We start from the raw sequence: 72089 nt of genomic DNA on the forward strand, positions 1-72089 counted from the left end.
GTAAAGTAATGCTCAAAATTCTCCAAGCCAGGCTTCAGCAATACATGAACCATGAACTTCCTGATGTTCCAGCTGGTTTTAGAAAAGGCAGAGGAACCAGAGATCAACTTGCCAATATTTGCTGGATCATGGAAAAAGCAAGAGAGTTCCAGAAAAACATCTATTTCTGCTGTATTGACTACACCAAAGCCTTTGACTGTGTGGATCACAATAAACTGTGGAAAATTCTGAAAGAGATGGAAATACCAGACCACCTTACCTGCCTCTTGAGAAATCTGTATGCAGGTCAGGAAGCAACAGTTAGAACTGGACATGGAACAACAGACTGCTTCCAAATAGGAAAAGGAGTACGTCAAGGCTGTATATTGTCACCCTGCTTATTTAACTTATATGCAGAGTACATCATGAGAAACACTGGGCTGGAAGAAGCACAAGCTGGAATCAAGATTGCTGGGAGAAATATCAATAACCTCAGATATGCAGATGACACCACCCTTATGGCAGAAAGTGAAGAGCAACTAAAAAGCTTCTTGATGAAAGTGAAAGAGGAGAGTGAAAATGTTGGCTTAAAGCTCAACATTCAGAAAACGAACATCATGGCATCCAGTCCCATCACTTCATGGGAAATAGATGGGGAAACAGTGGAAACAGTGTCAGACTTTATTTTTTCAGGCTCCAAAATCACTGCAGATGGTGACTGCAGCCATGAAATTAAAAGACGCTTACTCCTTGGAAGAAAAGTTATGACCAACCTAGATAGCATATTCAAAAGCAGAGATATTACTTTGCCAACAAAGGTCCGTCTAGTCAAGGCTATGGTTTTTCCAGTGGTCATGTATGGATGTGAGAGTTGGACTGTGAAGAAAGCTGAGCACCAAAGAATTGATGCTTTTGAAGTATGTTGTTGGAGAAGACTCTTGAGAGTCCCTTGGACTGCAAGGAGATCCAACCAGTCCATTCTGAAGGAGATCAGCCCTGGGATTTCTTTGGAAAGAATGATACTAAAGCTGAAACTCCAGTACTTCAGCCACCTCATGCGAAGATTTGACTCATTGGAAAAGACTCTGATGCTGGGAGGGATTGAGGGCAGGAGGAGAAGGGGACGACCGAGGATGAGATGGCTGGATGGCATCACTGCCTCGATGGACGTGAGTCTGAGTGAACTCCAGGATTTGGTGATGGACAGGGAGGCCTGGCGTGATTCATGGGGTCGCAAAGAGTTGGACACAACTGAGCGACTGAACTGAACTGAACTGTGAACATTGGGGTGCTTGTATCTTTTTGAATTATTGTTTTTGTTTCCTTCAGATATATATGCAGGCGTGGAGTGCTAGATCATATGGTAGTTCTGGTTTTAGTTTTTTTGAAGAACTTCCATAATGTCGGTGACTGCACCAATTTACTTTCCTGCCAGCAGTATTCTAGGGTTCCCTTTTCTCCACATCCTCACCAACATTTGTAATTTGTAGACTTTTTAATGGTAGCCATTCTGATGGATGTGGGGTGATGTCTCATTGTGGTTTTGTCTCATTTGTGGCATTCCTCTGATGGTATATGATATTGCACCATTTTGCACGTGCCTGTGGCCACTGTATGTCTTTTTAAACCTTTATTTATCCGGCTGTGTTTGTCTCGTGGCACACGGGCTCCTTGTTGCAGCACATGTTGCCCCATGGCATGTGGTACCTTAGTTCCCTGCAGGCATGCGCTTGCTCAACCATGTCCGACTCTGCACTCCAAGGACTATGGCCCACCAGGCTCCTCTGTCTATGGGATTCTCCAGGCAAGAATACTGGAGAATGGGTTACCATTACCTCCTCCAGGGGATCTTCCTGACCCAGGGATTGAATCTGAATCTCCCATGTCTCCTGCATTACAGGTGGATTCTTTACTGCTGAGCCACCAGGGAAACCCTTATTTCCCTCCCCAGAGATCAAACCGTTCCCCCTTGCACTGTGAGGTGGATTCTTAACCACTGGACCACCAGGGAAGTCCCTATCTGTATGTCTTATTTGCAAAAATATCTATTCAGGTCTCCTGTCCATTTTTAGATCAGGTTGTTTTTCAGTGTTAGGTTGTATGAGTTGTTTATATATTGGGGTTATACATATTGGTCATATTATTTGCAAATATTTTCTCCTACTCAGTAGGTTGTCTTTTCATTTTGTCAATGGATTCCTTTGCTGTGCAAATGGTTTTATGTTTAATTAGGTCCCATTTTTTAAATTTTGATTTTATTTCCTTTGCCTTATGTGACAAGTTGAAAAACATTGCTACAAATTATGTCAAAGAGTGTTATACCTGTTTCCTTCTAGGAATTTCATGGTTTCTGGTCTCGCATTTAGATCTGTAACCCATTTTTAGTTTATTTTTGTATATGTTGTTAGAAACTATTCTAATTGTGTTCTTTTATGTGTAGAAGTCCAGTTTTTCCAGCACCACTTATTGAAGAGACTGTCTTTTCTCCATTGTATCTTCTTGCCTCCTTTCTTATAGCTTAATTGACCAAAAGTATGTGGGTTGAACACAGTATATCTTTCCGTCTGCTCGTGTCATCTTCAGTTTCTTTCATTAGTGTCTTACAGTTTTCCAAGTACAGATTTTTACCTCCTTAGGCAGGTTTATTCTTAGATATTTTATTCTTTTTTATGTAGTTGTAAATGAGATTGTTTCCCTAACTTCTCTTTTTGATAGTTCTCTGTTAGTGTATACAAATGCAAAAGACTTCTGCAAATTGACTTTGTATCCTGAAACTCGACTCAGTTCATTGGTGACCTCTAGTAGTTCTTTCGGTGGCGCATTTAGGATTTTCCATGTCATGTCATCTCCTTTTTGCAATTTGTATTCCTTTTATTTCTTTCTTGTCTCATTGTTGTAACCAGGACTTCTAATACTATATTGAATAAAAATGGTAGGAGTGGGTATCCTTGTCTTGTTCTGGATCTTAGAAGGAATGCTTTCAGCTTTTCACCATTGAGTATGATGTTACCTGTGGGCTTGGTGTACATGACCCTTATTGTACTGAGGTATGTTCCCTCTGGGGCTCCCAAGTGGCTCAGTGGTGAAGAACACGCCTGCCAATGCAGGAGACACGGGTTCAGTCGCTGGGTCAGGAAGATCCCCTGGAGAAGGAAATGGCAGCCTACTCCAGTATTCTCGCCTGGGAAATCCCATGGACAGAGAAGCCGGGAGGGCTACAGTCCACGGGGTCGCAAAAGAGTCAGACACGACTTAGTGACTAAAACAACAATGATTTTCCCTCTATGCCCACTATGTAGAGAGTTTCTAGCATAAATTGATGTACAACTATCAGTTCAGTCCAGTCACTCAGTCATGTCCGGCTCCTTGCAACCCCATGAACCGTAGCCTGCCAGGCCTCCCTGTCCATCACCAACTGCCGGAGTCCTCCCAAACCCATGTCCATTGAGTCAGTGATGCTGTCCAACCATCTCATCCTCTGTCATCCCCTTCTCCTCCTGTACAACTAGAAATGTGCTTTTGTTTTCCAAGGAAAATGAATAAATTTAAATTTATCCTAAGGTAATACTTTATGGAGTTTTTTTGTTAGGTTCTGAACCCCTTTACACTCACAATTTATTGAGGACTCCAAGACATTCTGTTTATTTGGGGTATAATTATCAACATTTACTGTATTAAAAGTGGAAGTGAAAATCACTCAGTCATACTCTTTATGACCCCATGGACTGTAGCCTACCAGGCTCCTCTGTCCGTGCTTTGCTTCAAGCAAGAATACTGGAGTGGATTGCCATTTCCTTCTCCAGGGGACCTTCCAGACCCAGGGATCAAACCTGGGTCTCCTGCACTGCAGGCAGATTCTTTACTGTCTGAGCTCCCAGGGAAACCCATTACAAGTGGAAACTGAGAACTTTCAAAAATATATACTGATTCATTTGCCAATAGCCATGATTAGTGCATTGTATGTTAATATAGGCAACATCTTAGTGTTATAATAAAATTAATTTTGGGTCTGCAACCCCTGAAGATGTGTTCCAAAGTAAAATGTTAGATTGTTTCAGAATAGGAAAAAGGATAGGGAAGGACAAAACTTGGCAAGTACATTTATTTGCCTTAGTTTATAATACTTGAGTCTGAAAAGTGGCTCTGTAATGTGTTAAAATCTTAGCAAAGTTTGCCCAATTTTGGTAAGCTTGTTGCTTGATTTATTGAGTAGTGCCTCAGCCTATAGCCTAAAAGGTTATCATTATCTGCTATGTAACCTGCCTGGGTAGCAAAGATTCTGGGTTTTACTAGAATAATTTCCTATGCTTTATGTTGACTTTTCTATATCCTTGATTATTTAAGGAAGAAAAAGAATCAAAGTTCTTCACTTGTGAAAGAGCATAGACTTTTTAAAAAATCCCGTTACCATCTATGTTTATTTTTCAGTGCTTTCTTTTGACTCTAATTAAATAGGTAATCAATTATTGTTTCTTAGGCATCCATGATCCCATCTTAAGTATCCAAATATCTTCTGACAAGTTTTTTTTTTTCAATTTTCACTTTCCCAAAAATATTACCTGTAGATGACAGAGACTTAAAATGGCTATGTTTAATTTATAACTAGTAATCTTCAAATGCTAAAGTTCTGATGAAGGGGTACCTACTACTGATACAACCCACAAGGATATTTGGTTGTCCATTTACATTGATTATGATTACACATACTCGGGAATCATTTACTCCGTCTTATTTTGTGTATATCATTCTTTAGAATGATTTTTCTTGGCTTCTGTTTTTTTCCATTCCTGCTGTCTGTTGAATTGGTGGGCTTTCTTTGGTCCCCATTTTCCTGTCTATCTGTTTGGAAGTTTCTCTTTATGGCAGAACCTGCTAGAAGTCTCTGCCATAGGCATTTTCCCTTTTTTCCTTAGCTATAAAACTGGGAAATAAACCTTGCTGAGAAACTGCATTTCTGAGTTTCTTTCATAGATAGAAGGGACACAGTATGTGAGAAGTTGGTTGCTTGGAACATCTGGGAAGGCTCATTGAAAGGGTAATGAATGACAGGGGCTTCCCTGGTGGTCCAGTGGTTGGGAAGCTGCCTGCCAATGTAGCAGACACGGGTTTGATCCCTGGTCCAGGAAGATCCCACATGCCACAGGGCAACTGAGCCCATGCACCACAACTAGTGAAGTCCCCATGCCCTAGAGCCCATGTTCTGCAACAAGAGAAGTCGCTGCAATGAGAGGCCCACACACCACAACTAGAGAAGGCCAGAACAGCAATGAAGACCCAGCACCGCCGAAAATAAACTAATTAATAAATTTAAAAAGGAAAAGAGTAATGACAGTTGGCCTATGTTGCTTTATTCTTTCTTCCTTTATCCTGCTTGGAATGTGGGTATGATAACTGGAGCTCCAGAATAAAACATGTATACTTAATGTAACAAGATCTAAACTTAATCAGTACCTCTATTTACATTATAGACCAAGGACCACTACTATCAAAACTTTGGATATATTGTCATTTCTCACTTTTTTAAAAGCCTCTTGCTGATTTTTGCACCATCTTCCCCTACTACACACACACTCACGTATTTATTTTCTGATTCTTACGAGTTCAACAAGGTATGTACCCTTACCCCATTTTCACAGATGAAGAAATTGCGGTTCACAGGCATTAGGTAACCTTTCCAAGGTCACATAATTAATAAGTGGCAAAGTCTTTTTAACACCCAAACTTTTCTATTGCGTCAGATATCTTGAAAAGTAAGAGTGTTAGTCGCTCAGTTGTGTCCGACTTCGTGATCCCATACACTGTAGCCCGTGAGGCTCCTCTGTCCATGGGATTCTCCAGGCAAGAATAGGTAGCCATTCCTTTCTCCAGAGGATCTTCCCAACCCAGGGACCAAACCTGGGTCTCCTGCATTGCAGGCAAATTATTTGCCATCTGAGCCTCCGGGGAAGTCACAAATCTTAGCTGTATTCTTTCATCAACTACTTTGCTGGCATTGTAGCTGAGGACAAGCACACCCTCTGACTGGGGGAAGGCTGGAGTAAAGCAAACTATGCTATTACCCAGATCATCATATCGTACTAAATGGACATATATAAGAGATCAGTTTGCTAATTTAGGGACAGCAGCTTCTGGTTTAGCCAATTTCCAGGATATAGGAGTTTTCCCAGAGGGAAATCTGCATCCTTGTAGGAGTTCTCTAGTAATGCTCTTGGGACACCTTGCTAGAGAATGAGCTAATACAACTAGGTCCTAATAAGCCTCAGCAGACAAAATAAAGGCAGAACTATAATCATGATCAGAAAGGGAAAAGAAAATAATATTAAAACAACCATGTTGCCACCATAAAATCTGTGTTTCTCTTTCAGAGCCACCAAAGAGATATCACTGAAAAGGACGTTTTGTGTGTTGTAAGGAAAGAAGGCAATGAAAATGTTTAGAAGCAAGGAACTCGAGAAACTATTTTAGTTGAGAGTAAAGGCAAGGACGGGGAGTGACTGAACAAAACAGAATACTGAGGTGTTTTAAATGAATTTAATAAAATAAAATAGAAGACATTTCCTTTCCTTTGACATATGTAAAAGGAAAATGCTTATCAGATGAATCTGATCAGATAGACATGCTTTGAAGACAAACGTAGCCAAATTATGTAACCAGAGCTTTCTCAAGTTCTAGATGCAAAGCTTTTACAGGAATAACAAAAAAGAAAAGATTTTGTAGAAATTCAGATCACCAGATTCAGAAACACAATTTGGAATGAATTTTTCTGGCCAGAGGGCAAGAATGACGAAGAAAATCCTTCAGGTTTATGGAGTATTTGGGTCACAATGACCCATTTATGTGGATTTATAATTTTTGCTGATCTTTCAATTTTTTTCCAAACTCCAGTTACAATGAAACATGAACTTTGGCATGGGCTGAACTCAAGAGGCTACCCTCTATTTATCTTCCCCATCCCACTGTCCAGGTGTCACCTCTCTTGAGTGTATTGGGAAGGCACACAGATAGCTCTCATCCCTCTTTTATTTTTAATTGGAGGAAAATTGTTTTACAATTGTTTTGTTGGTTTCTGCCTCACAACAATGTGAATCAGCCATAAGTATACACATACCCTCTCCCTCCTGAGCCTCCCTCCTGAGCCTCCCTCCCCACCATCCCTCTTATGTTGACGTCTTGGGGGTTCTGTCTCCAGATCCTGGGGTCCTCTCACCTCTCCCATCACTGCTGTGACAGATCACATACCCCTCTACTGACCGTCCCCTCCTGGAGCTTGACGTCTGCTGTGCCTCTTGGTAAAATGCAAGTACTTTGAGTTCACAGGGTGAATGCGGAACCAGCCACATTTCCCCTTCTGCCTTATTCCTCATACTGCATAACCACGAGGCTGTGTGGATGAAGCAGATTTACCAGATGGTAGGGTTAGTTAAATGGACTTATAATGTGGGAGTAAATAAAAGGTACAATTATATATTCAAGTCAGCATTGCTCACACTAGAATAAAAGCCACAGAGGACCTGGGAACGGGGGTGGGTGGAAGAGTTGGCTTGAGTAGGAGAATCTAGGGTGGGTTTTGCAGTTCTGAATCGGGTTCCTGAGGACTCCCAGCCAACGTGGAGTTTGAAGATGCCTTCTCTCCTTAACAACATCTCCAAAAGACAGTGGTTCAACAGGAGAAAAGTCTAGATTTGTATATAAGAAGAGAAAGATTTCTCTAAATGCAGTGAAGCCTGCACAGCTCTCTGCCCACTACTGGAGCTATGTTTTATTTTCCTTCTACTTCTGAATAATGGCCAAAGGCAAAACAGGAAAGGGGACTCAGCAGTCCCTGATGTTCCTTCACTCCTGGGCTACACAAAAGACCTGGCTGAAGTTCTGCAGTGACCACTACCCTGTACCTGGAACCCATATACATCTCTACAGGGGATGCCTCACAGGACTCTCCAAGCAGGAGGGAAGCAGAGTGACTTGTCTTCCTATCTAAGAAACTGACTTAGTTGCCTTAAGGAAATCAAGATCCAAGCAACTTCTGAAGATTCACTTTGCAGGACTAATTTCCACTGCTTTTATGTGATAACCCTTTCCCTTAAAGGTGCAAGACTTCTCTCTCTAAATCTGTGGTTCTCAAATAGGGGTGATTTTGGCTTCCAGGGAACATTTAACAATGTCTGGAGACATTTTGGGGGCTTCCCTGATGGGTCAGTGGGTAAAGAATCCGCCTACAATGCAGTAAATGCAGGTTCGATTACTGGGTCGGGAAGATTCCCTGAAGGAAGAAACGGCAGCCCATTCCAGTATTCTTGCCTGGAGAATCCCATGGACAGAGGAGCCTGGCAGCCTACAGTCCGAAGTGTCACAAAGAGTCAGACACGGCTGAGCAATTAAGACATTTTTTGGTTGTCACAACGTCAGAGAGGAGTGGGGGAAATGCTGCTGGCATCTAGGGGGTAGATGCCAGGGATGCCACTAAACATCCTACAGTGCAAAAGATAACTCCCTACAAGAGAGAAATACCCAGCTCCAAATACCAGTAGTACTGCTATCTGCTCCAAATGCTTAGAAAAAAATGAGGTTTCACATCATCTGTGACCAGTACTCATCATGCTACCATTCTCATGACACTCCTGAATTTTACTTTTAAAATTCATCAGCTGATCTTCCTACAAATCATTCCCAAGAAGTAGATTAAGAGTAATCATGGCATTTACTGAGTTCATACTATGTGCCAGGTTCTGGGAAAAGGACTTAATTACTTTACCTCTTTTTTTGTCACCATTTTTCAGAAGAGAAAACTGAGGTTCAGGGCAATAAAGTTGTAGATGTACACGAAGCTTAAATTCGCTGAGGTGGGAATCAATGCAGAGCTCAAGTTTCTGATCTTTAACTCAATGCCTTTCTATGAAAAACAACAGTGTGCATTCAAGTTATTGAACAATTCCTTTAAACTCAGAATTCTATTTTTCATCATAAGAATTTTTCATCTTCTGACATAAAGTATTTGTTAAATACATAAAACTCTGTACTTATGACCATCCATCACTTGGAGCAAACTTGATAGATGGATTTTGAAACACGCATAGTTGTAAAACTCCCTCCTTTCCCCAAAGAAGAAAAGCTATGTCTCTTATATATTTTAGTCTCAAATTTAAAGAATCTCTATTTTGGGGTGTCTGTATTTAAAAGAAAAAAGCAACATTTTGTAACATTCACAACAGCAGATTGAATTTTCTTATTCATGTGCCCATCTCCTTCTCTGTCCTGTGTATTCCTTTTCTACTGCTGCAGAACAAATTAAAACAAGCTTAGCAACTTAAGACAATACCTATCTCACACTTCTGTAAGTCAGAAGTTCTGTAAGTCCGAAATCAGTTACGCATAGCTGAGGCATAACTGACTTCTCTGCTCAGGCTCTCCCAAGGCTGAAATCATGGAATCAAGTCAGGCTAAGTTCTCCTCTGGAGGCTCTGCAGAAAATTTAGTTTCAAGCTCACTGAGGTCACTGCAGTTGTAAGACTAAAGTCTCACTTGCTGGCTGATGGTCAGGGATAGACCATCTACACTCCTCTCCAATGAAGCAGCTCCCTCCATCATCAAAGCTGTTAGGAACGAATCTCACTTGATGATGAATCTGCTTCATGGTTTGAATTTCCAAGGAAAGCCCAGTCCCCTGTAAGGGCCCATGTGATTACATGAGGCCCACTAAGGACAATCTCCCCATCTTGAGGTCTATTGATTTGACTCCTTAGTTACATGAGCAGAATCCCTCACAGCAGTACTTAGATTCATGTTTGTTTGAATAACTGGGAGAACATCTATGTAGAGCAGGAATCTTGGTTTACAAGGAATCTTGAAGGTCATCTTAGAACCCTTCCTAGTTCACAGTCTGTAAACTCCTTGATGGCAAAATCTGGGTCTTGTGCATCTTTGTCTGGTACTCAAGAGATGCTCCATGAGTGTTCACTGAACTGAGTTGTTTTAAAGAGATTGAGAAATTACTGAAGTCATGAAATTGCTACATATAAGCATTAATTTTCAGGTAAGGACAACTCCCATCAGGAAAAAGATCAAATAAGATGCAATGCCCAGGTAGCCTTTAGGGTGATCTCTATCATGACCTCTTCCTCTATCAAAAGATTAAGTGGACTTTCTACTTTCACTCTGGGAATGCAGCTTTGATTTCATTAAGGGAAGTCAAGGGGAAAAGAATTCCTATCCCAGAAATGGCAAGAGAAACAACTTTCCAGAATCGAATCAATTCTGTCGAGTAAAGGGTGTTTTCAGTGGGTTCAAGGTGTCATGAGCTTCCCTTGCCTAGTCTGCCAGCTCTTTGAGAGTGAAATTACATATTATTTATATTAAAAAAAAAAACTAAGAACGTAGCATCTGGTCCCATCACTCATGGCAGATAGATGGGGAAACAATGGAAACAGTGGCAGATTTTATTTTCTTGGGCTCCAAAATCACTGCAGATGGTGACTGCAGCCATGAAATTCAAAGATGCTTGTTCCTTGGAAAATAAGCTATGACAAACTTAGACAGCATATTAAAAAGCAGAGACATCACTTTTCCAACAAAGGTCTATATAGTTAAAGCTATGGTTTTTCCAGTAGTCATGTATGGATGCAAGAGTTGGACCAAAAAGAAAGCTGAGTGTGAAAGAATTGATGATTTCAAACTGTGGTGCTGGGGAAGACTTTTGAGAGTCCCTTGGACAGCAAGGAGATCAAACCAGTTAATCCTAAAGAAATTCAACCCTGAATATTCATTGGAAGGACTGATGCTGAAGCTGAAACTCCAATACTTTTGCCACCTGATGTGAAGAGCTGACTCATTAGAAAAGACCCTGATGCTGGGAAAGATTGAGGGCAGGAGGATGAGGGTGATAGAGGATGAGATGGTTGGATGGCATCACTGAATCAATGGACATGAGTTTGAGCAAACTCCTGAAGATAGTGCAGGCCAGGGAAGCCTGACATGCTGCAGTCCATGGGGTCACAAAGAGTCAGGCACTAGCGACTGAACACCACCACCACATTTATATCCCTAGAGCTAGCATGGTGCTTGCTTCAGAAGACCAGCTTTAAAGACAAAAGCTGACTGAATGTTTGTATTATGGAATGAATGCTATTTGGCCTGTCTCTGCTAGTGGTTAATCACTTCCTGTGGGCCAGGGCTCTATCCAATGCATTTTCTGCAATCCAGCAGTGTCTGTCTGGTCCCGGCAGCTACTGAACATTCAACAGGTGCAATGGTTGGACCTTGTTTTAAAATGTACTTTCTCCTCTCCTAAATTGGCAGTTGGTCATTTTCGGTTTTACAGTATGAATTTAAGGTGATTACTCTTCAATCTAGATTTGTCGTTGTTCAGTTGCTCAGTTGTGTCCGACTTATTGCGACCCCATTGCAGCACACCAGGCTTCCCTGTCTTTTACCATCTCCCGGAGCTTGCTCAAACCCATGTCCATTGAATCGGGGATCCCATCCAACCATCTCGTCTTCTGTTCCCTTCTCCTCGTGCCTTCAATCTAGACTTATGAGGCTTATTTTTAGAAATACTCAGCTTTATGTTAACGCCAAAAAATAACAAACAAAACACCCAGATCCATAAACTTTCATCTTCCTTTCCAAACGGACATTCATTTCAGTGTCTAGTAAATATATTTATGGAAAACATTTCTTTACATCATTCAGATGACAGAGCTGTGATTTCTGAAAAAGATAAGCTCTGTTTCCCTTTGGTTTTCTCAGCTCCTCCATTCCTAGCCTCAGACAAGGTACACATTATCTGCAGTTCTGTAAATTTCTCTACACTTCAGTCTCATTGGGAAAAATGCTTTCCCGGCCTTCAAACTCCAGATAAACGCGATCCAGATAACTCCGCTTCACTGTAACCTGCGAGCTGCCGTTTTCGGGCCCGCGCTGTGACGTCACCCGGCTCACAGATCTCGGCGTTGGTCTCAGACTCCGGTGATTGGCTGGACCTCATGACGTCACGGGCCGGGGCGGCCCTAGGTTCCTGAGGGCCCCGGGATGCTCCGGGTTCGTTTTTTAAAAAGGGGGCAGGTGGAGACAGGAAAGTCCGCGGAGCGCACGGTGCCTCCAGCCGTGCTCTGTCCACGCCCACTGTCAACCTCGCCCGGCCGGGCCGCGCCAGCCTCCGGGGCTGCCCGAAAAGGGGCGGGCGGAGAGGCGGAGCGGGGAGGAGCCGGGCGCGGCGCCGCGCAGTCCCTGGCCACCGCCCGCCCGGTTACACACAGCATGTAAACAGTCCCCGCCGGGAGGAGCCCCGGGACCGGAGGGAGCCCGAGCCGCCCGGCCCCGCCGCCTGCCCGAGAGCCACAGAGCCGCGCGCTGCCCGTCCGGGAGGAGGGCGCCGGAGGAGAGGAGGGCGGGCGGCGGAGGGAGCGGGAGGCGGGCGGCGCGAGAGGAGGCTGAGGGAGCGGCGGGCGCGGCGGGCCAGGATGGATTTCCAGCAGCTGGCTGACGTTGCGGAGAAATGGTGCTCCAACACGCCCTTCGAGCTCATCGCCACCGAGGAGACCGAGCGCAGGATGGATTTCTACGCAGATCCCGGCGTCTCCTTCTACGTGTTGTGTCCGGACAACGGCTGCGGGGACAATTTTGTGAGTGCTCGGGGGAGGGACCGCCGCAGCGCGCGGGAGTGTGGACGCGCGGCCACTACCCTGCGCCCCAGCTCCCGCTCGCCGGGGAGGCGGTGGGGCGTGAGGTGGGGGGGCGTAACCGCCTGCAGGCACCCCAATGCTCCGCGCTCCGCCCGGCGAGCCCCTGAGCTTGGCGCGTTGGGGTCAGCACTCTGGGTGAGGCCAGTAGGAGGCAGGCAGGGGCATCCTTAGAATCCGGGAAGCTGGGCTAGGGAGGGCAGTTTCCGGGACGCGACCCCGCGGCTCGAGCGCAGTGCTTGGCTAGAGCATCTCCGAGGATGTCTGCGCCTAGCGCCAGTCCGGGCCGGGACGCACGGACCCTTCACTCCCGCAGGATCCGGAGTCCGGAGCTTCCTCCACCCAGGCGTCCCGTCCGGGTGAGGAATCCCGTTACCCTCTCAATGCGCAGACACAACTCCTCGAGTTTTCCCCGCCCGAGAGAACCCTCATCCCGACCCCTCTCCCCATGTTATTCTCGGTGGTATTGACACAAAGCCTCTGTCCACACTAGCGATGCCCCATCTCCTGGACCATCTTTGCGGAATTACACCCCGGATCTTAAAAACGCACACGCGCGTGCGCACACAAACACACACACACACTCACACACAGAGGCACGCCTAGCCCCCTTTCCTCTTGTGCTTCCATTGCTCCTCTATGAGCTTCCAACGAGCTGTGTGGAGCCCAAAAGGTTCTCTCCTGCTGAGGCGGCGGCCTTGGCCCTGCCAGAGCCTTTCGGTTTTTCCAGATGGGGGTGAAATTCCCCCTTCCCATCCCACCTCCCGCCCCGCGCCGGGCTCGGAGGGACTTGGCCCTGAAACTGCGGTGTCCAAATTCTCGACTTTGTATCCTGCCCTCACTTGGGATCTTGGCGCTGGCAGTTAAGGAAGGGGAGGTAGAGGGCCGGGGAGTTGGGGTGGGAGGTGTGGAGACTGGGTGAGGATGGCGTTCGATGAAGTATTTGTAAGGACGGGGTAAAAATAATGGTCCCTACATGTAAGATGGAGGCGGCTATGGGCTCAGGTTACTGGCCTGAGTTGCCGGCCTGAGCCTGGAGCTGGCGCTGCTGCCGCCCCTGGGGACGGAGGTGGGGCAGTGCAGAGGCGCGGCCTAGCGCTGGCTCTTCAGGTGGGGTGAGACAAAGCTGGTTCAAAGCTCAGGCTGTCTTGCACCCCAGCTACCACAGAAAGTTCGACAAGGAGTTAGCGTGATTGTCTTTCTTGGCCCCAGAGAGATGAAGTCCTCTATGTGACTTAACATGAAGCATGCCCCTCCCACCACCTCCATTCCACTCCACAAAGGTGAGAGACTCACCAGGCCCCAGCCTCCTGACCCTGTAGAAGAGGGATAGCCTTGAGTGACAGTCAGATTTGACTTGTGGCAGCGTGACTCTGATCAAACGCATTTTAATGTTTTAAAATGCTCAGTGTACACATCTGAAAAATGGGTATAATACCGATCCCCAGGTGATCAAATAGATAATGCACCTGACAGTCTCCACTGCACAGCAAGGGCCCCACAAATTTGGGTCAGAGATCTGAGGTTCCCCAGAGCTTAGAACTTCTCTCTTTAAGAGCCTCAATGTCTCACCTGTAAAATTAGGTTAATCAGAATGCCTCCATCATAGGTATTTGTGAAGTGCAAGTAAAATATAAATGTATGTAAGAACACTGTTAACTGTAGTTAAAATAAGTAAGTGTTGTTTGTCAATGTGGAAGATCATTAAAAAGAGATTTCAGTTCAGTTCAGTTCAGTCGCTCAGTTGTGTCTGACTCTTTGCAACCCCATGAATCGCAGCACGCCAGGCCTCCCTGTCCATTACCAGCTCCCGGAGTTCACTCAGACTCACGTCCATCGAGTCGGTGATGCCATCCAGCCATCTCATCCTCGGTCGTCCCCTTCTCCTCCTGCCCCCAATCCCTCCCAGCATCAGAGTCTTTTCCAATGAGTCAACTCTTCTCATGAGGTGGCCAAAGTACTGGAGTTTCAGCTTTAGTATCATTCCTTCCAAAGAAATCCCAGGGCTGATCTATTTACTCCATAGTAAAAGTATGAATAAGCACCAGGGATGTAGTGGAAATGGCACCAGGATCCAAGTAATTGCAGTGTTGGGGTTTGACTAGGAGTCCCTTCCACCCTGGGCTTCCTTGGTCTGCCAGTGGCCTTTCCCCTCCTTACTGTGTGAAATGGGGCAGGAATCACTCATGGTTCCGGAACTCATGGTTCCACACAGCCATCCTGCTGTCACTGCAGGAGACATATCCAAAGAGAATAAGTGGGTGAAGAAAAGCAAGGCTGTTCTCTTGATTTGAATATGTTTAGCAAACCATCATTCAGAAACATGAAGTCTATCAGGCCTTTTTCAAGGCCACCCATGTTACATTTTAAATCTCCACCTGTATGAGTTAAATACTTGAAAGTATTTCTTTTGAAAGTATTCATTCACTGACAATTAAATGCAATAAATAGGAAAGAAAGAAAGTGGTGGTGGGGGCAGGGGTTGCGGGGAGTAATTCATTGGGCAGACCGGACCCTTTTCAGTTTCTAGAGGCCATAATAAACAAGATGCCAAACACTGGAATTTTCTTAGCCCAAAACCTTGCCTCAGATTTGCAGGCCAGGTTTGTCAAGATGCTGTTTGCCTCTAGTTAAAGAAACTCAGACCTGAAGAAAATGTCCTACCTCTGTCCATTGCTTTTTCCCGGGAGAATCTGCTAAGTATTAGAAGAAATTTGAGATGCATGGAATCCTTGTAATCTGAAGGATTTGTAAACAATAAGAATATTTACATAGCATTTCTCAGTTTACAAAGTGTTTTTATAGCATTCATTCATTTAACATTTATTGAGGGCTCACTCTGTACGTGGCCAGGACTACTTCGAATAGGACCATTCTCTTCATCTGAGAAACAGTGTGGTATAATGCCTAGGGGCACAGGCTCTGGGGCAGGCTACTCAAGCTTTCACCCCAGCTCCCCACATCTTACTTTGTGCCTCAGAGGAAGTTGTTTAACCCTTCTCTGTCATAACTTCCACATCTGTAAAATAGAGATGATATTAGTACCTCCCTAGCGGATTTGTTTGAGAACAATGCCTAAAGTGGGGATGATATTAACAATCTCAGGCAGAGTTTCCACATAGCAGTCCCTCTGGATCTATTTAAAATGTCGATAAAAACATCAGATTGTGTTCTTACCACTCCCTCCCTCTCCTAAACTGACTTCCCATCACTTTTGCAATAAAACCTGAGCTTTCCTGGCTTCAAGGCCCCACACGATCTGCCTCCGGCCACCTCTCTGACCTCATCCTGGCCCATTCTTACCCCTTGCTTAGTGTGTTCCTGCCACACTGGCCTTTCTGGTCTTTAGAGAAACCAAGGTCATTCTTGCCTTAGGGCCTTTACATCTGCTGTTCCCTCTCCCTAAAACACTCTTCCCCCACATCCTTACATAGCTCCTTTCTTTATACCATTGCAGCCTGGGAGAAACCTTCCTGACCACATACTCCCTTACTTCACCCTCTTTTATTCTTACCATAGCACTCACTAATACTTGATAGTCCACTGCCTATTTTCTGCCTCGCCCACTAGCTTATTAAGCTTCATGAGACCTTATTCATCCCTGTATGGCAGCACTCAGAACATGCCAGACATGTGATAGATATTCAGTCCATGTTTGTAAGAATGAATGAATGAGTAATAGCTCAGTATAGAAGACATGTTAAATTTCAAGAGTGACAGCTTCAAAGACAGCTACCACTGAAGTGTGAATTACCATGTATCAGACTTTGTATGTATGAACCCATTTAATCTTAGTAATCTCAGAAGCCACTCTCTATAATTATCTCCACTTTACAGATGAGAAAACTGAAGCCAAGTGAGGTTTACTAACTTCCTTACAGCTAATAGGTGGTAGCCCTGAACTGAATACCTGGCACTACAGGGGTGACAACAGGGGACCCCATTCAGACTTGGGTTCAAGGGCTACATCTTATTGAGCTTCACAAAAATTCTGTAAGGTGGGTATTACTATTTTATAGGCGAGGAAACCGACGCTAGTAACTTTAAGGACTCAGCCAGTACTATGCCAGTAAGAAGTGACAGAGTCAGGACTTGAGCCAAAGCCCAGAGGGCTGTCCCTTCCACCATGCAGAAGGTCTCCTGGACAGGATCAGGCTGGGGCCTAGGAACAAGGACTTCTTTTTGTCTGTCCTCTCTTTGGCAGCTCCTGGGCCCCTTGTGAACTCCTTCCCCTGCTTGCTTTACAGGCCATGTGGTCCCTTTGCAAGCTGCTGCTGATTCAAGTCTCTCTCTATGGATGGCTGGGGAGTTCAGGTCTGGGATAAAATGCTGCCAGTGCCCTGTGTGTGCTGGGGGTTCAGGGACACAGCTACTCTGCCTGGCTCTTTGGGTGTCACAGGGAGGGTGCTGAGAGCTTAGACAGGCGGCACGCCCATCCTCTGCCAGCTCGAAAGGTCCCCGGGGTTCGGTCAGGCTTGAGGAATGGGGCGTTGGCAGCCACTAACATGCCAGACGGACAGAGGGGCACATGCTCCTGGGCATGGCAGCACCAGCTGCTTTCCCTCCTCGCCTCGTCCTGGAGAAAAGAGCTCTCTGGAAACAAAGCCCACTGCCCAGCCTCTCCCTGCTGCTGACGGTGAGGGGGTGGGGGGCGCTCCCTTATTGTCCTGCCAACCATTCACAACATGTTTGGTTCTACATGTATAGTTTAATCCCTCCTCAATACAAAAACAAAGATAGCTGTTGTCATAGTATTAAAGAAAAATGTTTTATTTATAGAAGAACTATGTGATTTAACTTTGTATGTGTCCCTATGACTGTGACTTTTTATGTATATATATAGATATAATCCCCATTTTCATTCTAGGCATGTCTCTATTATTAACTGTGTGACTAAATAACCTTTTTATTTTGGAGAAAGAAGATATAACTTGTTTGAATGAGGTTGCATCATGATGTTTCCATGGTGGTATAGTGGAGAGAAGGCCCCGTCTTGTTCAATTTAAACCCTATCCTCAGTTTCCTCTTCTGTCTAATGGGGATAATCATACCTATATCACATTATTTGCAGGTTAAATGAGCAGTAGTGGTAAACTGTAAAGCTTCCTATGCTGGCCATGTATAATTCATCTAGAGAGATTACATCAGGGAAAAAGATATGTCCTTTATCGTTCATGGAGTGCTAATCCCAAGGAGAGTAAATTTCTGCTAATATAAACTCAAGTAAGGGGGAGAAGACATAAGCACTCATCGGCCTCTGCTAAATGAGAAGCAGTTTATCTCTTGGAACCTTTTTTTTTAAGATTTTTTTTAATGTGGACCACTTTTAAAGTCTTTATTGAATTTGTTACAATATTGCTTCTGTTCTATGTTTTGGTGTTTTGGCCCTGTGGCATGTGGAATCTTAGGATCTTAGTTCCCCTACAGGGGGTCAGACCCACATGTCCCTGCATTGGAAGGCAAAGTCTTAACCACAAGACTGCCAGGGAGGTCCCTCTCTTGAAATCTGAAATCTTTATATCCACCCTGTTGTGCTTAGTAGCTCAGTCGTGTCTGACTCTTTGCAACCCTGTGGACTGTAGCCTACCAGGCTCCTCTGTCCATGGAGTTCTCCAGGCAAGAATACTGGAGTGGGTTCCCATGCCCTCTTCCAGGGGATCTTCCCAACCCAGGGATGGAACCTGCAGCTCCTGCAGCTCCTGCTTTAGCAGGTGGATTCTTTACCACTGTGCCACCTGGGAAGCCCATGTCCACCCTGGGGGTATTATTATTTTCTTTGACTTGCAAAGGAAGGAGCTGAGGCTCAGGTTGAAAGCAAGACATCTCTCTTAATATCCTGGCTTTGGCCGTTGCTTCATGTGTGACCATAGACAAGTTGCTTAAACTTTCTGAGTCTCAGTTTCCTCCTTGATAAACCAGATCAGTGTTCGACACCAAGAGCAGATTGGAGGTATGGTCAGACATGTTCAGAAATAATGCTGGCTGTCATGAGATGGCTTGCCACTCTTACCTCACCTCTTATGTGGGTAGCAGTCAGTTTTGGGTTAAGCCGTACCAACTTAAAATGGACTCCCCAGAACTGCTGGCAGCAGAAAACCCATGTGGTGAGACTGAGGCGCTTCACAATGGCCCTTTGACACAGATAGCTGAGTCCTGGGAGGACAGCGGGTGTGTTCTTCGCTCCCTGCCATCCCCAACTCGGCCTAAGCACCAGGAAGTCAAGCTCCATCCCCACAAGTGTTAGAACAGTAGGAGCATACAGACTGTGATCAAAAAGGTATTTGTCATTTGAATTACTTTAATAATCTACCTCCATTCTTGGATAAGCTAGATATTCTTATCTCTACTACAGAACACAGAAAGGTGCTCATTTTCCCTTTTGCAGTTGACACTGTTTTATTGTCTTAAACCAGATGAGCTTTGATAAGAAACTCCATCCCAACTTAATGACAGAAATAAGGGCCACAGATGACATGTGCTGAAATCAGAGTTCTCACTGGGGATTTTCAGCTCCAAATGGGCAGGAATCTATAGGAAAGAGTAGGCTTGCTCAGGGCAGGTACAAGTTGGGGCCGCTTCACTGCAAACCATGCTGTCCTGAGAACTGGAAGTGGTTTTAGTTGATCATGACATTTAGATTTTTTTTTAATGTAATTGATTGCATGCTTTGTTGCTTCAGTTGTATCCAATTCTTTGTGATCCCACGGACTGTAACCCTCGAGGCTTCTCTGTCCATGAGATTTTTCAGACAAGAATACTGGGGTGGCTTGCCATACCTTCCTCCATAGGCTCTTCCCGACCCAGGGATTGAACCTGCATTTCTTGTGTCTCCTCCACTGTAGGTGGATTCTTTACCCCTGAGCCACCCGGGAAGCCCTTTTAATGTAATGTTATTCAGTTGCTCAGTCATGTTTGACTCTTTGCAACACCATGGACTGCAGCACACTAGGCTTCCCTGTCCTTCACCATCTCCCAGAGCTTGCTTAGACTCATGTCTACTGAGTCAGTGAGGCCAACCAACCATCTCAGCCTCTGTCGTACCCTTCTCCTCCTGCCTTTCCCAGCATCAGGGTCTTTTTTAATGAGTCGGTTCTTTGCATCAGGTGGCCAAAGTATTGGAGTTTCAGCCTCAGCATCAGTCCTTCCAAAGAATGTTCAAGACTGATTTCCTTTAGGATGAACTGGTTGGATCTCCTTACAGTCCAAGGCACTCTCAAGCGTCTTTTCCAACACCACAGTTCAAATGCATCAGTTCTTCAGTGTTCAGCTCTCTTTATGGTCCAACTCTCACATCCATTCATGACTACTGGAAAAACCATAGCTTTGACTAGATGGACCTTTGTCAGCAAAGTAATGTAATGCCCATCCTCAAATATGAGGTTAGTCACAGTTCTGTTCTGTCCTAAAACGGTGGTCCCAGAACCAGCAACATAAGCATCACCTGGAACTTGTTGGAAATGCAGTGTCAGAAATTCCTGTGTGGGATCCAGCGATGGTGTTTTGATAAGCCTCCAGGTGACTGAGAGGGCTTCCCTAGTGGCTCAGACGGTAAAGAATCTGCCTGCAAAGGGGGAGACCTGGGTTCGATCCCTTGGTCGGGAAGATCCCCTGGAGGAGGGCATGACAACCCACTCCCGTATTGTTGCCGGAAGAATCCTATGGATATAGGAGCCTGGTGGACTACAGTCCATGGAGCCGTGAAGAGTCAGAAGTGAGTAAGCACAGCACAGGTCACTGAGCTGCACTCTAAGGCTGAAGAACCAGCTCTTTCCCTCCTTTGTGAAGCCTTTCCTTGGCATTTCTAATACTGTAACAGTCCGTGTCTGTGATCTGCCTTGGCTCTCACAACCAGACTGGAAGTTCAGTACATTCTGTTCCCAGATGTATATTTGCCAAGGAATTAACATTGTTCAGAGCCACAGGTTCCCTGACCCCTTGCTATAGTTTTTTTATGGCCGGAGTGGGTGTTTGATTTCTCATGCTTAAGATATTTTCCAAGTGAAAGGCCTTGTGGCCATGCCCTGTGGTGCCGGACTCTGGGTCAAGTTCCCATTTGTCCTTGTACAAGGCTAGACCCCAGATCTTGCTTTCAGGTGCTTTAGCCCAGCCACCAGATACTCTCTCTGCCCTCCCCTGGTTTTGGAATAGGCCTCTCTAATTTTCTAAGAGTAACCCTCCTGCCCCTGGAGAAGGAAATGGCAACCCACTCAGGTATTCTTGCCTAGGGAATCCCAGGCAGGCTACAGTCCATGAGGTCGCAAAGAGTCGGACACGACTTAGTGACGGAACAACAACTACAGCGCTCCTGCCCCTAGTCCCATTCCTGTTAGTTCTGAAGAGTTGGCCTGTTTTGTCCGTGGGCACTGCCTCGGGTCACTGGTTGCTTGTCTTTCTTTGCATAGGCCTCTGCAGAGCAGTGGGAGCCAGTCTGCGTTCCATCCATGGCATGTGCCAGGCTTGTTTACCTGGCACTGCTGTCCTGATCTCACTGGTTTTTATATGATTCTTCGGTTGTTTTCCCTTTGTCTTTTTTTCCCCAACTACAGACTTATTTTTTAGCTCACCTCACCTTGTATTCTGTAGTTTTTTGCTGACTGCCATGAGTAGTCTTAGAAGGGGGCAGTTTCAGTAAATAAAACTGAATACCTTTTGTTATGAGATACAATGGATATGAAATAATTAGCATTTAGTAAGTGACGTCTTATAAGCGGCTGTGTACACCTGGGTTTGTCTCATTCCAAACCCCCTGCTCTGTCAGGTTATCACATGGGCAGGGATTCAGCTGAAACTCTTTTCTAAAACCAGAAAACCAACACTGCTGGCAATTCGGGATAAGTTAGAAAGCCACGTCAAGGAAATTTAGGGGGAATGGACAGGAAGGCCTTTCCCAGGTGTTAAGTCTTTCTTCTCCAGAGCTTCCCTGGTGGCTCAGCGGTGAAGAATTCACCTGCAGTGCAGGAGCTGCAGGAGACGCAGGTTCCATCCCCGGGTCAGGAAGATCCCCTGGAGGGAGGGCATGGCAACCCACTCCAGTGTTCTTGCCTGAAGAATCCCATGGACACATAAGAGTCAGACATGACGGAAGTGACTTAGCAGACATGTATGCAAGTCTTTCTTCTCCAATGTATTTATAAATCAGCAACTCCAAAAGTGGAGTAATGAAAATGGTGGCGTGAATAACCTCCTCTTCATGAGGCTGTAGATGCCTTAGAAACACTTAAGCTGCAGAAACTGATTGCCCGGCGGTGGTGGATACGCTGTGATTCTGTTACAGTTTGAGTGATGTTGGAGAAGGAAATGGCAACCCACTCCACTATTCTTGGCTGAAGAATCCCATGGACAGAGGTGCCTGATGGGCTACAATCGATGGGATTGCAAAGAGTTGGACACGACTGAGCAACTAACACTTTGAGTGATATACTTTTCTTAATTTATTTCCTTAATTTATAACTTAAAATACTTTTTTAAAAAAAAGATAGTTATAAAACAGGCTATATTTGTAAAAAAAAAAAATACAAGGTTTTCATAGATACACCTGTTTCTGAAGTTGCCTTGGATAATGTTCTCAGTGAAGTCACATAGGCTGTCTGGTTTAGCGCTACTGAGGGTGGAAATCCCCCACACCATCCTCCTGAAAATGCAAAAGGGGAAATAGGGGACTTATAGCCTTCATTTATTGAAAAGCTATTGTACTGTCTGCCAGCCAGGCACTGTACTAGGTACTTAATCAACTTTTTACTTTCTCTATAATCTTCATAACAAGTCTAGGGAAGAAGGCAGGCTTAAGATTTTCCATTGTGTGGTGCTAGGTGTTAATCCCATCTCTGACTTGGATAAGAATTTGAAATATGCCAGAACTTTTTAAAATTTGAGTTTGAAATAGGTGTTGAGCCAAACTTGTATTAAGGTGGACTTTATTGTTCTTGCTGAATCCCCACTAAGAATCAAGTGCAATAATGGATTTAAAGGCACTTTGTACAAGAGAAGACTCTACACATGGACATCACCAGATGGTCAACACTGAAATCAAATTGATTATATTCTTTGCAGCCAAAGATGGAGAAGCTCTATACAGTCAGCAAAAACAAGCAAGCTGTGGCTCAGATCATGAGCTCGTTATTACCAAATTCAGACTTAAATTGAAGAAAGTAGGGAAAGCCACTAGACCATTCAGCTATGACCTAAATCAAATCCCTTATGATTATACAGTGGAAGTGAGAAATAGATTTAAGGGACTAGATCTGATAGATAGAGTGCCTGATGAACTATGGACTAAGATTCGTGACATTGTATAAGAGACAGGGATCAAGATCATCCCCATGGAAAAGAAATGCAAAAAAGCAAAATGGCTGTCTGGGGAAGCCTTACAAATAGCTGTGAAAAGGAGAGAAGCGAAAAGGAAAGATATAAGCATCTGAATGCAGAGTTCTAAAGAATAGCAAGAAGAGATAAGACAGCCTTCCTCAGCGATCAATGCAAAGAAATAGAGGAAAACAACAGAATGGGGAAGATTAGAGATCTCTTCAAAAAATTAGAGATTCAAGGGAATATTTCATGCAAAGATGGGCTCGATAAAGGACAGAAATGGTATGGACCTAACAGAAGCAGAAGATATTAAGAAGAGGTGGCAAGAATACACAGAAGAACTGTACAAAAAAGATCTTCATGACCAAGATAATCACAATGGTATGATCACTCACCTAGAGCCAGACATCCTGGAATGTGAAGTCAAGTGGGCCTTAGAAAGCATCACTACGAACAAAGCTAGTGGAGGTGATGGACTTCCAGTGGAGCTGTTTCAAATCCTGAAAGATGATGCTGTGAAAGTGTTGCACTCAATATGTCAGCAAATTTGGAAAACTCAGCAGTGGCCACAGGACTGGAAAATGTCAGTGTTCATTCCAATCCCAAAGAAAGGCAATGCCAAAGAATGCTCAGACTACCACACAATTGCACTCATCTCACACGCTGGTAAAGTAATGCTCAAAATTTGCCAAGCCAGGTTTCAGCAATACGTGAACTGTGAACTCCCAGATGTTCAAGCTGGTTTTAGAAAAGGCAGAGGACCCAGAGATCAACTTGCCAACATCCTCTGGATCATGGAAAAAGCAAGAGAGTTACAGAAAACATCTATTTCTGCTGTATTGACTACGCCAAAGCCTTTGACTATGTGGATCACAATAAACTGTGGAAAATTCTGAAAGAGATGGGAATACCAGACCACCTGACCTGCGGCTTGAGAAATCTGTTTCCAGGTCAGGAGGCAACAGTTAGAACTAGACATGGAACAACAGACTGGTTCCAAGTAGGACAAGGAGTACGTCAAGGCTGTATATTGTCACCGTGCTTATTTAACTTATATGCAGAGTACATCATGAGAAACCCTGGACTGGAAGGAACACAAGCTGGAGTCAAGATTGCTGCGAGAAATATCAATAACCTCAGATATACAGATGACACCACCCTTATGGCAGAAAGTGAAGAGAAACTAAAAAGCTTCTTGATGAAAGTGAAAGAGGAGAGTGAAAAAGTTGGCCTAAAGCTCAACATTCAGAAAACTAAGATCATGGCATTTGGTCCCATCACTTCATGGGAAATAGATGGGGAAACAGTGGAAACAGTGTCAGAGTTTATTTTTGGGGGCTCCAAAATCACTGCAGATGGTGATTGCAGCCATGAAATTAAAAGATGCTTACTCCTTGGAAGAAAAGTTATGACCAACCTAGATAGCATATTCAAAAGCAGAAACATTGCTTTGCCAACAAAGGTCCATCTAGTCAAGGCTGTGGTTTTTCCAGTGGTCATGTATGGATGTGAAAGTTGGACTGTGAAGAAAGCTGGGTGCCAAAGAATTGATGCTTTTGAACTGTGGTGTTGGAGAAGACTCCTGGGAGTCCCTTGGACTGCAAGGAGATCCAACTAGTCCATTCTAAAGGAGATCAGTCCTGGTGTTCATTGGAAGGACTGATGCTAAAGCTGAAACTCCAGTACTTTGGCCACCTCATGAGAAGAGTTGACTCATTGGAAAAGACTCTGATGCTGGGAGGGATTGGGGGCAGGAGGAGAAGGGGATGACAGAGGATTAGATGGCTGGATGGCATCACCGACTTGATGGATGTGAGTCTGAGTGAACTCCGGGAGTTGGTGATGGACAGGGAGGCCTGGCATGCTGTGATTCATGGGGTTGCAGAGTCGGAGACGACTGAGCAACTGAACTGAACTGTACTATTATGCTTTTTGTACAATGCAAGAGACGATTACATGACTGGCATTTCAGTGACTCGACAGCTTTAAGGGCCTCCACTTAATAGGGAATCATGTTTGAACTGTTCTCTAAAGTTAGAGAATCTAGAAGGTATCTTTATTAGGTCACGGAGGAAGCTACTCTAGAAGTCTGCTGGAAATAGAGCGGCATGTATCAGAATTGGACTTTCACATCTGTGAAACACAGATAATTGGGGTGTAAAGATGGCATATTAGCACGTTATTCTCTCTTGAATCTGAGCAGCGTTTTCAGTTCTTTCCAGTTCCTGAGGATACTGCAGTGAAAAGGAAGAAGGGAAAATCTGTTTATTGCATGTTGGGCATATGACTTTTTGGGAGTGATGCTCTAATCATTTGTATTAATAGCAGGGGTAAGTATATGCTTGACATGGACCATTTCTCCAAATTGATCTGTCCCTTGCTGCCCAGTGCCTGTTCCTTGCTCTCAGCTGGCAAGCATCTTCCTCTCCTCTACACTTTTTTCACTAGTGTTGAGTTGTCATTGATCCGGCCCCTGTAAACAGCAATGCTTGGTACCTGACTGACACCCTGATATTATCCTGGTCTTCAGTAACCCCTATCCCCATCCTGTTGTGCAAATATGCAGAGCAGGGGGCTTCTGCATCTTCATCTCTCAAACTAGTTTCTTGGGCTTATTCCAGATCCTTGAACATTTATGGGAGAAACTAGCCAAGTCTTAAAGATGTGCTAAAATGGATATCCTCATGTGGGAAATTAAAAAAAAATACTTGTCTAGCCTAAGAAAAAATAAAGCCTAAATCAGTTTCCTCCTGGTGCATGTTAACATTGCAAAGTGTTGCTTGGTACGTTGCCCTCTTATATATATATATATATATATATATATATATATATATATATATATATGTGTGTGTGTGTGTGTGTGTGTGTGTGTATATATAATAATTTTTATTTATTTTTCTTTTTTTGGCTTTGCTGGGTCTTCACTGCTACATGGGCTTTTCTCTAGTCGAGGCAAGTGGGGGCTGCCCTCTAGTTGCACAGGCTTCTCTTATTGCAGAGTAGAGGCTCTAGGTGCAGGGGCTTTGGTAGTTGCTGCACCTGGACTCAAAGAGTTGCAGCTCCTGGGCTCTGGAAGATAGGCTTGTTAGTTGTGGCACTGCTCCACGGCATGTGGGATCTTCTTGACACAGGAATTGAACCCACATCTCCTGCATTGGCAGGTAGATTCTTTACCATTGTGCCTCCAGGGAAGCCCTACAATGTCCTCTTAAAGCATTTTAAGGGAAGGTGAGATTTCCGAGAGCCTTTGTTTCCTGGTGAGTAGGGATGACTTTTCCATGTGTTCTCCTAAATTCATTTCATTTTTTTTTTAATTAAAAAAAATTTTTATTTTTACTTTATTTTGCTTTACAATACTGTATTGGTTTTGCCATACATTGACATGAATCAGCCATGGGTGTACATGAGTTCCCAATCCTGAACCCCCCTCCCACCTCCCACCCCATATCATCTCTCTGGATCATCCTCGTGTACCAGCCCCAAGCATCTTGTATCCTGTATCGAACATAGAGTGGCGATTCGTTTCTTACATGATAGTATACATGTTTCAATTTTGAAGCAAAATGACCATCGCCCCCACTCTCAGGCTAATCTGGGTAAAGAATGTTTCCGAGTAAGCAGTTACAAACTCCTTCTTAATCCTTCAGCCATTGCTGAAGGCAGTGGTAAGGATTATGCAAGCTCTTGGTTTCTCCTCCCTCCCGTTTTAAAGCCACCCTAAATGGCAACCCACTCCAGTACTCTTGCCTTAAAAATCTCATGGACGGAGGAGCTTGGTGCAGGCTACTATCCATGGGGTCACAAAGAGTCCAGCACAACTGAGCGACTTCACTTTCACTTTCACTTTGCCAGCATCAGGAGAGGGACATCGGAAATCACGGGAAGGGGAATATTGATCCCCCTGCCCTTTTACTATGTATGGGCAGATCTGATGGAAAATTGAGCAGGTGAGATTATGGACCAGGAGCACGGGGGCTTTCTGCAGGGTATTCATTTTCTGCCTTCGATACAAGTCAAGAATAACTATATGGATTTTTACTCTGGAATGGAGGCCTTCTTCAAAGTCACATAATTGAAAAAATCTTGGTTTTGTGTATTTCAGACTGAGTATAATAACTGTGTCTTTGTTTTCTCCTTTCCCTTACTGGTGGGCACGCAGCACGTGTGGAGTGAGAGTGAAGACTGCCTGCCTTTCTTGCAGCTAGCACAGGATTACATCTCCTCCTGCGGCAAGAAGACACTCCATGAAGTCTTGGAGAAAGTCTTCAAGTCTTTCAGACCTGTAGGTGCCTGCTTGGCTTCCAAAGCTGTCTTATTGTCTCCAGTGACTGTGCTCTGAATAACACGGATTGTGGGGAAAGTGGGCAAAACCCGGAATGACTAATTGTTTTTCTCTTGTCTGCCCTGTGGCTTAAAGATAGCAGTTCGTGGAGGGAGGCTGAAGGCGGAGAGGGAGGGGGAACGGGGTGCGACACAGCTGTTTGTTGCGGGGATGATGGTTATTTCTAGCATCCCTTGAGTTAAGAATCTCTGATTGGGTGGGAAGCACAGTCTTTTATGAGACAACTGAGTATTCCGGTTCTCATCCAGTAGACTTTAAACCAAAATGCTTGCAAGTGCTATGGAGGATCTCTTGTAATAGCAAATTGCCAGAAGGCAGTATAAAGGACATACCCTCATGTGGATGGATATGGAGGCGAAGAAACTGGACAGTTCTTCTTTTCTCTTTTGATAAAGTCTCTTGTAGAGAGCTTGCTTCCCCCACCCCACCCCCCGCCCCCCAGCCTCCTTAGGATTTAGGAATCTGGATGTTTGTGGTTAGCTGACGGTTTGTTTCATTCTAGATGGAAAGCATGTGAAATGAATACTCACCCCTATTTTATAAACTACTTCTCTGTCTTTATTGGAAGACAAAGTCAGATTGTGTGACATTTCCCCCAAGTTCACTTCCCTGCCCACTGTAAGCACTCTACAGTTTCAATGTTATTTCCTCTAGAATTTCCTTTTTCTTTTTTCAAATCTTTTAATATAGTATCTATTTCTTTTTTTATGATTTTAGTTTTGGCTGTGCTGGGTCTTTGTTGCTGCCCTGGGTTTTCTCTAGTTGCAGTAAGCAGGGGCTATTCCTCTAGCTGTGGGAGGAACTAGTCTAGCTCGGGCTTCCCATTGTGGTGGTCTCTTGTTGTGGAGCACAGGCTCTAGTGTGTACTGGCTTTAGTATTTGCAGCACATGGGTTCAGTGGTTGTGGTCCCCGAGCTCTAGAGCACAGGCTCAGTCCCGCATGGGCTTAGTTGCTCCAAGGCCTGTGGGATCTTCCCTGATCAGGTATTGAATGCGTGTCTCCTACATTGGCAGGGGGATTCTTTACCACTGACCCATGACCCACCAGGGAAAACCCTAGTATCTATTTCTTTCTTGGAATCTTCAAACTTGTTTTTGTTTCTCTGAACATGGTAGGCTTAGCTGCATAAGAGACTTTGGGATATTCCAGTGTTTCAAAATTCTGTTTTGTCATCTTTTGTTTTCACTGGGTCCCCTTCCTGGTATCTTGTTTCTTTGTGTGTTGGATTATCTCTGTGTGCTTGAAAATTTGTATATTTGTATTTGAAGATTTATATTTTTGGGATAAATTGAGGCCTAAGATAATGGTACTTTCCTCCAGAGAGGATTCAGTCAGAGACCACCTTCAAATAATTTAAGACTTGTAGTTCTTAGAACTCTCCAGGTGATGCAAAGCCAGGTTGCAGGCCTGGTTTCTTCTTGTTCTGAGAGCAGACTCAGTCTGTTCAGGCTGTTATAACAGAACACTAGGTGGCTTATAAACAAGAATTTATTTTTCATTGTTCTAGAGGCTAGAAGTCCAAGACCAGTGTGCCAGCAGAGTTGGTATCTTGTGAGGGCTCACTTCCTGGACAGGTGGCCATCGTTTCATTGAACCTCCTATGGTGGAAGGAGAGAGAGAGAAGCCAAGAGCCTCTTTGATAAGGGCACTTGGTCATTTATGAGGGCTCCACCTACATGATCTGATCACCTCCTTAAGGGCCCACCTTCTAATATCATCACCCGGAGGGGTAGGATTTTAGCATATGACTCTGGACGGGAGAACATAAATATTCAGACCATAGCATAGACTTTTGGGGTCCTAGCCTAAAGCGAGGATGGTTTGCCACAGAAGCTCCTTTGTTGACTATGGAGTAGGCCAAGCAGGCCATAGTTTCTTTGAGAACAGTAGATGAGATGTCCTTAGGACAAAAGCAACTTTTTATGATAGGCTTACATCTATGGGTACTAACTCTCAATACAATTAAGAAGGCATTTTTCATATTGAATCCAGCTTTGTTAGTTCTTTGTGGAAGAGTTGGTCCTGACCAGTATCACTTAATCCACCATTATAAGAAGAGGAGTTTTAAACGGCCTTTTAGTTCTCTGTGGAGGAGTTGGTCCTGACCAGTGTCACTTAATCCACCATTATAAGAAGAGGAGTTTTAAACGGCCTTTGTCACTCTGTCTGATTAATATCATTTGTCCAACCAATTCTTTTTGTTGTTGTTTGTTCATTTTCTAAGCCTGTTTGACTCATCCAAAATAGATTTTTGACTTACAGATACTGGTCTATCCCACTTGCATCCATTCAGTTTGTATTTACTGAACACCTGGTAAGCCCTTGATACTCTCTACTGCTCTGTCCCTAGCACTTGAACCAGACAGATGAAAATCTTAGATCTCACCGGGCTTGTACTCTAGTGTCAGGGAGACAAGATAAATGAGGACAACACATGACGTGTTAGTGCCAAGTGCCAAGGAGAAAACAACATGAGTCAGGGAAAGGGGCTGAGAAGTGTCTGAGGCCCTGACAGTTTTGATTAGGGGAGCAGGCAATGCTTCACTGAGAAGGTTACTTAAGTGAAACTGAAATGAGATGTGGGCCGTGAGGGGATCCGCAGGAAGAGCTTTCCAGGTAGAGAGAACAGCAGATACAACCACAGAGGGAGAGAAAGCCAGGGCTCAGGGAGCAAGGGGAGGCTGGTGTGGCCCGAGTGAAGGGGGAAGGCAGGAGGAGTGAGAGGTGAATCTTGAGGAATTTCCGGGGCTTGCAGGTCACAAAAGGACTTGACCTGGGGAGCCTCTGAAGGGCTGGAGCACCAGAGAGATCCACCTAGCAGAGAGCAGGCTGTGAGGGGGAGAGGGGGTGCAGGGAGGCCTGTGAGGAGGCTGTCACTGTCATCCAAAAAGATGAGGGTGACTCCAGAGTTCCTCATCTACTCACTGAAGGGAATGGCGTTCATTTACTGAAATGGAGACAGTTGCAGGAAAAAACTTAAAGAGTGAGACCACCAAGACTTCAGTTGTGGACTTGTCAGTGTTTGAAATGCCTGTTAGACACCCTAGTAGAGACTTCAAAGCAGGCAAAAGTTAAAGGAAAAAAAATGGATTTCTGTAAATCTTACCTTCCCCCCTAACCCCCCCAAATATCTGATTAGTACATGATACTCACTTTGCAGCTGGTTTCCACAGAGGGTCCACTCATGAGCTGGCCACCTGGTTCTCTCATCTGTGGTGGCCAGCAACATGTTACCAGCAGAATGTGCTTCACTAGGGAAGCTGAGCTCCCACCAGAGCCCCTTCTGCCATCTTGCTTTACCAAGCCTATGACTGTGCTTAAGCAACCAGGCAGCTGTATGTAAAGGGAAAACAAATGCAGTCCAAAAAATCCAGATATTTAGCTAAAAGCAATTGACTTGGTTGAATACTTTCTTTCAGATCAAGCTGCTTTGTGTAACAGAGACACACAGATTTTATTAATGCTGTTGGGCTTCCTGAGTCCATTTCTCAAGTGGAGCTTTCCGCCAAAGCGGGCAGGATGGTGCTCCCAAGGTGGGGCCTCTGCCTGGTACGAGGCCCCCTTTGCTAGGGAAGCTTTTGTGTACTGGGTGCTCTGGCTGAGTTTTTGTCTTCAGGGAAGTGCCTTCTCACGGCTGGTGAGGGTGCAATACATGCAGGCTTGGGTTTCTCTCAGTTACGATGTGCCCTAGATCAGATGAGAAGGGAATGTTACAGACCGGGTGAAGGACTTCTGGAGATCAGGGGGGAAGCTTCACCCTCTCCCTCTCCACAGAAGAGTGCCTTTCTCTCCACTGCTGTTTATCTGTTTTATATAAAGGAGGCTTAGGTTATGACTCAGAAAAGGGTCTTGTTGCTGTCGTAGCTCGTAGTATTTGTTGAAGTAACACGTACCCAAATGCTGCAAGGTTATCAAGCAGGTGAACTTGAGTCTGTCATTTCCCTGAAAATTTTTGATAATCTGATCCAATTGTGTGGCTGCTTTTTTTTTTTTTTTTAATAGTTGGGGAAACCACGGGAGGAATATTTTCACCTTCCTCTTAGAACAGCCTCATTCATGGCTTTGAATCCTTGTTTTCCCTTGGCAGGCCCATTGCCAGCCCCTATCCTGTGCAGTGTTTCCAGAAAGATAAGGACCTTTCTATTGACAGCTTTCTGCTGCCTTTGGGGGCAGCAGTCAAGCAGAGTCAATTCACTTTGCTGAAGCCCACACATGCCTGCCTGCCTGGACCAAAAGCATGGAGTCATCTCCTGGCCTCCCGAGCGTCCTGCCCACGAGGCTCAGCGTGCAGCGGCAGCGCTTTTTACCTTTAGACCTTCCCATTTCGTAGACGGGGTGCTTCTCCCTGCTTTATGTTTGCCTCCCCGCCCCTCCCTTGCCAAAACAACTAATCTCACAAAGCCCGTGCCCTACCAGAGAAATCTGTTGTTGGATTTGACAAGAAAAGATAATTATTCTTTTTCTTATTCACCATCTTGCCTTCCTCTTTTTCCTCTGTCTCTTCATAACATGATTAGCAAAATGCAGGATCATCTGCCGTTCGCTGAAGCGGTGCGCGCTCAGTCCTGTCTGACTCTTTTCGACTCCATGGGCTGTAGCCCATCAGGCTCCTCTGTCCATGGGACTTTCTAGGCAGGAGTACTGGAGTGGGTTGCCATTTCCTTCCCCAGAGCATCTTCCCAACCCAGGAATCGAACTCGCATCTCTTCGTCTCTTGTGTCTCCTGCGTTGGCAGGTGGTTTCTTTACCACCGCGCCACCTGGGAAGCTCCTGCAGGAGACAGGGCACAGTGCCTAGGCCTGTGCTCTAGGAGCTGGCTTTCTGGGAGGAGAGGCAGCCACAGAAAAGTACAGAGAAAGCCCAGGTTCCATGACTAAGCGCTGATTTCGGCCCAGACCCTCTGCCTGACGCCGTGCAGATGGAGGGAGGGCCATTCCCTGTCTCCTTGCTCCACTCTGCTGGCTCATGGGGAAGCGTTTTCCGAGAGGATGTCAGTGAACAGGCACCAACCGCAGCATGATGGTTGTGGTCCCTTGACCTAGTTATGCAGAATCAGGTTACTACAGTGGTGAAGAACCCATGCTCTGGGGGGCAGGCTGCCTGAATTCAAATCCCAGGTCTGCCACGTGCTGGCTTTGTGACCTCAGCTAAATTACTTGACCTTGCTGTTTCTCAGTTTCCTCATTTGTTAAAACTAGGAAACAAATGACGATAGTTACCTTAGGGCTGCTGTGAAGATTAAACGACACAGTTTTTGTTGGGGGCTTAGTGCAGTGCACACACACGTGAGAAGCACTGCTTAAAGGCTGGCATTGGCATGGGTGGGATGGGGACACTTGGCAAAATACTGTTGAGAGGTGAGCTCAGTAGTGAAAACCTTCTTGGGACTCTTAGGTTTCTGGTGGAGAGAGAAAGCAATTTGCTAAGTCATTTCGGCACACACTTCACAGAATCATCTAGCTAAGGTAAAGGATTTTCAAGGGGTAGTGTTGAGGTATTATTGACAAAAGTTTATCAACATTGATTTTGGCAAAATAATAATCATCCATTCAGTACTTCATCCATGCAGCTCACTGGGGTGGAGGCTAGTGCTACAAGAGGGGCGACCAGATGCTCCTCTCCTCCAGAGGGACACAGGACCAAAGAGCCTCTGGTGACAAGGCTATGAATGATACTTGTTTCCTTTTCTGGATTTTCTAAATTTTCCATGATGTTACAGAAACCATTTATGATCAGGAGCTATGTTGTGATTTTTTTTTTAAGGTTGTCTTGTCCACGATGTGTCCAGAGGACTGGGAATCTCAGATATGAGTGGGCTCATCGAGGAAGGAAGCATGGGCAGGGGCTTCATGGGGAGGTGAGACTTGAAGAAAGGGCAAGATCCGGATTGGGTCAGCCCGGGAGGAGGGCTGGATAAGAATAAAGATCAGGAAGGCCTTCCTTGGCTCCTTTAGTGAGAGAATCTTAGAGATGTTCCTCCGTGGGGCATGGTGGCTCAGCCCCGGCCTGGCCAGCTCCTAGCCTGTGTGGCCTCTAGCAGGTTGCTCAGCCTTAGTGTTGCCATCTTTAAAATGGGGGTCATACATGTTTCACTGTCTTATGGATGCATGGAGAGCTTCAGAATCAGAACACACACAGGTCTGTCAAAGCCCAGCCACCCTATCAAGGTTAGTCTCCATTTCCAGGGGCTTCCCTGGTGGCTCAGCAGTACAGAACCCGCCTGCCAATGCAAGAGACACAGGTTCAGTCTCTGGGTCAGGAAGATCCCCTGAAGAAGGAAATGGCAACCCACTCCAGTATTCTTGCCTGGGAAATCACATGGACAGAGGAGCCTGGCAGGTTACAGTCTATGGGATTACAAAGAATAGGACATGAGCTAGTGACTAAACAGTAACTACAGCTCCATTTCCAGCTCGTAACTGCTGTTAGGAAATGTGTATTAGGTGGATATGTGACTCCATGGATGGAGCCGGGCAGCCTCCCTCCTGGACTTACCCATATTCTGCTACACTCCAGGGGCCTCCTAGCTTCCACCTAGTTTTTCTCCTTCCTGCCAGATTCTCATATTCAAATGGCACACGTGTGCAGTGACGACACCAAGCAGGCTGTCGCTGCAGTTTGTGAGCAGATGGGTTTCTCTGTGTCCTGAGACCAGTAATGGCTTCAGAGACACCTGTCACCAGCTTCGATAAATGTGAGGTGGAGAATTGTTGGAATCCTGCATTTTTCTTGTTTAAATGGTCCTGAATTGATGGTCGCTGGTTATCACATGAGTGAGCTAGTCAATGAAAGAGTGGTTATGGGTCTAAGTAATATTGACCATACTGTTCCTTTTTATCCCCTCCATGTTTTTGTATCTTTTATTTAGTAGTGATTGACAGTCTCTCCCCTGGTTAGAGAACAGTTCACAAGAGAAGAGAGAGCTTACCATTTCCAAGTTAGCTGTAAAACCCAACCTCATCTTTGCCCTTTCAGCTCTCTCAAAGCTTTACTGTCTTCTCCTGGAGTGTTATTCTTCCTCTTACCAGCACTGTGGACGTTAGGGTCACGAGGCACCTGTTGCTATGACAATTTCCTGTGCATTTTGGTTGATGTTGCTTTCATGGTCCTTCATCGAGTGAGAGCCCACGCTTTTCCAGGTTTTCTCACTCGGACTGACCTTCGTCCTTTCCCTGGGGTTGCTATGTGACTCCACGTTTTTTTCTCTTTTGAGAAGCAGAGACATTTCTACAAGAAAAATTTCCTTAATTCTGTCTTATTGACATGAGCAAGATTGGTAAATTTTTTGCTACTAGTGTCTGGAGAGCGAGGGATTAAACCCCACAGGAAAACCCTTTGTGACCCAAAAAAAGTTTATTTCTTGCTTCTACTCTTCTAGTCTGCTCAAGAGTCTGGAAGAAGAGAAAGAATCCACCTGTGGGAAGCTACCCCAGTGGGTCATAAAGTCTGATAGGAAAGATTATGCACAAATGTGGGTTTTCATAAAGACACATTGAATTAACAACATTATAAATCAACTATACTTCAAAAAATATTGGTAAGAAAAACAAACACAAAACAGCCAACCACATCCAGAAGAAAACCACATTGAACGCTGACAATTTAAGTTTATCATGGGATTTGTTGTTTGCTCATGTTTTGAACATTCAAACCCTTGTCATTTAGGGTATGATGCCCCTAAAGTAAGAGAGTACCTATTGCTCTTTCCCATTTGGGTCTTACATCAGTCTTGCCGCTTCACTTCTATTTGCTTTTCCTATTATGGAGAAGACAGACTGACCAGGATCCCATCAGAGGTTTATTGGTAGCACCAGCATCATGGCTTAAGGTCGTTGTTTTTGTTCAGTGGCTAAGTGTCTTTTTGACCCCATGGACTGCAGCATGCCCTGCTTTCCTGTCCTTCACTTCACTACCTCCTGGAGTTTGCCCAAGTTCATGTCCATTGAATCAGTGATGCCATCCAACCATCTCATCCTCTGCTGCTGTCTTCTCCTGGCTTAAGATAAACAGTGGCAAATTTCCCAAATGCTTTAGTCTCAGTACTCAGACTGTGGTTTCTGGATCAGCAGTATGCCCATCACCTGGGAGCTTGTTAGCAAAGCAGAATCTCGGGTCCCACCTGAGACCCACTGAATCATAGTCTCCCTTTTAGGTAGATCCCAAGGTGAGTCATGTACACAGCAAAGTATGAGAAATGCTGCTTCAAAAAGTCCTCTGGAAGGAGCTTACAGGGACCTCAAAAGCCACAGGGCTTTTCCTGGAAGCCCCAGATGCCTAGCTGGTTGACCATGCACTCCAAGGCCTAGACACGGTCTCCTTTTATAAAGGCACTGTAGTCTGAGCGCTTGAGTGCCACCTTCAGAGATGGCAGATGCTAAATGCAACTGATTCCAGCCTCAGCTAGTTTATACCACCTTTAAAAAGACCTGGAGCTAGTTTTGCAGATAACCGATCCTCTCATGGGTCCAAAGAGCTTTAGTTCTCAAGGATCGGCATCTCTGCCCATTAGGCACAGGCCTGTTAGGATAGGTGGACTCCAGTGGTCCTTATGTGTTGAGAGAAAGTTCCGAAGGAGCAAGACCCTGGGAATGCTATTGTTGTTGTCCAGAGCAATCATAAAGATTTTTTTCCAGGAAAGTGAAAAAATTTTACTAAAATAAAAGTGAATGATTCTATCAGGAGTAATTTAAATATAGTTGACAGGATTTATTGGCTTGTCTTTTTCTGTATAAGAATGTGTGGGTACAGTTAAAGCAAGGACTCAGGATTCTTCCCAATCTGTTTGTATTCCTGTTTCTGATATGTCTTCTTGATTGTTAAAATTTTGGATGCAGTAATTAAATTTATTTTTTTTCCAGTCTGGCTCTTCAATCTATTCTTTTACCCCCCAGTTTTGTTGGGATGTAATTGACATAAAGCATTGTATAAGTTTATGGTGTACAGCATAGTGATTTGACTTATATACATCATGAAAAATAATTATCACAGTAAGTTTCATGAATATCCATCATCTTATATAGATACAAAGTGAAATAGAAAATAAAACCTTTTTCTCTTGTAATGAGAACTCTTAGGATTTACTGTTTTGACAGCTGTCTTATATAGCATGCAGCAATGTTTAATTATATTTACCATGATGTACATTACATCCCTAGTACTTATTTATTAATAACTTATAACTGAAAGTTTGTACTTATTGATTGTCTTCATCCAGTTCTCCCTCCCCACCCTACCCCCACCTCTGGTAACCCAGAAGTTAGACTTATCTGCCATAGATGAGAGTGGAGGCAGAGGTGGGAACATTAGATTATTACATTTCTGTATGGTGTCCTTTCTTGCTCTTATGCTTTTTTCGTTCTCCTTTGCATGCTTCCAAATTGTACACACTCATAAATGTTGATGCTAACACTGCATATTGAATTTTTTTAATGTTTATTACCCAGTTGAAAACACTGAAGCCTCCAGCTATAGAAATAGCATGGACAGCTGGAAGGGAATCTCCCAGGTAGCCTGGTGGTTAGCTATGTAAAGTCTACAACCCAGTGGCCTGGTTTTGAATCCTCCTCTGACGCTTCCTGGGTAACACTGGGCAAATTTACTCAACTTCTCTTTGTAAAGGAGAGATAATAATAATACCTACCACATAGGATTATTATGAAGATGAACGGAATTCATATACAGAAAGCTGCTTATACTGTACCTAGCACAGTAGCCTAACCAATATTAACTCTTAGATTGAATCCGAAATATGACAGAATTGGTTGGTTCATTGGAATGGAAGCCTGGGAATCAAGTGAAGAGGCTGATAGAACTGAGTTTCTTAGTTCTTATCCTACTTCCTAGGACTGATTAGCCATGAGGGGGTCTAGAAGCAAGCCCAGCAGAAGAGAGAAGAAGAAGTGGCGGGTGGAGACAGGCTACTCATGCATCATTAGTCCCCTTGAATCACTGAACTGGCTGTGCTTTAAAATGAGAAACAGACAGTCTTTGTGACTAGATGATTCATATGAGGCTCTATGGTTTGCAGACCATGGCCACATTCACTCTCTCATTTAATATCCATAGTTTCTCTGGAGTAGAGCAGCTGTCCTTTACAGAGAAGGACACTGAGGCTCAGCAAAGGTGGGGTCCCCCAACCAGAACCCTGGCTTCCAAGCTGCCAGGTCCAGTGCCTTTTCCATAGAACCTCTCAATGAATCTGCAGACCCTTTACTAAGGTACCTGAAATGTCCTGACAGCCATTGAGAGCTACTTCTTTTCTCTCTATATATATAAGGATGGGGGTACATGCATGCGTGCTAAGTTGGTTCAGGCGTGTCTGACACTTTGCAAACCCTAGGGACTGCAGCCCTCCAGGCTCCTCTATCCATGGGATTCTCCAGGCAAGAATACCGGAGTGGGTTGCCATGCCCTCCTCCAAGGGATCTTCCCGACCCAGGGATCGAACCCGTGTCTCTTATGTCTGTTGCGTTGGCAGTCGGGTTCTTTGCCACTAGCACTCCTGGAAGCCCAAGGATCTCAAATAGCATCTGAATGTTTCCTGCCAAAGAGAAGGGCCTCCCACTGTGGCTGATGCTCTGGACCTAGACCTATGTGCTTTGGATTCACACAGAAGATAAGGTGGGAAGCTGGGCAGAGGAGAGGGGTAGGGGTTCATGCTTGGCTTGCTGGAACCTCTTCTACAAGCCAACCTAAGCTGAGGAGAGAGTGAGTATTAAGGGATACCTACAGTTTGGGTCCATGTGAATTACGTATAGTATAATGACCAAGGCTAATCAATGGCATGTCACTTTAGGACAAGATGGCCAATATATATAGACGCATGCCTCAGCTGCACTTTCTGTACCTGTGACAGCCATTGCTAACTGAACAGGATCTTCCCCACTGAGCCTCAGAATTGTCCTGAACCCAAGGCTCCAGGCAGCCAGTCAGATCTGTTAACTGAAAAGGAATCCAGTGACCATTCCTCTTTTAAGGAGCATCCCTTCAGTACAATAAGAAGTTACATTTCTTATTGAATTCATGAGTCTTCTTTTAGCGTTTTGGTGACTCTGAAGTTCTTGGTCACAGCAACAATATTTATGTTTTATCAGCTGCTTCAGTGGTACCATTCATTTGGTACTCTCACCTTGCTGTGTCATCCAGCAGCTCTTAAAACTGAACACCGAAATATTAGTCAACTGTGTTCATTGTAACCAACCATCTTTTATCCCTCCTTGGAGTCCACTTTTACCTTTTATTCCATCCACTAAGATGCAGAAGGGAGACAGTGGTAGGAGAAAGGGGCTTCTCCCTTCTCCCCAGCACACACAAGACAGATGCCACTGTGGAGACAAGATGTGCCCTCCCTGCCCTTCTCCGCAGTCAGCAGTGTCTCTGAGACAGCTGCAGCCTTCTGAGCTCATGTCTGCAGTGGGCCGTGGTGCCCTGGCAGACCCCGTGCATCATATGATCCATGATGCCCGGCAGATGATTTTTGTCCCAAGTATGTTCAGAGGGCTCTCTGAGACCTGTAAAGAGTTATGGTCTGAGAACTTCAGGGTAAAGCTGTTACTTTGGTCAGGACTCTGCTTACCCTTTCCTCCTGGACGTCTTTGAGAGGGAATGGCAAGGGGGCGGATGGCAGGGTGCTGGGAGGCAGTGCAGTGTCAACGGAACAGTCCGTCTTACTTTGTCCTAATGCATTTAGTGTTTGGATCATAGGGCCATTCAGTGAAGTGGCCTGAAAATGGTTGATCCTTGCCTGAGAATGATCAACCAAGGGGCCACATGTGAGAAAGGTTCATCAAGGAGTTGAGGGTTGGCAGCCCTGGATCACAAGACAAGGCCAAGATGCCCACAGCCATGGCTTCCTGCTGGCATCAGAGCATTCATCCATATTGAACTGACCCAGCAAGGGGCACTCTCAGTTTCTAACCCAGGACCAGCCAGTGCTTTAAGAAAATGTTTACTGTGTATTTATCGTGAATTTCCCTGATGATAATTATAGAGCATTTGGAAAATACAGAAAGATCAAAAGGAAAAAATTATCCATAATCACACTGCCTAAAAGACTACTCGTAAAATTTGGGCTTATTTCATTGAAGTCTTTTTTTCTTTGTATTTGCATATACTTAAAAAAAATTTGTATCATAATGAAAATGTAATTTTCATCGTCCTTGTATACACATGAGAACATTTTTTAAAAATTATTTGTATCTGTTTTTGGCTGTGCTGGGTCTTCATTGCTGCACATGGGCTTTCTCTAGTTGCACTCTGTGGGCTTCTCATTGTGGTGGCTTCTTTTGTGGGACCTGGGCCTAGAGCACAGGCTCAGTAGTTGTGACCTGTGGACTTAGCTGCCCTGAGGCATGTGGAATCTTCCCAGACAGGGGATCGAACCAGTGTCCCCTGCATTGGCAGGTGGATTCTAAATCACTGGACCACTAGGGAAGTCCAGTACATTTTCTTATATCATTAGATAATTCAAAAATATTACTTTAAGTGGATATATAAGATTCTATTTTATGGATGCGCCATAATTTATTTTGTTGAATGTTTTAGTAGTTTCTGTGTTTTTACACATGTTTTATGAATAATAGCAGCATGCATTTTTATAGGAGAAAATATAGAGGGGAATAGATATTAACATCTTGATGGGATAGTCAGCACTGTTCACTGTACTGCTGCTGACAGCCCAGATACCTGTGTGTGCATAAATATTATATGTGGATGATACTTAAAAGCAGAGACTCTCTAGACTCTCTGATAAAACCTACTAGCCCTGTGAGTACCAATCCATTGAGCAATTGACATTTTCATCAAATAAGTTTATGAAAATAACTATAAAGGTAGTTGACTTCCATGAGATATCCACAGCTGCTGTACTGAGTCCTGTTAAATGCTGTTGAATTTTTTAAAATTGAAATATAGTTTATTTACAACATTTTGTTAGTAGTTATGACCTGTGTGCAGCATAGTGTAATGAGTCAATATTTTTATAATTATATTCCATTTAAGTTATTACATAACAATAGCTATAATCCCCCATGCTATACAATATATTCTTGTTGCTTATTTACTTTACACATAATTGTTTGTATCTCTGAATCCCCTACTCATGCTTTGCCCCTTTTCTCCTTCCCTCTCCCTACTGGTCACCACAAGTTTGTTCTCTATCTATGAGTCTTTTTCTGTTTTGTTGTATGCATTCATATGATTTTTTAGATTCCACATGTAAGTGATAACAGAGTATTTGTCTTTCTCTGACTTATTTCACTAAGCATAATACTCTCTAGGTTTATCCATGTTGTTGCAAGTGGCAGAATTTCATTCTTTTTCATGGCTGAGTAACAGCTCCAGTGTGTGTGTGTGTGTGTGTTTGTGTCACGCCTTCTTTATCCAGTCATCTGTTGCTGGACATTTAGGTTACTTCCATATCTTGGCTATTGTGAATAATGCTGCTGTGTGCATTGGGGTACATGTGTCTTTTTGAGTTAGTATTTTTGTTTTCTTCAGATACATACTCGGGAGTGGAATTGCTGGGTCATATGGTAGTTCTATTTTTAGCTTTTGGAGGAACCTCCATCCTGTTTTCCATGGTGGCTGCACCAATTTACATTCCCACCAACAGTGTAGTAGGGTTCCTTTTTATCCATATCCTCTCCAATATTTGCTATTTATAGACTTTTTGATAACAGCCATTCTGAAGTTTGAAGTGATATTATTGTGGTTTTGATTTTCATTTCTCTAATAAATTAGCAGTGTTGAGCATCTTTTCATGTGCCTGTTGGCCATCTGTATCTCAGGTCTTCTGCCCAGTTTTTGATTGTTTTTTTTATTGAGTTTTATGAGCTGTTTATGTATTTTGAATATTAACCCCTTATCAGTCATATCATTTGCAAATATTTCTCCTATTCAGTAGGTTGTCTTTTTGTATGGTCAGTGGTTTCCTTTGCTGTGCAAAAGCTTTTAAGTTCCATTAGGTCCCATTTGTTTGTTTTTCCTTTTATTTCTTTTACCTTAGGAGATGGATCCAAAACAATATTGCTACAATTTATGTTAAAGAGTGTTATGCTTATGTTTCCTTCTAGGAGTTTTATGGTTTCTGGTCTTACATTTAGATCTTTACTCCGTTTTGATTTATTTTTGTATATGATGTGAGAGAATGTTCTAATTTCACTCCTCTACATGGAGCCGTCCAGTTTTCTCAGCACGACTTATTGAAGAGAGCATCTTTTCTTCATTGTGTACCCTTGCCTCCCTTGTCATCAGTGCTGTTGAATTTGTATCAGCTGCCTTTGGTTGCCTTCCTGCCTTTTGGCCACTTGGCACTCACAGCTGCTTCTCTTCTCTCCCCTATAGTTACTGGGGCTTCCGGATGCAGATGACGACGCTTTTGAAGAGTACAGTGCAGACGTGGAAGAGGAGGAGCCAGAAGCGGACCACCCCCAGATGGGGGTCAGTCAGCAGTAGACTTCCAAGGGCTCCCGCCTGACAAGGAGAGTGAGCCCCGTGTACCTAGGGTGGGGTCGTGAGCTCCTGGGTTAGCATTTTGCATTAGCACTTCGAAACAGGACGTCTGACTCCCAGCATCCAAATTAATATGAAATACCTTTTTAATGACCACACAATATCTGGGATGAGCTTTGCTCAGAAGTGACCTGAATTTTACTCCCGTTTCAGTGGGTCTCTATGGAGTTGTCTCGGTAGCCTTTGCCAGTTTGAATTTAGAGTCCATTCTGTGGCTGACTGTTCTCTCTTAAGTTTATGTTGGAGAACTAACATTTGCTGACTCGAATGTCGAGAACTCTGAATGTATTAAGGATATGCGTTGAGTCATCACAGGTGACATTACTGAGGGAAAGCATGGCAGAGAAGAAACGCAGTCTGCACTTTTTATGTACCTTTTAAGTGTGTGTAAGTGGAAGGTTTTGCTTATAAAGCATGAGTTTTAATATCTAGTCATTAAAACTGCCCAAGTGCAAATACAGGGGCAGAAAAGGAGAATTACTTAATTTTGGATTAAGAGGGTAAGAAAAGCAAAGAAGCCTGTGTTTAAGTGTTCTGCCACTACTGAGTTACCTGGATATAGAGCAACTGGTTCATGGTTAGGTAGAAACATTACTTGCATGTTCAGTTATTTTAAAACATGCTGATTCCAAAGCTACTTTTAAAGTGGAGAATATAAATGGGATGACATAAATTATTGATTTCTTGAAAATGTTCATAAGCCACCCCCATATGAAACATTTACCTTCTCTCTTTATAACAAGATGGCAACTTACTAAATTATGAAAACATCCCGAATCCAAGTGCCACTTAAACTTTGAAGCCATAGATGAATTTAAAAGGAAAAATAAACCAGGATAAAAAACATTTTTTTAATATGATGGAATCCTTCTTTACTTCCTTAATTCATCTCTTATTCTTTCAAAAAAAGTCAAGGAAAAGATCCCACTCTATAATTTATTTAAAAATTGTAATCAAGTGCTTTGAAGAATTCAATTGCAATGAAGTCATAAAGTGATAAGAAGGTGGGACTTTTTAAATCATGGGTTAGCTTGGTTCAGTGGGGAAGTGTTAATGATCAAAATAGACAACTTACAGAAACAACTGTGATAATAACTGGAAACACTGCTGTCACCTTTTGGCCACAAACACTGAGTGAGGAAATTCTTTGCAATGCTAACATGGAATTATTTAAAACATTCATTTTCCTTAGACCCTTCTGCATCTCTGGTTTTAATAAAAGATGCGGACTGCCTCTTTTACCACACTTGACAAATCGTAACATCTGGGGTGGAACTGTTGTTAACATGCACACGTGTGCCTGTTGGGTTGTCAAAGTTTTAGATTAAGAAAGCCGCGGTAGAGGCCACAGAGCTTATGGGAGTCTTGTATATCTTCCAGGCATGTCGGTGTAAACTTGATTATCTCAACATTTTCTGTTTAATTGATTGGTGCTGTGAGGCGCACAGCTGCTTGTGGTTAAAATGGTGTCCTGCAGTTTTAAGTCATCGGGTGAAATAATTTTGTGGTTTCCATCCGTGCTTCAGTGCCCACGTTTTGTCTTGATTTTTTTTTTCTTGGAAAGACATATTAAAGGTTAACTTAAAGTGAAATGAATTTCCTTCAGAGTAGCCTGTTAACAAAACAAACCTTGAGGTTTCATCCAGTGGGGTGAGCAGACTCCATGCTTCGCTCTCATGCCCGTGTTCTGATTGGCTGTGTACCTGAGCACAGGTGATTGGAATTGCACCTCCCCATAGGTAGCACCCAGATCCATAAGCTCCATTTTCACACAGTAGGCCGAAAGGATGACTTCTGCCACGAAAATGAAAACGCTTGACTAGCTTGCTCCATTCAGAGGTAAATTGGAAATTTTGTAGTTCAGGGCTTAAAAATCTAAATTTACATATGTTCAAAAATGGAATGGACATTAATATAAAATGTATTTTATGAAAAGTGTTTAGGCTTTGACCAGATGCATTTTGGCATTATTATGCAAATGTTCTCTGTTTATAAAAATTGAGCTGAGATAAACTCAGCCATTCCATGCCGGGGAGAAATCTGGTCTTTGTTCTGCCCCCCAGGGGTTGGGGGGACCATCGCTGTGTGTTTCTTATTTTTGTGACAAAACCCCAAAGAACTTTGCGAATCAGATTGTTTCCTCTAAAGCTTCGTTTTCTCTGATTGTGCGTATCCGCTCCAGTGCACGCTGACACACGTGCACACATACACACACCCGCCAGCGCTGTGCATTCTCTGTTTGGGTGGCACTAGAGCTTGCTCACTGTGGAGCCTCACCTGCCTGGTCAGGGACGCAGGCAGCCTGTGGTTCTCATTATGGAAGTGGTTCCCTGGCTAGACTCTCACAAACACAGAAGCGCACTGAGCGGAGAGGCACTGTGGCACCATGGGAGGAGCGGAGACCCAGGAGTTAGGAGGCAGACCTGGATTTAGTCCTGACTCTGCCCGTGACCTTGGGCCAGTCCCTTCACTCACCTAAAGCGGGTGGTGTTTGCCTTCCTGCTTGAACCACTGCCCTTCCTTAACTGTCTTATTGTGTGTGTGTATAAAGAGCTACAGTCAAGGAAACTCTTCAAGAAATGCAAAGGAAATACCTTATGAATCTTGTTTGTATTGTTCTGTGAGTGTTCGCAGCCCCTTAGCCCCGATGCTAAGGGGCTGATGAGATTCTGTTCCTTGGGTGAGAAGGTGAAGGAGGTCCCCCGGGAATGTGGAAAACATACTTATTCCAGTTGGCGTGCTTTGCTGTGGAAGGCAAGGGTTTTCCTGGTGCCCTGACAGACTGGGGCTTTGGAAGTAGAATAAGTTTAACTTAACTGAGAAGGGGAATTCACCTGAGGAATAGCTGGGAGAGAGTGAAAGATGAGTACTTTGTTGCCATGTCATCCAGGGAGAGAGAAAGAATAGGAAGTGACGGAGTATATATGTGCAGGCATGTGTGTGAGTGTGGGTGGGTGTGTGAATAGGGGGATGGTTGATTGCTTATCGATCACTGTGGGCTAACTGTGAAGTCATGCCTGTGACAACATTACAAAACCTGGATCCCAGGTTTGAGTGAATCACAGAAACATTTTTCTGATGGTGACAGTGACTTTCCCTGCTTAATCATACTGAAGAGACTTTGGGGAGTCGAAGAATGGATTCTGGAGGGAGGTGAGACCCCATAGTATCCCTGTCATCACCCTGGAGACCCCAGTGTCCACCCAAGTCTTCCAGGCTCCCAGCAGCACATAGTGCTTCCCCCCTCCCATGCCTAGAACGTGAAAAGTCTCTTATTTAGGAATTCTCCTTGTGTCCTGGTGCCAGAATCAAGGTTTCCAGTGTCTGCGAGTGAAACCTCTCTCCTCTCACAGTCAGTGTCCACATAGGAGCAGAAACCTTTCCCCAGCACAAGTACATCTCTAAACACTGCTTCTGGTTCATGAGAGCACAAAGTGTTTGGACCCAGGGGAGCTGTGATACTAGAGCATTGTCAGAATTTATATTTTAGAAATCTTGCATATTAAAATGTACAGATGGGGAAGCTGTGGTATGAACAGACCTGATTTCCCATGGTTTGAGTGAAGACACTCAAGAATAGGCAGGCCTTAACCTGTGGTAGGAGGAGATGAGTGAGGTGTTCAATAGGATGACAGAGTTAGGGTCTGACTCTTTAAATAAATAAAGCCAAGAGGCAGTTATTCTATAAAGTACAAGAGAACTATTTTCCTGGCTATCTCACCAGGGGCCTGCTTTCCTGAAAAGGGACTGCTTGCCTGTTGAGAGGCAAGGCCTGAGTGTGGGGTGGCTTTGCGGCTTTAAAAATCCACCCCCACCTCAGCCAAGGAGACAGTGGATGTCCTGCAAATCAGTGGAGTTCTGTTCCTCAGTAAGCCACCTGCCAGAGAGGCCTGTATTTCCAAAGTTCTGTCGGAGCTGAGAGGGGCCTCTGATCACCTGGCAGGCAGGAGAACCAAAACTGACCTCACTCTCCGCTGCAGAGAAGGGTCTGTGTCAGACATGTCCCCACTGGCCAGAGGGCAGAGCCCACCTCCTCCACCACACTTCCGGGTTGGAGAAAGAGCACAATTGAAACTCAAGCGGATCCCAGATCCCGCTTCCCTCTAGTGAGTGAGAACTCCAAAGAGATGCCGTTGCCTGATCGGTTAGTCTTCAGAGTACTGGAGAAGCCTCAAATGCTTTGCATTAAAAACAAATCCTCTTCCATAAAGACATAATCAGTTATCTTGGTGATACCAGGTATGAGGTGAAAGGCTGAAGTGTTCTGGATTTTATGCAGACTAATTCTCAGACTTGCCAGAATGCCAGTAGCCACTGGTATCCATGGCAACGTGGTGTCTGTGGTAAAATATATTGCTAAAGCTCATATTCATTGGGCAGGTTGTTAAATAAGGTGTTGTCTTTGATATCACATTTGGATATCACTCACATTTGGATATCACTCACATTTGGATTACAAAAACAGGACCCATGAGCATTTCATGTTGTAGAAAGTCCATTTAAAGCACGGTATGGTTGAATAGGCACAAGTAGTTAAAAGCAGGCGCCAGGCCACACACGAATGAACATCTAATTTGCTGAGAACTGTGCGTTCAAGTTGTTCAATACCACGGAGAAAGCTGACGGTCTATTCTTTGTAAAAACTGCCTTTGCCTGTTTTTTTCCTTTTGTTTTTGTTTCTTCAGATTCATTTTTTACTTTAAATACCTTCCGATAGCTAGGCAGATAAGATACAGACCAGTGCTTTGTATCTCCTCAGCTTTTTAGAGGAGAGAGGAAACCGTCAGTTCTAGGAAAACCCAAGACCATCTGTGAACCAGTCTTCACTTGTGTACAAGAGCAACGTTGAGCTATCCGCATAAGAAGCAAAAGCAAGGAATGGTTTGGGGCTTTTGTTTTTTAGGTGAGAAATGTTTCATGCAGGGTGTGTATGCTTTCTTTGCCTTTATATTTCTTTTCGAAGAAATCTCTTGTAAATTATAGAACTGTGAAATGGGTTGCCAAAAACTGTTGCCCTTCGTTAGATGCTTCAGCAGTGTAAACCCCAAATTGAACCCTGTCTACACCTGCTCCTTCCTCACTCCCCTGTGAGTGGGGATCTCATCCAACGATGTAATTACCATACGCTTGCTATTAAAGAGCCTTCCGATCTCTGGTGACTTGTGCCTCTTGTTTACCGTCTCCACCACGTTTGGTCCTAAAGGATACCTTACTTGATCCGAAGGGGGACGGGAACTTGGGATCATCAGCCAGCTCTGTGGTTGCTATTGTTGGGGCCTGGCTGGGGTGGGAGTGGGCGAGTGAGGACGTGATTGCAACAACCACTGATACAATTCAGATGTTAATAATTGATGTATTTGGAAACATTAATCTATTCTGATGCTGCAGCTGGTGTTTAGTAATTTTCCACTCTTCCTTCGACTCTTAGATTTTTTCTTTTTTCTTGTCCTAATCAGGGATCCATTATGTCACCAATTAGAAACCTGTGGTCATTCTGTGATGACAGGACACTATTTCCCACTACTTTCCTCCCACTTGTTATTCAGAAACAGTGGCATTTAAAGAATAAATCTGGAAGTTGGTAATAAGTCCCATTATTTAAGAGCAAGTTTCTTTCCCCAAATGAATAGGTCTCCATAGATTGTTAAATTAGATTTGCGAATGCCTGAAATAGACACAGCCTAGAAGCTCATGTATGTGTTTCAGGTAACTTGATTTGTGCTTCTTCGTTTTAACATGGCTGTTGTCAGAGACTGTACTGAGTGGTGGGCAGTGTGCAAGCTTGCAGACCTCACTTAGTGGCAGTGACGTGGTCTTCCCCAGACAAAGCCTTTCTTACAAGAGAATTCCCTTGTTACTGTTAGTTGAGCACTCTCACAGATAGACCTTTTGGTTTTTAATATTTATTTATTTGGCTGCATCGGATCTTAGTTGTGGCCCGTGGGATCTAGTTCCCTGACCAGAGATCGAACCTGGACCCCCTGCATTGGGAGCATGGAGTTTTAGCCACTGGACCACAAGGGAAGTCCCTCACAGATAGACTTTTAAAAATGCAAACCTGCAGGGCCTAGTGCTCCCTTAACAGAGACTCTTTCTCTGCTCGGTTGTCCTAGGACAAGGCTCTAGCCCAGTCTCCTCCCTGACTGGCTGTGTGATCACAGGCTTGTCACCTCCCTGCCCTTCATCTCTGTTTCCTCATCTGTAAAGACAATAGTATGGATTCATTTCCAGGTTCCTCCGGGCACTAGTGTTGTGGGGACATGTCTTGGCTAGTGAGGTCAGGGCAGGAGGGAAGCAAAGTTTATAAGGAAAGTGCTTTCTCAGGAAACCAGGGCTGGACGACCAACAGTGGCAAAACTATTTCTCCATTTTGAACCCGTGTTCTCTAAGGTCCGTTTTAGAAATAAAGAGTCCAAAAGAGAGGGATTAATAGTTGGAGCAGAGGGGGTTTTTAGGGATTTTTAGTAGGGAAACTACTCTGTGATACTGTAATGGTGAATCCATATCGTTATAAACCTGTCCAAACCCATAGAATGTACAACACCAAGTGAACTCTGGTGTAAATGATGGACTCTGGGTGATAAGGTGTGTCAGTGTAGGCTTCAAATGCATCACTGTGTGGGGCATGTTGAAATGGGGGAAATGTGTGGACCGGGGATCAATGGGAACTCTCTGTCTTCTGCTCATATTTGCTGTGATTCTAAAGCTGCTATAAAAAGTAAGCACTAATAAAACAACAAAAAGAGAAAGACCCCAGCCAAAATAGTAGATGTGTATTAGCTCCAGTGCTGACATCCCTGGATACTTTCTCCTGCCCTCCTGCATGTCCCTTCTTTTTGTGATCAAGAATACACGATAGGGGACTTCCCTGGTGGTTCAGTGACTCAGGCTCTGTGCTCCCAACGCAGGGGTCCTGGGTTCAATACCTGGTCAAGGAACTAAATCCCACATACTACAACTAAGAATTCTCTTGCCACAACTAAAAAAAAAAAATCCCACATGCCACAATTAAGGAACCAATATGCAGCAACAAGGATCAGAAATGCTGTGAGCCACAGCTAAGGCCTGGTGCAGCCAAGTAAATAAATACTAAAAACAGAATAAAAACCTATAACAAGATGGGAAGATTTGGGGTGATTTGCTGAGGGTTGTAAAGAATAGTCTTCTTTCCTTTAGAAATGAATCTCGTTTTCATAATAAAGTCAGGCCAAGTGGGACCTCCCAGTGTTCCTAGTTTTCATTGTGGATGTCAATGGGTTGAAATAAAATAAGCAAAACCCAGTGTTTGTACCCTGCACCAGAACTGGAGCCACTGGGCTCGCACATGTGTGGGGGAGGGGCTGGCAGATGGTGCCCCCCTCCCACCACCACCATGCCCTCCTGCTGACCTGGGGTGAGGGGTGAGGAGCAAACAGTCCTGTCCCTTAGTGGGTTTGGCCACCTGATCACTTTGGAAACTCCAGAAATACATCCCAAATAGCTGGCCCTCTGCTTTTCCTTTTAGTTTCGTAGTAGGCAGATACTAACTTTGAAATACTTTCCCAATTTCTAACCTACCTTTTTCCCTTTTCTGGAGCAAAAAGCAATGGTGTTCTTAAAAATCTGAGCAGGCTGTAATTAGGCAATCAAAGAATAAAGTCGGCGTTTCCTATTAGGCAGCATTTAAAGGAGCAGAGAAATTTTCTCCTTGTTTTCCAGGAAAATATGGCAACCACGCAGGATGTAAAAAACAGGCCATAAAACAAAGTTGGTCCTTTGGGATGCTTTTTAATTGGAAGCCTCTAGAGGTCAGCACCACATAAAGAAAGGGTTTCCTGGTGCTGGTGAGGCTTTCCCCCATTTCCTTGTTGAGCCTTTGGGAGAGGCGAGAAAGCAGACCCCCAGCGTGGCAGGAAAGGAGCGAGCAGCCCAGCTATGCATAGGAGGGAAAGGTGTAGAGTCCCTTCTTTATACATGAATCCTAGCATTTGACCCCAGTTGGTTTTCTTCCTTTCTCATCCATCTTTCTCTGCAGCTCCCCCACCCCCATACGTACATACTGTCAGCTCAATAAACACGACTTATTGACCGATCAATGAAGCGTGGCATTTAGTTCCCTCTGAGAAGGGCTGGGGAAGTGCCAGAGAGGAGATGGATGGCATATTTCATTTTGTTCTGAGCAAGGTGAAAGACCGCTCTGTGTTCTGAGGTAGCCCAGGCCTTTTTGGTGATCAGCTGGCAGGCTTTGTAAAGCCCTGTTGCTTCCAACCCAACTTCAGGGTGCCAAGGACGGGTCCCAGCAGGTCTCAAGTCAGGCTCCCTGAGGCCTGCACAGACCAGGGGTGGGTGGGGAAGGATTTGCACATCTGTAGGACATCTGGCCAGAAGGTACTTGGGAGCCCCTAAAAACTGGTCGGGGCTCCTGGGAGCCCTAGGGCACAAGATGCAATAGCAGCACAGAATGTCACAGACCACCGGAGGACAAAGCCAGAACCAGGGCAGCCTGGGGGTTCCCAGTGGCTCCCAGAGTTGCCCCAGGGTTTCCTTTTGGCCCAAGAAGGAACAGGAAGTCCTTTCCTTCCCTCTCTCCCCATTTCCGCCCTGTTCAGCTTTTTATTGTTTCTGCTGCGTTAGGTCTAACTCACATCACGGTCGTGGGATTGACAGTTGTCCTTTGCTGGGCGACTTGGCTGAGCTGGGACCCCGTCCCCGAGGAAGGAGATTGGTGGAAAGGACAAAAAGCATGTCACAAGCATAGTGGAAGCCCCTGCTGCCCTGAGAAACATTTTAGCAGTGGCTTAACAGCAGTCTTGCTACTACCGCTAGATCTCAGAATGATGTTCCTTGATTCTGTTGAGTGTGGACAAGGTTTGAGGTTACCTGGCTCCCCAGTGTTGCTGCGTCCTTTGTGAGTATGGAATAGCCTGAGGAGGTTTCGATCCTTCTCCTATCAAGCAAATAGTTCTAAGTGAATATTACCCCAGCCGTGTGCACTGTTATGTGTGATAGTTTATTTTAACAAACTTTATAAAGCCCATTCTAAGTAATGGGCACTGTACTAAGCTCCTTTAGACTCCTACAATACTTCCAACAAAAGGTAGATGTTATCATTGATATCCCTACTTTTTAAAATCTTTCTGTATCTCAAGGTTTGCTTTTTTAAAATTTTATTGAAGTATAGTTGATTTACAATATCGTGTTTAATTCCTGCTTCCAGCAAAATGACTCAGTTACGTACACACACATATATATGACTCAATGGACAGGAGTTTGAGTTAACTCTGGGAGACAGTGAAGGACAGAGAAGCCTGGTGTGCTGCAGTCCTTGGGGTCAGAGTCAGACCCAACTTAGCAACTAACAACAACAACAATACACATATAATTTCTTTTTCATATTCTTCTCCATTACGGTTTATCCCAGGATAAATATAGTTCCCTGTGCTGTACCGTAGGACCTTGTTTATCCATTCTATTATATACTAGTTTGCATCTGCTAATGCCAAATTCCCAATACTTCCCTTCCCCACACGCCCTCAGTAACCCCAGCACCACTGTGTACTTCTCAGGTGTGCAGATTGGAAAACACTTCAAAGGCAAATTCCATCGACTCTGAGTCTCACTTGCTGGTTTGGATGATCTCTGCCGTTGTTTCCTCCATTAATGTGGGGGAAAAAAAAGCCGGCCACATCACATCCCCTAGAAACGTTGGTGCCCCAAACCTGCTTTCCCTGCTTCTGAGGTCCCCAGTATCCTACATAATCCCTCATGGTTCGGATCCTGTGGGACCCAGCGAGCATCCTCGCTGGCAAGTGGCTCCAGAGAACTGGTGCTGGATCCCAGGAGCCGAGCTTTCCTGTTTTCCGAATGATGCTGGCATCAGACGAAGGAGCTGAGTCAACACCAGACCTTTGAGTGTAGGAATTCTCCAGGGAGCATGAAACTGCACGGGATCAGAAAGACAAGGGGACAGACAGTGTCACATGGCAATGAAGAAAAGAGGGGATTTGGATGTGCGTCTTGATTCCTACATAGCTTTGGTCTTTTCAGTTTTGAGTTTCTTCTGTTCAGAAATGGTACCGGCCACTTGGGCTGCAAGGGGCTATAAAAAGACAAACTCTTGAGTAGAATCAACTTAAAACGCGTCTGGAAAATGTCCAGTTTAACAGTTTCTGACTCCCCTAGGCCCTGTTATCAGAAATGGAAATCTAACAACTGAAGGGACACAAACTACACAGCCTCCTCTGACGTTGCTCTGCGATGGGATTTCAGGTTGGACTTGCACTTGACCAGGGGCCCCTTACTGAGGACGTCCCCCTTCCCCCACCCTCACCGCACCCAGGCCTGGCTTTGCCACCACACCCAACGGGCCTCCACTCCCTCCTCTCCCACCTCACCTGCCACTGGGCCCTGTATCATTCAAGTGAAAGTGTTAGTTGCTCAGTTGCATCCAATTCTTGGCCACCCCATAGACTATAGCCCACCAGGCTCCTCTGTCCGTGGGATTTCCCAGGCAAGAATACATGTCCCAATCTGCCATGGCACAGCCAAATTACCTAGCTCCATCCCACCCTGCTGCACACTACCTGCCTCACGTAATCCCACCCTGCAACATGCCTAGCCACCTCGGCTTGTACCTATGCACCCACACACCTACCCAGCTCCCATCAACCCACACGACATATGCCTATAGCCGTTACAGTAACCCTTTCTTAACAACTACCACCTCATCCCAGTCCATCCAGTGACATGATTATCTGCCTAGCCACAATAATCCTGACCAAGCATCTACACATCTCACTCAAAGATGCACTGGAGTGGGTAGCCATTCCCTTCTCCAGAGGATCTTCCTGACCCAGGGATTGAACCCAGGTATCCCTCAATACAAGCCAGATTCTTTACCGTCTGAGCCACTAGGGAAGCCCTTTATCATTCAAACTTCATCTAAATTTAACATGGAGATGTAATGCAGTCCTTTAATAGACAACATTACTACTTCAGAAATATGTCCTTCATCTTTGCAAGTAGTCTTAACTCATAGGAAAATTCGTGCAGGAAAGCGTTATTTATATTGAACGCATGCCATTTCATAGCTTTCTTTACAGTATGGTTGAAACTGGTGATTTGGGGACTTCCTGGCATTCCAGGACTTAAGACTATGCTTCCACTGCAGGGGGCGTAGGTTCCATCCCTGCTCAGGGAACTAAGATCCCACATGCCATGCAGCCAAAAAAAAAAAAAAAAGCAAAAAGGAATTTGGTGATTTGGCAATACTTGGTGATAGAGCTAAACTCTCCAGTTCTCTTGATTTCCTCCTTCCTTCAAAGAGTATTTCTGACTCTGGTCAGCTCCCAAATGACTCCTGTAACCGGTTACAAGAAGTGCTTAGTAAGGGAATATGAGTGGCTTGGTGTAAAGCTCTTGTCGTGAAGGAAACACAAACCAGCACCCTTCTTGTGGTGACTGAGAAGCATCTTCTCGACCTCCACCTCCCAGGATTTTGAAAAAAGGTCTGTTATCCATCAGTGAGCCAGAGCCATCATCCAGCTCAGTGCTAATGAACTCATCCAGCCCAGCCACACGGTCCAGTCCCTTCAGAACTCTGGCCAAACCTTTACTTAATGCACGAAAGCTGACTCCCGTGGGTGCATTTCAAACCTTGCTCTGACTCCACACTCTCTAGCTCTGGAAAAGCATAAACAACGTTGGCCACGTGCTCTTGAAAATCCCATTTGAAAGCTAGTGTTGGCGATTCCAGACAGAATTTTGACACAAGACAACAAACACTGAGTTAGGAATGCTGTTTGCTGCTTGGACCTCCTCTCCTGGGGACGGTCCTGCCTGCTGCCCTGGGAGAGCTTTACAGATGTGGAGTTGGGCCGACCAGCTGCTGGGAGATACAATGACCTTGGTGTGTTAGTTCATTATCAAGACAATGGCACTTTTGTGGATTTTCTAGAAATAGAACTTTTCATCTGGTGCCAGAGTGTGCTATGCTTTGGAGCAGTGATGTCACAAGGAGGCAGAAACTAGGGAACTGATCCTCTTGGCAGGGTGACTAATTCTGTTTCCCAACCTCTGGACATTTACTGATGTCATTCATCTTCCCCACACCTGCCAGCCTGCGGTTGAGGAGAGAGCCACAGCTACAGACACAAGTTCTCATTTCTCTGGCTCTGATGCTCACTTTAGCGGTTCTCAGCCCTCCTCAGATTCACCCCAAATACCCTGAGGTTGGCCTCTGGGGTGTCTCATATGTGTTTGACTGGCTCATCTTTGGTGACACCTGGTGTTCTCCTTGCTGGGTGCACTCACAGCCATCCCTGCTAATGCTGCAAGACCCCCAAGTGGAAGCTGGCGGGCCAGTGTCCACAGACAGGCCCAGTTGTCCACCAAAGGCGTCCACTTTGCTGCCACCACCTGCCAGTGTGGGCCCGAGGCTGCCAGCATGAGGTAGTGAGACCCTGGGTGTGTGGTCCAGGGTGCTGACCCCAGGGAGGGTGCTACCCAGGTGACAGCCCTGTTTTTGTTTATTTTTTGTTCCAGCCATTTGCCGACGGGGCATGAGTCCAAAGAGTTGGACATTGCTTTGAATGACAGATGAGGAATCACTTTTTCATCCAGCCTTTCCTGCTGTCGTCCTGGAACCCAGTTGTGAGCCTGACACCCTTCCCAGGAGAGGATGCATGGCACAGGTCTTCTACCCCATGATCCCTGGGTGATCCTCTAGGAAGTGTCATCCGCAGATAAGGGGGTCATGAAGCAGCCCTGGCCCCAGACACGTCCTGGTGGGAAGGCAAGGATATATGCTGTGGCCCCTTCTACTTTCTGTGCAATTTCCAAGTCGAGAGAGAAGCTACCCCCCAACACAAGATACTCACTTTCTGGTGGCTTGTGCTGCTCTCCAAGGCTGCCTGGCTGCACACCATCCCTAGGAAGGCTCAGAAAAGGCCCCATTTGAGCAGGAAGGCTGGAGAGTAGGAAAATGGCTCATGTGCCTCCAAGCCCGTGGTGAGAGATTGATGTGACATTGTTCTCTTAAAGTTTCTTAATCAGTGCAACCTACTGTAACAGGAGCTATAGACTGACTAGCTTGTAAACAACAGACATGTATTTTTTACAGTTCCGGAGATTAGAAGTCCAAGATCAAGCAGATTCAGTGTCTGAAGAGGATCTGCTTGGCTCACGTGTCCTCACGTAGTGAATGGGGTGAGGAAGCTCTCGGGTCTCCTTTTAATGGCACTAATCCCACACGTGAGGGCTTTACCCTCACAATCTAATCACCTTCCAGAAGCCACACCTCCAAATACCATCACATTGGGATTAGGTATCCACATGTGAATTTGGAAGAACACCAACATTCAATCTATAGCATAAACTCACCCAGGTTTCTGCATCTAGAACTATATATATTCAGCCCCCATCACCTGATTTCAGAGTCATAGGAATCCTGGAACTCTAAGGCCTCTTTTTCCAACACTCTCTCTTTAAAAGAATCTTCCATGCATCCACACCATTCCCCACCCTCCAGCCCCACAACTTAGTCATCACTAAGGGGGTAGGGCACACTCCTGAAGTCCTCATTATGGCCAGTCCACCAGTGCTGGGTAACTGAGTCTACGAAAGCTCTTAGCACAACTGGCCTTTGGGATTCAGTGTTCTTAGAACCTTGTTTGTTCCTTGTTCCATTTTCCTTTCCAATTGGTTCTCGATTCCTGCTCCTAGGATTGCACCCCCTTCTCAGTACTGTACGGACATACTCCCCCGCTGCAGGCCTGCCCTTCTGCCTGTGGCTATTGAATCAGGCTTTGGTTCCCGGGAATGGTCACTCCAGTCATAGACTTGACCCTTCTGCTTTAGACCCTGTAGAAAATTGAGCGGCATTTCCCTGCTATGTTCAAAGATGCGGAACAGGGATTTTGGTTTGAGAGAGCTGTATTAGAGCTCTGACATCTTCTCAAAGCTGGGCCACTGGGTGGCAGAACTGGGTTCTGATTGGGACCAGGTCCACGGATAGCATCTTCTTCCAGCGGGGTCTGTGTTGCCCCCAAGTCATGGTAACTTGTTTACAAAGACCCAACTGGAATCTCTGTCCACAGAGATAAGTGAGTCTGAAGTGATAAAACAATCAGGTTCATTCCTCACCAGTCCAACTTCTATGCTGCCTGGCCTCACTGTGAAACTCAGCACAGCTGCCTGCCACAAGGGCCTGCCTCCGGTGCTAGCCGGTGATGGCCCCAGGCTAGGGAGTTTGAACAACTGCCCACTGACAGCGCAGGCTCCTCTCCCAAGATTATCTTTCCCGCCAGGCCCGCAGCTGGTTCTGTGCAGAATGTATAACATGGTACAGATGCTGTTCAGGCTGCCAGCAGTGGAAACCCTGCAAAAGACTTCTATTTATAGACAAGGCATTCCTGGGGCACTCAGAGGCTCTCGGGCCTGCTGAGAAGTAGCCAGATTCCCAGCAGGCACTGATGGGTGGGGCTGCAAACCTCTGCCAAAGAAAGGCCTTGTTCTGCCACAGACAATGGTAGGGTGGCCCTGGCGTGATGTCAGATGAGTTGGCAGCAGCAGCTTGTAAGTTCCTGCTCCGACTTTACAGCTGAGCTCTGCCAGATTCAGGGAACTATCTTGGGTTTGGATTTAGAATGAATCGCACCAAAAACCAAGGACTGTCTAGCTCCAATTGACTGAAGTAAGGAAATGGCCATAAACCATAGGTGGCTACTGAGTTCTGACTGTGCCTGATTCTTAAGGGGCAATGTAATTGCCCTCCAGCTGAGTGCTGTAGCATGGTGGCCAGGGCCAGTGCAAGACAACAATTGTGGTGGTTTATCAGGTAGCCTGATGGCTTTCCCCAAGACCTTCCTGAAGGCCCAGCTCCTGGAGGGAGCTGCAGTGTGCAGCTGGGATGTTTCTGGTAGAAGCAGCAAGGTTTCCTTATGCAACATTCAGGATTTCATTCATTAGCTGTTGTTGTTTAGTTGCTAAGTCATGTCCAACTCTTCTGTGACCCCATGGATTATAGCCCACCAGGCGCCTCTGTCTGTGGGATTTCCCAGGCAAGAATACTGGAGTGGGATGCCGTTTCCTTCACCAGGGGATCTTCCTGACCTAGGGACCGAAACAGCCTAACTATCCCTTCCCCCTGCCTCACTAGCAACTACAAATTCATTCTCTAAGTCTGAATAAGTTAGTTTGTGTAATTTCTTTTTAGATTTCACATATAAGGGGGCATCCTGCCTTTAGACCTGTGCGCTCCAAGAACCTCAGGGCTGAGGGGAAGTCCTTCCCACTCCTGAGTAACTCCAACCACTCCACGCACCCCTTTCCTCAAACGCCAGCCCAGGAAGAACTCAGATCCCTTACTCATTCAGGAGATTTCAACATGTGCACACTTTGAGGCACAGTTTCTCATTTACTTCCCCAAAGGCAGACATAATATCATTTTTATTATTGTCTGTGCCTTTTTGACAGATGAGAAAACTGAGGTTTATGAAGTGGAATTAACCTGCCCAAATTCACCCAGAAGCGAAGTGTCTTAGTATCCTGTTGCCATATGGCAGATTGCTGCAAACATAGACGCTTACAACAACTCATCTCTGTTATCTGACAGTTTCTGTGCTTCAGGACCCTGGGCACATAGCTGATATCAGAGTGTCAGGCAGGGCTGGGGTTTCATCTGAAAGATCAGTTGGTGAGGATCCACTTCCAAGGTACTCACTTGTGGACAGAATTCTGTTCCTTGTGAGCTGTTGAACCTCAATTCCTTGCTAGTTTTTGGTTAGAGGCCACTTTAGTTTCTTGTCCTGGGGGCTTGTGTGATGTGGCTGCTCACATCGTCAATGTGTCTGGGCTGAAAAGGCCACAGAGAGTCTGCGAATGAGACAGAGACTACAGTCTCTTAGCACTTAATCTCAGAAGTGACATCTCATCATTTTTGCTGTATGGTCAGAAGGAAGTTGCTAGGCCAGCCCATACTCAAGGGGAGACTACACATGTGCATGAATACTAGGAGCGGGGATGGGGGTCCATCTGAGTCAGGCTGCCACAGGAAATAACGCCTGGGGTTTAACTCAGCTCTGTCAGTCCTCAATGTCTGGGTTTTTCTTTTCTGCAAACCTGGATCCTCAGCAACGCCTTGCTGTTGTCTGAACAAAAAGGTAACGGTGATATCACCTTTGCCATGTGACTACCTCAACTAAAAACTCTTTTAGCCAGGGATGTTGAGTAACCTGATTTTAACAAGCAAGAAATGGGAATTTTAAATTAACATACTTTTCTAAAACAGTGTTATTTAAAGCCGAGCAGCTAAAGTGATGAAGCATAGAAGTGACGAAGGGAGGAGCAAATATGATGCCTTGTGATAAAGGCAGCTGACAACTGTCATCATCTTTTAACCCCGTCCTACACTCAGAGACCATTGTTAAATAATCTCTGTATGCCTGGCCCAGCAAACTAGCTACCTCTCTGGAGAAACAGGTGTGATGGAGGAGCAGGAGAAAAGCAGCCAGCATGCTGTCACAGCAGCCTTCTCAGGGAGCCACGTTCTTCCACACCACTGGGGTGGACAGAGTTTCCAGTCTGTGTGATGGAGCAGGGAGGGACTGATGGCATGTTCTTCTGCGATGACAGCTGGGACAGATGCTTAGTGTCTATCATTCCTATCCCCCTCCAGTCACCATCTTCACACCCTGAAAACTTCCGACACCAACAATTTGAGTTGGACCGTAAAGAAGGCTGAGCACTGAAGAATTGATGGTTTCAAACTATAGTGCTGGAGAAGACTCTTGAGAGTCTCTTAGACAGCAAGGAAATCAACCCTGAATGTTCACTGGAAGGACTCATGCTGAAGCTGAAGCTCCAATACTTTGGCTACCTGATACAAAGAGCTGACTCATTGGAGAAGACCCTGATGCTGGGAAAGGTTGAGGGTGGCAGGAGAAGCCAGTGACAGAGGATGAGATGGTTGGATGGCATCATCAACTCAATGGACATGAGTCTGAGCAAAGTCCAGGGTCGCAAAGGGTCGAACACGACTTAGCAACTGAACAACCACCACCACAATTTCCAGTGCTGTGGCTTCTCAGCAGTTCAGACAGCAGTCTGGGGCATTCCTCTGTTTACACCTGTATCTCGGGCGGCAGTTGGGTGGCGCCCACACTGTGCCCACCTCCTCAGAATCCTCACTCAGTTCTCACCACCCTCATTCAGCTCAACATTTGGGACCTCTCTCTCTAGCTTGATCCACATGGGCATATTTATTTAATGACTTTTTATTAAAAACTCATTATAGGCCGGATATCCTTGCAGGCACTGTAACAGAGAAATTTCTTGTATGTGGATATATATGTACGTAGATACCTATGTGATAGAAGGTAAGAGCCTTGAAGTCAGATAGATCCTGCCATTTAGTAACAGGAGACTCTACTTTGGCAAATTACTTAAACTTTCCGAAACTTAGTTTCCTCTTCTGTGGACTAAAGGCCATTATTGCTACCTTGTAGTACTATACAGTTCGAATTAAGTGAAACAATGTGTGTGCAGCACTTAATATTGTGCCCAGCACATAATAAATACTTAACAATACTTCTGTATGATCAACATAGGATAGACCATTAGCAGAGGTTCCCTGACCCCACCAAACTGTAGGCTCCCTGAAGGCTGGGACCACATCAGTCTTGCTCACGGTTGTGTTATTAGTACCTGGTACAATCTGGTACAATTGTAGGCAAAAATGAGTCTTCAAAAACATTTGTGGCATGGTTTAGTCAATGAATAAATAATGCTGCAGTTAATGGCAAAATATTTATGGAGTGCATCTTTCTAAGATGCTCAAAGATTTCTCAATATCATCTAATGCAGTTTCCAAGTCCAACTTGGATGCTAAGTAGTGAGTCTGGCCATTTAGGCATTTGACAAAGACCGGAAGGGGCAGACTTGCCTAAGACTGTACTGTTGAGCTCGCATGGTTATAGGGCTGGGATTCAGTTACTTGTACTCTCAGCTCACAATTCCTACATACCAGTGTGATGAGATCATCTTCCCAGCTTGACTGATTTAGCAAATAGGGAAAAGCCCCTCTGAATTAGAACTTTCTAATTCCCGTGACTATGACTCACTTTGGAAGAAACAAATCAGTTGCCCCGGGCCTTGGTGTGAGCAAATGGTGGCACATAAGCCAGCTGCCTTCTATGTGTGAGTCCAAAAGTACCATCTGAACACCCCTGCGGTGCCCCCATAGGTGATTCTCCTGCGGGCGAGGTTATCTGCTCAGGTGTGACCAGCAGTCATGCTTGGAGAATAAGAACCAATCTCAGTAGCCAGTGACCTGGCCTTGAGTCCAAGCTGCTCTTGCTGTGTGACCTTGGTTGTGCTTCTTTAACCTCTCTGCGTTTTTATTTTCTCCCTTGGAAATGAGGGGAAAGAACACCTTGTAAGGATTTAATGATATGATGTATGACAAAAGGTACCTAGCAGGCTTCCCAAAGAATGCTGGTTGCTCTCTGCACTGGAAAGCAGGGCAGGACTGGGGAAACCTTCCTATTGCCTATCTCTCCCTTACAGTCTGGCCAAATTCCTATGGGCATTCTGGATGAGGAAGTGATTTTTAAGATTTATCTCAGAGCAGAACTCTTGTGTCCAGCAAACTGAACACAGAATGAAGCAGAAAAGCATGAAACTGACAAAGTGGAGCTCATTCATCCGAGTGGAACTGGTGGGACAACCTAGATCCTTGTCTGGGATCTGCTCCTCAACAGTTTCAGAGGTCACCGTGAACCCCAAAGCTTCTCAGAACTTGGTTGGAAAACAGCTGAACTAATGTATTCTGCATGGTCCTTGACAAAGCAATAATAGTATCAATACAATACAATGATATAAGTACTAGCATTTGGACTTCCTAGGTGGCGTTAGTGGTAAAGAATCCGATTGCCATTGCAGGAGACGTAAGAGATGCAGGTTTAGTCCCTGGGTTGGGAAGATCCCCTGGAGGAGGGTGTGGCAGCCCACTCCAGTATTCTTGCCTGGAGAATCCCATGGACAGAGGAGCCCCGAGGGCTACAGTCCACAGAGTCGCAAAGAGTTGGACACAACTGAAGCAACTGAGCGCACACTCACACACAAGAATATTATTATTTTCATGTAACCTCTGGCCGATGGGCTTTGCTGGTGGCTCAGATGGTAAAGAATCCGCCTGCAATGCAGGAGACCCAGGCTTGATCCCTGGACTGGGAAGATCCCCTGGAGCAGGGATGGCTACTCACTCCTGCATTCTTGCCTAGAGAATTCCATGGACAGTGGCATCTGGTGGGCTTCTGTCCATGGGGTCGAAAACTGAGCAACTAAACACACAGTAACTGGTACTGCAGTGATTCTCAAACTTAGCTTGCATCAAAACCACCTACAAATCTTATTAAAACAAAGACTGGTGGGCCCCACACCCAGAGTTTCTGAGTCAGTAGGTTTGGGGTGGGACCAAGAATGTGCACTTCTAACAGATTCCTGGTGGTGCTGATGCTGGCGTCTGGGAACTCACTTTGAGAACGGCCGGTTAACTGTGTGTTTTCTGTATGGCAGGTGCCGTGCCAGGCATATAATTTACCAAGATAGTTTTATGTAGTGCTCACAACGATGCTCGGAGGTTGGTGTGGTACTATTTATATCTCTTATTTATAGATGAGGAAACTAAGCCTTAGGGCATCTAAGTGATTTGCTCGAGGTCTTACAGGTATTAAGTGGCAGATTCCAATCCATATCTGACTCTAAATCCCTCATTCCTAACCATAGCATTAAAATCTAAACCAATTTAATTTAAAAAATTAAAATGTAAATGTATTATAAGGGATGAATACACGTATTCTCATACATTTATTTGCATTCATTGACCCATAACAAGTTAATGGAATGAACTGGCTCTGAGGGAAAGAATTCAGCATAGGTTAAGGTTTGATGGAGAGCAGAAAGACAAGCTAGAACAGGAATTCCTGGAGAACAGAGCACTGCTCACCATGGTCTGCCCATCTGGGGCATCTGGGCAGCCATGGGACTTTTCATATTTGACCCAGGGAGGTAGACTTGTGACAAAGGGTAGGGAACAAATTTCACTTTAGTCATGTGTTAATTAATTTCCAAATGCTTACTGAAAGCCTATTCTATGCTGAGTGCTTTTTGGTGCCAGAGAGACAGTGGGAAGAACAAACAGACATGGTCCATGACCTTTGGAGCCTACAAACTACTTAACATTATTAAGTCTGTAACAATTTTGCTAAGTCTTGAAATCTAGAAATTCAGCTTTGACCACGTGATTATTTTATGTCTGAGTCCACTGGTTCTGACTGTTACAAGCCTTATTATCTTATACTTTCATTCTGTCTGTTGACCCAGTGACTTTCCATTCTGACTCATGCAGTTCAATCTGATCCTGACGTCATGATCTCAAAGGTCTTCTCAATAGATGTTTTTATTATTCTTGATTATGGACAGGATTTGGCGGGTGTTTGATGATTGGTAACTTGCAAATGTGATTAATAGGTAGAAATTTTATTTAATTGGTCTGCTCTCAGGTTCTTACTCATTATTGCTAATTACCCAGTGTGTCTGATATGCCAGATGGATGCTTAATGAACGGTCTAATGACGAAATCTGACACACCGTATCCGAGTTCAAGGGAACCATGGTCCTGGGAGGAAGGTTCATGTAGTTCTCCATTCTGCTATCCAACACCTTTCCTTTTAGAGCAGGTTTGAGGAAGGCAGGTTAGATCCTGAAGATCATATAACATTGCTTGATTCCAAGGAAATTTCCCCTCCATCCTGGGCTTAGCATACTTTCTGTGCAAACTCATTTTGAGGAAAACTCTGTCTTAACTTGTTTCAACTTGGATTTGCTCAGTTTGGCAGTTATATGACCTATAAAAAAGTGATAATAGATACAGTAAGTACTGACAACTGAAAAGCCAAATTTCAAGGAATCACAAGAAAAAGAAGAGAAAGAAAGAAAGGAATGCTTGGAAAGAAGGACTAGTAAGAAATCCATGACTGATGTGAAACGTGGGGTTTTTCATAACAAGCTAAAGGAACCTCTAGTCTGCCTCCTAGAGATGCAATTTCCTGCTATCTAATCTACAGATTTTTTTGCATTAAAAGCAAAACTAAATTTAAGCTTCAAAGCAAACACTCAACATTCAGGGCAGACAGATGGACTGTTGGCTTTGAAGGAGTGGCAGGAGGCAGTCTGCTAGAGTTGGCCCAGAGAAAAAAATCTGAAACACAGACTGTAATGCTAGCTGGTGCATAGGATCTGTGGAATGAAATAATTTTTTTTTTTGAAAAATGAAAAAAGAAGAAGGAGTTGGAGAAGAAGAATAAAAAGAGGAGGAAGGAGGAAGGGAAGAAGGGGAGGGGAAGGAGGAGCTACCACCCACACATTCAATTCTTTTGGTTAATGTCACATTTTACTCATCAATCCTAATAGACCCACTAGTGATTATTCTTATTTGGGTATTTCCAGTGGAAAAGGATCCAGTCTGTGCAAAGCCTCAGTAGCTGTGTTATGAAGCTACTTCTAATTTGGGCACAAAATTAGCCTGGACTGAGTTACCCCCACCTGGATAATTCATGCAGCCTACTCATGCCCAGCCCTGCCCTAGCTTTTGGCAGGGTATCTCTCCGGCATGACTTTCAGTCTTGGCTTTGTCCCCAGGTTAACTGGTCAGGCCCACATTGGAGTAGGGCTGTAGGGGAGGAGGAAGAGGGGGAGGAGATAATAGAGCTGAATGTTTAAGAGCTAAGGTTCTGGAGACAGAAAGACTGGGTTCAAATCTCAAGTTTGCCACGTGCTAGGTGACCCTGGGCCTCAGGTTCCAATTCAGTCTTGATAGTAACCTGGGCTTATTTTCCATCCCCCTTATTTTCAGTTGCTTTTTAAAACTGAAGTATAATTGATTTAAAAGATTGTGTTAGTTTCAGGAATACAGCAAAATGAGTTGGTTATACATACATATGTATAAATATGGGCTTCCCTGATGGCTCAGCTGGTAAATAATCCACCTGCAGTGCAGGAGACTTAAGAGACACAGGTTCTATCCCTGGGTGGGGAAGATCCCTTGGCAGCAGAAATGGTGACCCACTCCAGTATTGATGCCTGAAAAATCCCATGGACAGGGTCCATGGTGGGCTACAGTCCCTTGGGTTGCAAAGAGCTGGACACAACTGAGTGGCTGAGCACAAGCACACACACGTGTATATGTGTATATATATATGCACACACTCACACACATACACATGTGTGTTTTAAAACTCTTTTCCACTATATTTTATTATAAGATATTGAATATAGTTCCCTGTGCTATATACTAAATCCTTATTGCTTACCTATTTTATATATGATAGTGTCCAACTGTTAATCCCATATTCTTGATTTATCTCCCCCACCTACTTTGGCAACTATAAGTTTGTTTTTTATATGTCTGCAAGTCTGTTTCCAGTTTGTAAAGTTCATGTGTACTATTTTTTAGATTTCACATATAAGTGATATCATAAAGTATTTTTCTTTCTCAATCTGACTTATTTCACTTAGTATAATACTCTTCAAATCCACCCATGTTGTTGCAAATGGCAAAATTTCATTCTTTTTAATGGCTGAGTAATATTCTATTGTATATATAAACCACATCTTCTTTATAACATGGTTTATGAAGATTTGATGAAATAGTAGCATACACTAAGGGCACAGTTAGTGCCTGGTATGAGACATGTAATCAGCAAATAGTACCTGTAATCACTGACAATCTTGGTCTTAGTTTTATATTAGTACTAACGATTTAAAAGAGGGAAGTGTGTGTAGGCCAAGAGCAATTCTGAGATGAATTAGTACCAGATTATGAAGTTTGTCAAGTTAGTTTCTAAATCCATTATGCACTGCTGTCCAGTAGAAGATACTGCAAAAATAGAAAAGTCCTATATCTCTGCTGCCCAGTACAGCCCAGCCATTGCCACACAAGCTACTGAGAGCACTTGAAATTTGGTTAGAGGAAGTGAATTTTCACACTTATTAAATTTAAGTAACCATAGGTGATCTATGGCTACCATAGTAGACAGCAGAGCTTTGTAAGATTAAAACTGCCAAATCTATGTGGGAAAGGACAAACACTATCAGGGAGCAGTCAAATATTAGGAAGCATAGAGCATATAAGATTGAAGACATCAGAGAGAATCAAATTTTTAATGAGTGATGAACATAATTCTTATCCTACCCTTCTAGTATAAAAACAAGCAAAATCTGAACCATTTCTAAATGTTCAGCATCAAACAATCCAGTTTTAGAGCTTTTAGACAAATTGTAATTCCACTGGAATGAAAGAGATCAAACTTTGACTTGGAATTTACAGTCACAAAATTTGTGTCCTTTGGCAAACAACCATAGTGCACAAATGAGGCAACACCAGATCTCCTCACCAAACCGCACAAGTAGAGGAGAGTTTCTTAAGTGTCTTTCTCAAAGTGTATGTTGATCCTGTAGGTGAGAGTCATTTTTAGGAGGGAAGATAAAAAGAGGAAGCCATGCTTATGTAACCAACTGCTGAGCTGGCAATGAATTCGCTCATTGGCAGTCTAATGAAAGAGCCCACAAGGGGAGAAATTAATATAGTTGGCAGGTTGTCTGTTCCTATTGGCACAGCCAATAGGTATAGGTATAAATGGTGTTTATTCACTAATAACTCAAAGGTGTCACAGACATTTTGGGAGAGTGTCTACTGTCTATGATAAGTTTAAGTATTAGGAGAATTATAACCCGGAGGTTCAAGGATCCAAGATGAAACACGTAAAGTTTCAAATATCACTGGTTTTATATTGCCTTTAATATTTACATGGAAGTCCCTCAGAGCTGCAGGAAGAGTGGCCCTGTACTAGGAATTAAGATATATGGTTTTGAGACTTTGTTTCTACTGGTTACCAGTTGGGAGTCCTTCAGCAAGTCACTCTGCCTCGCAGTTTCAATCCATGTAAAAGTGGGGTTGAGACTAATTACCTCGTGATTTCATGAAAAATAATTTGGAAAACTATCTAGCACTTTGCAAATGAAGAATACTGTTACCATCATTATCATCATCATTGCTTTGACTTTCTCAACAATCCTCTAAGAGAGCTAGAGAGAGCAAGTTAATCATTTTGTAGATAAAGAAACCAAGACTGAGAGGGATTAAAGGATTTGCCCAAGGTCATATAACCATGACCACCAGCAGTCTCATCCAGGAGATGAACACGAAGTTTCATATTTCTGCTAAATCCATTGCTTTAGAAATGCTTACATTCAAGAGATTGTAGAACTGTAACAGTCTGGGCTGCCTTTAGATTCAGGGAAGAGAGGCCCTTGTCCAGGACCAGTGTATTAGTTAGTTAGTGTGTTAGTTAACTAGTAGCCTGCGGAGAAGGCAATGGCACCCCACTCCAGTACTCTTGCCTGGAAAATCCCATGGATGGAGGAGCCTGGTGGGCTGCAATCCATGCTAAGGGTCGGACACAACTGAGCAACTTCCCTTTCACTTTTCACTTTCATGCATTGGAGAAGGAAATGGCAACCCACCCCAGTGTTCTTGCCTGGAGAATCCCAGGGACAGGGGAGCCTGGTGGGCTGCCGTCTATGGGGTCGCACAGAGTCGGACACGACTGAAGTGACTCAGCAGCCTGCAAACTAGACCAAATCCAGCCTGTTTGGGCAAATAACTCTCTATGAGAATACAGCCATGCTTGTTCACTTAGAAGTTGTCTGTGGCCACTTTTGTACTAAAGAGTGGAATCGGGCACAGTAATTGCAATAGGTGTCTCAATGGTAAAGAATCCACCTGCTAATTCAGGAGACGCAGGAGACTTGTGTTTGATCCCTGGGTTGGGAGGATCCCCTGGAGGAGGAAATGGCAACCCACTCCAGTATTCTTGCCTGGAGAATCCCAAGGATGGTGGAGGCTGGCAGGAGACAGTCCAAAGGGTCACAAAGACTTGGACACGACTGAGCGCTGAGCACTAATTGCAAAAGAGACCAAAGCCAAAAATACATACTGTGTCGTCCTTTATAGGAAAAAATCTGCCCACTCTTGCTTACAAGGACCCTAATAGCACATGTGTGTGTGCCAAGTTGCTTCAGTCATGACTGACTCTTCACGACCCACAGCCTGCCAGGCTGCTCGTCCATAGGAGTCTCCAGGCAAGAAAACTGGAGTGGATTGGCATACCCTCCTGCAGGTGATCTTCTGGACCCAGGGATTCAACCTGTGTTTCTTATGTACTCTGCATTTCCAGGCAGGTCCTTTACCACTAGCGCCACCTGGGAATTGCAAAAACCACACCAAAAAAAAAAAAAAAAGGTATTAAAAAGCACACAGTCATCCTGTCTCTGGGGATCCGAGGATCTGTGCAGGGAGAAGGTGACCTGTACCCCCGATATCCCCTATCATGACCAGCACACCTCAGGCCCCAGACCTCTACGTCAGCCTTGTGTGTCCACCAAAGGAAGGCTTAGGGCTTCTGCTCTTCCTAGCTCAGGTGGGTACCACTTCTTGGAGTGCTACGATTTGAGTTGCCTAAGTATTTAAATTAAAAAAAAATGACAAATCAATGAATTGGTCAAAGCCTTCCTCTCAGAGAGCATCAATGTCGTGGACTCTTGCATAACAAAGTATCAGTTCCTAGTGCAGCCAGGAATCCTGGCTTCTCTTTGAGTTTCAATTCCTAGTTCTTATTCTGGGGGTGCTCAGCTCGGCACAGTGTTTACAACAGATGCACGTGGCAACTGGAGAACATTCTGTGATATTAAACAACTTACGTTACTTTAAGACAATTTTGATATAGGTCTGGATAGAACCTGAGTGAAATGTGACACATTTCTTAAGCTGGTGACTCAATGAACCTTGAACACGAGAGAATCACGAATAGTTTTACTTAAAAAAAAAAAATTTTATTTAAATAATTTGACTCAAACGTTTAGCATTTCTGTATTGTAATTTGCATTTTGCCTTTGGATTTTAAAAATGAATCTTGAAGTTTCAAAAGACAAATATATATTTGAAAACATTTTAAATTTTCAATTTTTTACATTTATTTTCATTGACATTATTTGATGACAATATCTTCAAATTTTATATCCTTTGAATACTATCTTGTCTTTATAACCCTTTGAGCATTAATGTCAATGAAATAAGATCCAGCTTTCTCATTTGTGATGGTAGTCACACTTTTTGGTGTTGGCAAGAGCAGAAATAACAGGCCTGTCTTTGATTTTTGTTGTTGTTACTGTTTTTAAGACAACAGATGGGAAAGTGACTGAATAGAATCATTAATATGGTTATTTGTCCCCCGTCCTCCCAACCTCCTGATAGATATTCTCTATTTGGAATTTTGTTGATTTCATTCTACCTCAATACCTCTGGGAAGGTTTTTCTCAGAAAGAAAAGTTCTCTTCAGTTCTGTGACTATACAATCCTATTGAACTGCTCTCCCACTGGGTTTGGATCTCTTTTTCCCCAGACTAATTTACCAGGAGGCTGCTAGTCAAAGGTTCCTGAGCCTTCTTGAAGCCCCAGCTAAGGTTGTCTTTCCCAGGGGGAGGAAGGGGACTCTAGGACTGGCCTGGAAACTAGGAACCAGGTGGCTTTCATCCCAAAGACAGCTGCTTCCCCTGGGGTGCCATTAGGACCAGCCCTTCAGGGAGCCAACCCAAATCCCGCTTCTCTTGTAGTGAAGAAAGACACACTTCCGAATCCACCCAGGGTTCTCCTGGAAAGCTGGCATGAATGGTTTTTAATTACCCGAGCGGAATCTGGGGCCAAGGCTCAGTTCTGCCTCCCCAGCACCTAGGGGATCTTCTCCCATATGTCAGAGGAAATAATGTATTCATTTATGAGCTCATTCATTCATTAAACAAATACTGACTGCAGGCCTACTGGGTGCTAGGCATGGCACAACTGTGAACATGCTCAGTTTTTTCCTGTGGTGCAACAGGGCACCTTTCCCTTTTGTATTGAAGTATAGTTGATGTATGGGCATTCCTGGTGGCTCAGATGGTAAAGAATCTGCCTGCAATGTGGGAGATCTGGGGTTTGATTCCTGGGTTGAGAAAATCCCCTAGAGAAGGGAATCCAGTATTCTGCCTGGAGAATTCCACGGACAGTGGAGCCTGGCTGGCTACAGTCCATGGGACTGCAAAGAGTTGGACGTGACTGAGCGACTAATACCCACACACATAGTTGATTTACAAAGTTGTGTTATAAATAACCTAAAAAAATGTTGTGTTAGTTTCAGGCATAGAGGGAAGTGATTCAGATATGTGTGTGTGTATATGCATTCTTTTACATCGTAGGTTATTACAAGATATTGAATAGAGTTCTCTGTGCTACACAGTAAGACCTTGTGTTTATCTGTTTTGTATAGTGTGTAGCTGTTGGGCGTCCCTGGTGGCTCGGTGAAGAATCTGCCTGCCAATGCAGGAGACTCCAGTTTGATCCTTGGGTTGGGAAATTTCCCTGGAGAAGGAAATGGCAACCCACTCCAGTATTTTTGCCTGGAAAATCCCATGGACAGAGGGGCCTGGCAGGCTCCAGCCCACGGGGGTCACAAAAGAGTCGGACACCACTTAACGACTAGACGACAACAGCATCAAGTGTGTATCTGCTAATCCCTAGCTCCTCATTTATCTTTACCACCACCCCTTTCCTTTCCCCTTTGGTAACCATAAATTTGTTTTCTATGTTTGTGAGTCTGTTTCTGGTTTGTAAATAAGTTCATTTGGGTCATCTTTTAGATTCCCCATGTAAGTGATATCATATGATATTTGTCTTTGTCTGACTTCATTTAGTATGACAATCTCTAGGCCCATCCATATTGCTATAAATGGCATTATTTCATTTTTTTCCCCCATTCTTGTTGATGATTGAGTAATATTCCACTGTATACATATACCACATCTTTATCCATTCATATGGATGTCCATTCATCTGGACATTTTCCATTATATGGACATTTAAGTTGTTTCCATATCCTGCCTATTGTAAATAGTGCTACTATGAACACTGGGGGTGCATGTATCCTTTTGAATTAGAGTTTTTCCCCAGATATATGCCCAAGAGTGAGATTGCTGGATCATATGGTAACTCTATTTTTAATTTTTAAAGGAAGCTCTATATTATTTTCCATATTGGCCACACCAATTTGAAACATATTTGGTCTTTGTCTCTGGTCTTTGGCATTGAACTTCCAAAATCCTAGGAATTTGGTGTCTAGAGGTCAAGCTCTATAAAAACTCTTGAATGTGAATATTTAATGGCCCTGCTGGGAGGGTGGCCCCCCCAACTCTATGGGGACAGAAGTTCCTGGGCTTGAGGCTCTTCCAGGCATCGTCCTATGTACCTCTTCCTCTGGCTATTCATTTGTATCCTTGATAATAAGCCAGTAATATTAGGAAAGTGTTTTTCTGAATTCTGTGAGTTTTTCTAGTAAATTATCAAACCCGAGGAGGGGGCTGTGGGAACGCCTGATTTACAGCTGGTTGGTCAAAAGTGCAGGTGGCCTGGGACTTGCAACTGGCATCTGAAGCAGGGGTGGTTTTGTGGGACTGAGCCCTTAGCCTGTGGGGTCTGTGCTGACTCTGGGTAGTTACTGTCAGAACTGGACTGAATTGTGGGAGACCCAGCCGATGTCCACAGAATATTAAAGCATCCCGCAGTTCCCTCACCCCCACGGGCTCGCGAGGTAACAGGGAAGGTCCGCAGTGAAACAAGCGATTACAATAAGGTGATGAGTCTAACAAGAGGGGTGGGTGAGATGTCCTGGGAGCCTGCAGCAGGAAGGCTCATTGAGGCTCATTACCCTCCCTGAGGAGGTGGAAAGGGGCCTCTGAGGAAGGGGCCTTCACGGTGAGGACCTTGATACATAGGAGGAGATCAAGCAGAGAAGTTAGAGCAGGTCTGAATCCAACAGACACCTGTGCCAGTAACATAAACCCTGGGAGAACCCTAAGCTCAGGACGTCCTAGAACAACTTCACAAAGCCTCGTGGATGCCCTGTGGATGTTTAGAATGCTGCTGAGCCTCATTCATTTGTTCAGCAAATGATAGTCAGCACCTTCTATGTACTGGCAATACAAGGTGAAACCAGAGTTCTTACACTGAAGAAGCTGTAGGTCTCGCCATGAAGATGAGTGGAGGGGATGCACACTTTCTTCTGCCCAGCATCTCTCTGTGCGGAGTCCAACTCATAGCGTGGATCTAGGAGTGCTAATTTCACCTCCCCTGGCTCCAGGGATGGGCATATGACCAGGCTTGGCTTATCAGAGTGCCATGGTGATTGGTTCATAAATGTACATATGACCTGAAGTCAGCCATTTAAATCCTTCCCTAGAACATTTATGTGTTTATTTGGTTGGCTGGGTCTTTCTTGCTGCACACAGGATCTTCAGCCTATTTTGCAGCATGTAGGATCTAGTTCCCTTCCCAGGAATGGAACCCAGGGCCCCTGCATTGGGAGCATAGAGTCTCAGCCACAGGACCACCAGTGAAGTCCTTCCCTAGGACTTTTACTGGAACTAAGGAAAGACTCTTTCTGTACCTGAGATAGTAAGGTAAAAACAGCATTAGGCTGGAGATACTAGGAGCTGCCTTTTCCACCTCATGGAAAAATCTTGCCTGAAATTAGAGCCTACCTAGAGGAGAGAAGCGCCAAAAAATGGGAAAGAGAGAGTCAGGGCAAGGGTGTGATTGCATCTCAAGAGCCTCTGGCCCAGCAGCACACACCTCCTCCTAGATGGGTGGATGGATATCCAACTGTGTAGTTACATTAACCAACAAACTCCCTTTTAAAAATTGACTGAAGTTGGGTGGTTTTTTTTTTTTTTTTCACTTAAAATCAAGAATTCTGACTAATGAGGAAAGAGGCAGAAAATCCACTTGGCAAGAAGGTGACAAATGCTTTTCTAATAGAAGGAAGATGAGGCAGCAGAGCATGACGGGAGAGCGGCCAGTTCAGCAGATGCTCTTGGTGCCCGGCCCGTATCCGCTTGGCCCACCCTGGGCATCTCCTACAGCTTCTGGGGACCATTTCCGTACTTCTCTCCACCTTTCTGCTCAAGTGCCTATGCTCCTCTTCCTGGAGAAGTGTGCTCAGCCCAGGCACAGGACAGACCAGAAGGCTGAGCAGTTACATCCCTGAGGACCAACCTTCACCAGACGAGTGACTGCACTTATGGCGTCAGCTCCCCAGCCCCCGCACTCCTGGGTGAGCAGTTCTGAGGGACGGTCTCCTCTGCCCTTCAG

General features: G+C 44.6%; 1 protein-coding gene across 1 annotated transcript; it reads left to right on the forward strand.

The window, feature by feature from the left end:
- MTURN (maturin, neural progenitor differentiation regulator homolog) lies at positions 12028-46971 on the forward strand. Its single transcript, XM_018047105.1, has 3 exons — positions 12028-12596; positions 27118-27240; positions 41645-46971. Exons 1-3 carry the CDS (start codon positions 12435-12437, stop codon positions 41753-41755), a joined length of 396 nt encoding a protein of 131 aa, XP_017902594.1. The 5' UTR covers positions 12028-12434; the 3' UTR covers positions 41756-46971.

This window comes from Capra hircus, chromosome 4 (assembly GCF_001704415.2).
Source record: "Capra hircus breed San Clemente chromosome 4, ASM170441v1, whole genome shotgun sequence".
In the NCBI taxonomy this organism is placed as follows: domain Eukaryota; kingdom Metazoa; phylum Chordata; class Mammalia; order Artiodactyla; family Bovidae; genus Capra; species Capra hircus.

Coding starts and splice junctions, on each gene's coding strand:
- MTURN (XM_018047105.1), top strand. CDS start 12,435: ATGGATTTCCAGCAGCTGGCTGACGTTGCGGAGAAATGGTGCTCCAAC. Junction 12,597..27,117: donor ACGGCTGCGGGGACAATTTT/GTGAGTGCTCGG, acceptor GTGGGCACGCAG/CACGTGTGGAGTGAGAGTGA. Junction 27,241..41,644: donor TCTTCAAGTCTTTCAGACCT/GTAGGTGCCTGC, acceptor TCTCCCCTATAG/TTACTGGGGCTTCCGGATGC.